Here is a 71,211-nt window from a genome sequence, read left to right as displayed (position 1 = left end):
AGACATAGTCACGTCGTAACGAGTCATTTGGTGTCTTGGACGTTGGTCTTGGCGACGCTGGAATAGGCGGTTGTCACACTTTACAGCTTGGCTAATAGCTTCGTTGAGCGTTTGAGGATCAGGAAGAGATAACAGCAAGTCCTTCACATCATCCTTCAAGCCCCAATAAAACTGACTCACCAACGCCTCTTCACCCCAATTAATGTCACTTACCAATTGTCTGAAATCCGAGGCATAGACTGATGCAGAGCGTGTTCCTTGTCGTAGCGATCGGATCTTTGTTGTAGCCCATCGAACTTTATCATGCTCGCCAAATGCTTCTGCAAACGCCTCCAAGAACGTTTCAAAGTTGCTCAGGATTGGCGATCGCTTCTCGAACAAGGGAGTAAACCAAGACAGAGCTTGTGCTGTAAGCAAGGTTCCAACAAGCCCAACACGCGCTTCCTCCGTCGGATAACGTTCGGGCTGTAAAATTGTTATCAACCTGATTTGGTTGACAAAACCTCGAAACTTGGAACGAGTTCCATCAAACTTATCCAGAAGACTAACTCGAGGCTCCTTTCGTTGTAGGACTACTCGATCTTGTTGAAATGGAGGTAGAACTGCTTCTTCTGGTGCAGAAGTTTCAAGCTGATATGCTTTAGATGGCGCTATCCCAGATGCTCCATTGTTATGGAGTCCTACGATGACTCCTTCGATCTCTGTTGTCCTATGTGACAACGAGGCAAGAGCATTTATGATGGCGTCTAGTTTGGATTCCAAACTTTTAGCCATTTTAACGTCTTAACCTTCGGCTAACCTTCAGAAAGAAGAAAAAAGAGTTTTGACAAGAGGACAATATTGGTTCAGAGGAGAGTACTCCGCAACCTCTAAAACGCCTTAAGACTCCAAGATGAGGGGTAATCCACTCTCTCCAAGAAGAATAAGGCTCCAATATTGAGAAAGAAGAGATATCAGTTTAGAGGAGGGTAATCCGCAACCTCTAAAAACACTAGCACACCTTCAAGAAGAGGGGTAATCCACTCTCTAACAAGAAGGAACTAGCTCTGATACCAGTGAAAATGCAGTCTCGACAAACTGTCACGGACACAAAATACAGACTTGAAATCTAACAAGAAGTTCAAGAAGAAGTGGCAGAACTAGATTAAACAGATGAGTACAAGAACAACACCAGAAATGTGAGCTAGAACTCCAAGAGATGTATTGTCGAGACTGAAGAACCCTTCAGCCTCGACTCCTATATATACTACTGAATAGGAAGCTTCTCGAGCTACTTCCGCTAACTAGGACGCTTCTCCAACAACTTCTACTAATTAGGAAACTTCTCGAGCAACTTCCTAGAATCTATCAGAATATTCTAGAACCTTCTGAGAGAATCTTTAGGGAATATTCGAAGAATCTTCTAGAACCTTCTAAAGGAATCTTTAGAGAATCTTTAAAGAATATTCTAGAAGAATATTCGAAGAATCTTCCAATGTATGTCCATGACACAAAGTCGAAAGCATCAATGTCAAGCATACAAAGAAGGTTGGAATCATTCAATTGCAATATTAGAGCAGTAATGAGTGCCTCCTTCAACCTATTAAAGGTACTTTGCTACTCAAATTTCCATTCAAATAGGGCACCCTTTTTTAATAGGTTTGTCAATGAGGAAGCAATGTATGCAAATCGCCAAACAAAATGATGATAGTATCTAACAAGGCCTAAAAATGAATGAACTTCAGAAGCATCTTTGAGGGTTGATTAATCCTCCACCACTTTTATCTTATCTTGCTTCATATGTACGCCTTCAAAGAGTACCACATATCCTAAAAATATGACTTTTGGCTTCCAAAGTTTATATTTTGATTGCTAATAATAGAAGCAATTATTTTATAGGTGGCATAGCACTTTCCATAGGTGTTGCTTATGCTCTTCAAGGGTTTTACTATATATGAAGATATTATCAATGAAAAAAACTATATACTTGTCTAAAACATCTCGAAACAATCTATTCACGTGACCTATAAAAGAAGCTAGAGCATTGGTGAGACCAAAGAGTAAAATTAGTTATTCAAAATGTCCATAATGCATATAAAATGTTGTCTTTTTTACATCTTCTCTTGCAATAGGTGTTTGCCAATAGTTGCTCCAAAGATCCAATTTACTAAAGATGATTCCACCTCAAAATTGGTCAAAAAGTTCATCCATGCTTGAAAGTAGATATGTATTCTTAACAGTCTACTTATTAAGGCCTTGATAATTGATGCAAAGGTGAAGTCTATCATCTTTCTTAGGTACAAAGAGTACAAATGCTCTCTATGGTGATGTGCTTTCTTAAATGAAGTTTTTTTCTAAGACTTCATCTAATGTCTTCTACAACTTTTTAAATTCTTTTGATGCTAGGCAATAAATTGGTCAACTTTTTGGTTTGGCTCCAGGCAATAGTTCTATTTGAAAAGGGGTACCTTGATCAGGAGGCACACCACTAAGAAGATCAATTGGAAAGACATCTCAATATTCCCATATGAATTGCTCTGACTATTTTATTCTTTTGGTTGTCTTGCCCACCATTGATGCAAGAATTGGAACCACCATATGTATTGGTTGCTTATGATGTATTTGTTTTTTTATAAAGGTTATTCTTATGAATAAGTCTTTAATTGCAAATTATTTTTCTTCTTCACTTACTGCAGAATTGTAAAGAGTCATCTTACGTCTACCATCTTTAAAGAAGATTGTCCTTGCTACTCAATCAACTTGCTTATTTTTCATCTTTAGTTATGGCATACTAAGAATAACATCATATCTTAGCTTTGTCACCTTAAACCTCTTTCTTAAGACGCAGGTGTCAATTAACCTGAAGGTTTCTTCTTCACATGTCTCATTCAATATGTTCTCTTGGTCATTTGCAACGAAACAGGACTAGACTAACTCAAAAATCTAAGATCCTTCTAATCAACAACAATATAAGGACTTATCACAAAATAAGACAAAATAGACCAGAACAAAACTAAATAGAATTAAATAGAATAAGACATGAAAGACAATACTGAGCAAACAGAATCAAAATAAAACATAACAGATTTGAATATAAAGATGCAAAATTAAACTTTAATAAGAGAAAGGGTCTGAAGCCATACCTACACAAATGTCCCAAAAGGCTTTAGTTAGTCCTATTTATACCTTATTCTACCACCCTAGATCTTCTAGAATGTTCCTAGGTTATAGATCCTATTTAGACAACCATCTTAAATTCTTTTTTTAAAAGGTTTTGTGGCAGGCTCCACCTAAATAATTATCCTAAGCCTTTTTTAAAAGGTTCTGTAGTAGGTTCTACTTAAGTAACCACCTTAAATCTTCTCTAGAATGTTCCACAATGGGTCCTATTTGGTCCACTAACCTAATCTCAATTCGAAAAACTTCCATAATTCTAATTATTTATATAATTATCTTATCTATATCCTATTATATGCAAAGTATTTACTTTTTTTTATATTGATATTAGTTAAAAATTTCAATTGAGATGTCATTTTTTATAGAGCTATAATCTACAAGCACTCAATATGGTTGTCTTTTTAGTAGTCCCGTTAGATGCATCAGTCAATTCTTTTTATAGTTATTTAAGGCTATGCTATTTATCTTTAAGAGATAATAGCTATCCTTGGTATTGGCCCTTGGCACCTTTACTAGGGAGCCTCATTTTTTTACTTTGTCTCATTATCAACTTGATGAGTTTTAAGACTGTGAACCTGCTTTGTTTTGTTGGTGTTCGAATTTTAATATTTTGGACAACCTTTGATGTAATGGCCTGGCTCTCAATAATAAAAACATAATTTCTTTTGCACTAATATTTCTCATCTTTGTAGTGTCAATGATCCTTGTAGAGCATCAATCTCTATTGGTGTTGGTTGTTGTACCATAGTATTAGATAGTGGCATGAAATTTTGTGCTATAAATTATACTCCATAATTTCTAAAATCTATAGTATCGACCCTCTTTGCAATCTAAATTGCATCTTCAAATATTTGTAGATTCTTAAATTCTACCTCTTACTAGATCCGAGGTTTCAAATCTTATAGGAATTGATCCATCATGTTTGCCTCTGAAACATTGTCAATTTGGAGACATAAGAATTTGAATTGAGAGACATAATCTTGCACTATCTTAGGTTGTGTAAGACTTGTCAATTGATCACATGCTATCTTTTTTGCATTAATAGGCCAAAATTAATTTCTAAACTTGGTCTCAAATTCCTTCTAATTACAAAATCCACCTTGAGCTCCATAGTTTTGAATTTGATGTTGCCACCAAATAGTTGCCACATCTCTCAAAAAGCTCGCTACATATATAACTCTTTCAATGGTATTTGTTCCAAATAGTTGGAGGTATTGTCGCATGTTGAAGAGTCATTAACGTTCATCTTCTTGTCTTGAAGTTTCAAAGTATGTACTAAGCTTATTCAATTTCAACCTAGCAGATGTTGACTCCCTTGTCTTCAATACTCCTATTTGTCCTTGGAAAGTAGCTATCTGGCCTAAGAGGTATTATATTTGAGTAACATAAAACCTCATCTTAAGATATAACAAATTAGACTAGAAAAAAATTGAACAAAATTAAACAAATTAGAATACAAAAGATAAAATTGAGCAATTAGAATTAGAATAGAACAAAATAAAACAAGAAGATATAAAATCTAATTTTATTAAGACAAAGGATCTGAAGCCATATCTAACCAGATGCCCCAAAAGGCCTTGGCTAGTCCTATTTATACTTTTTTCTATTACTTTGAACTTTCTAGAATGCTTCTAGATAACAAACTCTATTTAGATAACTGCCTTAAATTCCTTCTAGAAGGTTCTATAATAGGTTCTACCTAGATAATTATCCTAAGCCTTTTTTAGAAGGTTCCATGGTAGACCTCACCTAGATAATTGCTCTAAATTCTTTTTAGAATGTTTTATAGTGGATCCTACCTAGTCCACTAACTTAATCCCAATTCTAAAAACTTCCATAACTTCTCAAACATGATTCTAACTATTTATTCCTATGTATCAATAATACAAATATCTTATCTATACCCTACTACAACATCATAAGCAAGGCTTTGGAATTGAGTAGCTGTCACCAACATACATATTTACTCTAATATTTATTTAAATGATTTATATAAAAAATTATTCTAGAAGTAGAAGTAGAAGTAGATAAAAGTAGATTTATTTCATGATATTTTCTAGAGTAGCTTTCTAGAAGCTTCATATATATTACTTTAACTTTACATGTATTTGTAATTAATTAATAAATTAAAAACTTGATCAAAAAATTAACCACATATTGGTAGCTTATAAAACAAGCTAATTATGTGGCACACATATAAAAAACTTGTCTTATAAGTTAAAATATGTATCTTGGAAAGTCAATATGTTTTGGAGGTTCTATAGGACATTGCCACGTAATTCTTAGTTAAAAATATATATGGATTCAAGAGTAAAGCTTTCTTTAATCTTATCAATGTCTTTCTACTTCTTAGTCTTGTTTCAAGACTTTCTAGTTTTCTTGTTTTTGACAACATCCATTCTGATTTAATACTATATTATCTTTGAGTGACTTTCTAGTTCTTTTGAATGATACAAGAATTTATTGAAGATTTCTTTTTTCAAGCTTTGTATCTTTAATAGTTTAATAAGAATGCTAACTTACTATTTTAGTCTTATTTTAGAAATAATTGAATTACTTAACTTTTATTGTTGTCATTTGAAGGTTTTAGATTATCCACCTTTAAACAAACAATCTTATTTTTTAACATAGATTTTTTTCTATAAACAAAGTAAATATCCTTCTTTGTAGAAATTTTCATTTAATATTAGAGGTTGTGGATTATTATCTTCTAATTTAATTTTTGAATTTTTTCGAATTTTCTACGGAAAGAAAGATTATGAATACTACTCTTGATAGAAGTGAAAATAGATTTGTAACTATTATAGAGCATCATGAGTTTTTTTCAACATTATAAGAGTAAAAATCTCACATATTTTTAAAATGATTCATAGAAGTATTATTCCTACATCTATAAAAGAAGTTCAAAATCTACATCAAAAAATTGTGTAGTTGAAAGAAGCAAGTAGATTGAGCTTACAACCAAATCCAAAAAGTTTTGCTTCTATAAGTATGATGGAGACAAAGATTAGTATGCTTCAAAATTTTGATGGAATAAGATCAAAATTTCAAAGATTTTTGCAACAAATCAAGTTTTATCTAAGATTACATTCCTATTAATATCCTAAAGGATTTATTCAAGTCAGATTTATAAGTGTACTTCTATAGAGAAGTGCTCTCTTATAATTTTTATCTTTAATGGAAAGGGATTCACAAACTCTTTTCTGTTCTGAATTCATTCTTAGAAGTATTTACAGCCACATTTGAAAAAAGTGATCAAGAAAGAATAGCAAAGATAAAGCTTTTATTTTTATGGCAAACATCATAGTCAATTACTATATACGTTGCTGAATTCCAAAACCTTACTTGTGACATGGACAAAAATGATAAAGCCTTTATCAATTAATTTTGATATGAGTTGAAGGATAATTTCAAAGATTTAATATTCACAATGCTGAAGGCAAATTCTTTGAAACAATTTATTGCTCAAGCCATTGCATGCGACAATTGATTATTTGAAAGATGTGAAGAATAAAGACTTGATAAGAGAGGAACTATTTAAATAATGATGGTAACTTCTAAGTTTTTAGAAATTCATTCATCAAAGCCAAAATCAATGCAAATTAATATAATATGTTTTAAATCTTTAACAAAGCAAGAAAAGACTTAATGATGTTAAGAGGACTTATACTTATACTATGGAGAAATTAAACAAAATTCTTAATATTGTCCAAAGAAACAACACAACCACAAAATAAAAAGTATGATTGCCAAAGAAGACAATGTGTCAGAAAATGAGTTTTTCCAACTACATTAGGAATGATGTGATTGAAATCTTACATAATTCCTATTAAGGTTATATTTTCTCTTCAAATTCGTCATCTTATTTTACAATAGAGGTTATTTAGAACCAAAAAATTACAAAATCTTAGCTTTATTAGATTCAAGAGCCTTAGTTTATTTTATAGATAAAGATTTTATTCAAAAATAAGAGATATTATTAATTAAGAAAACTAAATCTTTACATATAGAAGTTATAAATAATTATTTTTTATCTTTTAGAGATGTTATATATGAGACCATTCTTTTAGATGTAACAATTAAAGATCATAATATCATAATAATATTTAATTGAATAAGATCTCTATCCAATTTTATTATTTTAGAATTATCTTGGTTAAAAAAATATAATCCTCAAATAAATTAGATTTCTTATAACCTTAATATTTTTGATAGTTTAATCCAAAATCTTGTTACTCAAGTAAAAATACATAAGTTTAGTATATCCAAATCCTTACTAATAGGTACAAGAGCTTTTATGCATGTTGTTAAAGAAGGGCCATCTTTTATTATATATGCCACACTTATTTTTGATGGTGGAAAGATCTTAAGTAATATTTCTAATTTGTATCAAGATTTCTAAGAAATTTTTCAAAAGAAAAATATAAATATTCTTTCAAAGCATCATCTTTATAATTGTTCTATTGACCTTCAAGAAGGGAATCAACTACCATTTGGACCAATCTATAGACTATCACAAAATGAGTTGGTTGTACTTAAGGAATACATTGATTAAAATTTGGCTCAATATTTCAAATGTCATTTTAAATCTCCAATCAAGGCTTTTATTTTATTTGTAAAGAAAAAAGATAGATCCTTATAAATGTGTATGGACTATTGAAGATTCAACAAGTTCACCATCAAGAATAAGTATCTTTTATCTTTATTTTCAAGGTTTCTTCATTAATTCAATTAAACAAAGATATATATAAATTTAGATCTTTAAAGAATATATAATCTGATACATATTTAAAAAAAAAAAAAAAAAAAAAAAAAAAGATGAATAAAAAATTGCATTTTAAACGAGGTGTAGGTATTTTGAATATAATGTCATGTCTTTTAGACTCATGAATGTACCAGTTGCTTTTCAACATCTAATGAATGATGTCTTTTGTTAGTTTCTTGATGATTTTATCATTTGTTATTTAGACAATATGTTAATCTACTCTAAGAACACAAAAGAATATAAAGTTTATGTTTGTCATGTATTACAAAAACTTAGAAATACAAGATTATATGCCAGGTTAAAAAAATATATATTACACATTATTTAAGTTGACTTCCTAAGATACATCATTTTTAATAAAGAACTAATGATGTATCCGAAGAAGGTCTAAACTATCATGGATTGGAAGATTCTAAGAATAATAAGAAATATACAATAGTTTTTGGACTTTACCAATTACTATTAAATCTTCATCAAGAATTTTTTTCAAATTGCAGCTCCACTTATATGTTTGACTTATAAAAACAAACTTGAATAGAATAAAGAAGCCAAAATATCTTTTGATGCTTTAAAAAAAAGAATTTATTTTTGTATCAATCTTATATCATATTGACTTCTTTAAGGCATTTTTCATAAAAACAAATACATCAAACTTTGCCTTGGATATTGTCATAAATAATAGTAGATAACAAACTCCATACAATAGCTTTTTATTTTAGAAAATTTTCAACAGTCAAGATTAATTATAAAGTCCAATTACTATATATATAGATGACAAGAACTTTGAGTACTTTATATTGGTACATATTTTGAATTGTTGCCAAAGTTGTTGGAGCATGTCTTCATTAAGATTTGATTTCAAGATTATTTATTGATCCAAAAAACAATAAGGTCTATCAGATGCTTTTTCTAGATGTTCTTATCTTGCACCAAAAGAAGGAGATACATCTTTTAATTGATAAAGAATAATTTTCTTAAAGTAGGAGGATTTTCATCCTTGAGCAATAAAATCAACATTGATTATTAATTCAATCTTTAACAAGAAAATTTAATTAAGTATATCTTTTGATCTTCTTGTCTATGATATCAAGAATATTTCTTCTAAATGTCATGATAATTTTAAATTTGAGTTCAAAAATAATCTATTTTATTTCAAGGAACAATTATACATTCCAAAAGGCGGGCCACAATTATATATTCTTCAAGCTCATCATAACTTTCCAGCAACTATATATTTAGGATACAATAAGACTTTGGAGCTAACATTGAGAGATTTTTAGTGGCCTCAAATGTAAAAGGTAGTCAAAGACTTTGTACAATCATGTGATATTTGTTCAAAATCCAAAAGTCCTTGTCATCAAGTTTATAGACTTTTTCATCCATTATTTATTCCAAAACAACCATGGTCTTTTGTTTCAACAAATTTTATTATGAATCTTTTAATTTTAAGTTTGTATGATTCTATATTCATGATAGTAGATTTTTTTATCAGGATAGCTTATTTTATATTATGTACAAAATCTATCATGAGTGAAGAAATAATTAAGTTTTTTCTTGACAACATCTATCACTATGATAGATTGTTCAAGGATATTATATTAGATAAGGAGATTGAATTTTTATCAAGATTTCAAAAAATCTTTTTTAAGATTCTAAAGATGGATATAAAGCTTTCTTTAGCTTTTTATCTTCAATCTGATGGACAAACAAAACACGCAAATCAAGTTGTAGAAAAGTATTTAAGATTTACCATCAATTATCTTCAAGATGATTGAAAAACTCTTTTGCCATTAGTAGAATTTGTATCTAATAATTTAGTATATTTTTTTATTCAAAAAATATATTTTTTTGATAATTACATTTATCATCTATGATTTTATACTTTTAACTTTTCAAAAGTTGATAATCTTATAATAAAAGATTTGAAAAATTATTTACCAAAGTTACATGCAATAATAAAGGATTAATTAAAGGGAGCTCAAGAATGCCAAAAGGTCAATGCAGATGCCTATTACAAGGAATAATTACAATTTAATATAGATGACAAAGTATAGTTATTCCATCGTAATATCAAAAATATTCATCTTTATGACAAGTTGGACTATTGTAGGCTTGGATCTTTTCTTATTTGTGAATAAGTCAATCTTGTTGCTTATCGATTACATCTATTAGAATCTATGAAGATTCATTCTATATTCCATATGACTCTTCTTGAGCCATATAAGATAGTAAATATCTTAAGAAAAAAACAAATGCCACCTCATTTAATAGAAGTAGATAATAATCAAGAACTTGAGGTAGAAGAAGTCTTAGATTCAAGGCGGTGCTAAAATAGGTTGGAATATCTTATTTATTAGATTGAATATAATATTAATAAATATACATAAGATCCAATAAAAAATCTTACAAATGTAGCAAAGAGAGTTTAAACTTTTCATAGCCAATATCTATCAAAACCAAGATAAAGAATAGCAAATCTTTACTATAAAAGAAATAAGATCAAGAGAAGATAACATTCTATCTTCTATCTTTGTTTTTAGCTATTATGTATTTGTGACATTAAGAAGATGAAGAATCAACAATGAGTAGATTCAACTTAAGAGCTTTCATTTGTTGACTTATCAAATGAAACATTACAATTGTCACAACCTTCAAGATAACATAATCGAGATGAAGATCTTCAAGAATAACATGTCATGCCTCAAATAGATGGCAAAATACAATGTGTTTGATATCACAAGATTAGAAAAGACTCTCGATGTTTGGTGATTTTATTAGATAGAAACAACTTCTAATAATATTTCAAATATTTTATTTGGAAGAAGTTACAAAAGCCTCAACAATGACCAAATAATAAGGTGGTCTTCCTATTTTAGTATAAAACATTATCAATAGTTGAGAAGACCTATCAACCATCTTCAAAGAGAATAAAGATTAGAGTATGTAACAAATACAAATCACTGCATCTTGCATTTCTTTAATATATGAAGACTGTTCCTTCTAGAAATTATTCCTAAAAGGGGAGATAATATCATGGACATACATATTTATTCTAATATTTACCTATGTGATTAAATAAAAGTAAATAAAAATATATTTATTTTATAATATTTTCTAAAAAAGCTTCTTAGAATCTTTATAGATATTGCTTTGATTTTATATGTATTTATAGTTGATTGATAGATTAGAAATTTGGTTAATAAATTAACCATGTGTTGGTAGCTTGGTGAACAAGCTAATTATGTGGTGTTTATATAGAAAACTTTCCTTGCAAGTTAAGATATGTGTCTTGCAAAGTCAATACACTTTAGAGGTCCTATAGGATATTGTCACATAGTTCTTAGTTGAGAGTAAATATGGAGGCAAGAATAAAGCCTTCTTCACTCTTATCAATACTTTTTTAGTTCTTTGTCTTGTTTCAAGATTTTTTAATTTTCTTATTTTTGGAAATAGTCATTTTAGTTTAATACTTTACCATCTTTAAGTAACTTTTTAGTTCTTTTGAATAACATAAGAATGTATTGAGGATTTTTTTTTAAACTTCGTGTCTTGACAATAGCTTATATGGTGGCTGATTATGATCATTGTCATGAAGATAAGAGCTTAATCTTTGCTATTCTTTTTTAAATCATTTTTTCCAAATAAGACCATAGTTACTTTTAAGAATGAATTTAAATTATAGAAGAGTCATGAATCTATTTTTAATTATTTCTATCTATTTATATAAGTAATTATAGGAGTGAACATGTATGTCCATTGTTCTAGTAGAAATAGTTGCCTCAAGAAAGCATTGAGCTTCTAACTATCACTAATTACTTAATCAAGTTTCAAACTAAAGAAGTATCAAGTTTATATATAAAATTATTCTTATAGAAGTAATTACATCAATACATAAGCCTTAGGTACCAAAGCACATCCAAAATGTGATAAAAATATTCTAAATCCTTATCTAACCTTAAGGTGAAGTTTTCCTAAACTTCAAAAACTCATATCTCACAATTGGATGGTCTAAACAAACTAAAATTTTATACAAAGTATTAATATACTTTTAAAAACTACTAAAATAAATTTTAATTGTAAATTCATTATGGATCTTAAGATATTGCCAAAACTCTAATAGTAGCTTCAAATCCTTGCTTATATATATCCACGTACAATTTTCTTCACATCTCACAAATTAAGTACTCAAATACCATAAAATTTTGATATATAGCTTTTTAACCTAATAATTCATGCTTTTGGAAGTTTTGAGCCAAAAATTCATCTAAAAACTTAAGATATGGCTCTAACCATTAGTATCAACAAAACCACTCACTTAGTGCCTTTGAATTACATATGTTATCTTCAACGTTCTATAACTCTTTCATATAAACTCCAAATATAGTAATTCTTTTATAAAAGATATAGGTCTTAAAATCACTCTTGTGGCCATATCTCTTGATCTCTAAAAGCTATCATACAAATTTTTGTATCTTCAAAAGAACAGCAATATGTCTCAAAAGTCACCTTATCTTCAAATGGCTATAATTTCTTCATCTTAACTCCAAACCTTCTAAATTTTACATACAAATTGTAGTCTAAATTCTAAATTTTAAATCTTGTAATTATTGCTTTTTATTCTTGAATGCTCCTTTTGAAGTTGCCAAAATCCTTATTATGGTCGCATGCAACTTACTGAAAGCCAATTAGATATGGTTTTTGACCAATAGGGATGAAGACCTTCACCCCTTGCCTTCATTTGCCTATACCTTGCTTTCATCCCTCCAAATAAGCTTCTTAATAGTTTGAAACTTCATCTTTTAGCTCCTATCTTTTTTAAAACTTCATATATTAAATATCTAAATCTTACGTAATTTAAACACTATAATCAAAATAAGTAAATCTCAAAATAATTTTTTTTGCATCAACTTTCTTTAAATTATCCTATTAATCACTCTAATACACATTAAGACTTATGAACATATTATATATTTTAATTAATTTTTACATACTATAAGCAATTATAATATGACATTATAATATATATATATATATATTTTATATTTATATATTATTTACAAAATAAATATTTATTTTATATAAAAATTATTTTATATATTTTTTAATTTTTAATATTTTAAAATTATTAGTTTTATAAATGCAATATAAATTTTATTTTTCAAAAAATGTATATTAAGTTATTTTAAAATCTTATATAAAATATAATTAATTTAATATAATATAATATTTTAATATATTTATATTTAATTTAATTTATTTACCTTAAAATAAAAAACTCAAAAAATAAACAAGCATCTTATCAATATATTTATTTTAAATTTAGGTTTTTTATATTATATTTATTAATAAATTATAGTTTTATTAAATTTTTAATTAAATAATTATTTTCATGACATAATTCAACTTCATCTTTAGAAAAATAATAAAATATTATAATTTTAGTTAATAATAGAAAAAAAAATATTTAATTAAGGATTATTAAGATTTTAATTCCATAATAGAATTTCTTCAATGAAATTTTTTAATTTTTTAACTACATGTATTTAGTGTTGTGTGTTTTATTGGAGCAATTTATAATCAAATCTATTACATATATAACAAATATAAAGTATAACTTTAAAATCACATACAACTAAGGGCATTTATTAAATTGGTCAAACTCATTGTATGCAATTTTATTAAATTGGTCAAACTCATTGTAATGCTTTTTATCCATGATATATTATATTTATAATATATATATATATATATATATATATATATATATATATATATATATAATTAAATTACATATTTTATTAAAATAATCACCACAAAATAAAAACTATTTAAAAATGTATATGATTTTAATAAGTTCAAAAAATAATGTAATTGCAATACTTTCATAGTTGACTAATGGAATTATTTTTTGATTAAAAATATGATATTTCTTTATTAACTTAAAATAATAACATATATATATATATATATATATATATATATATATATATATAATTTTAGTATGTTATATTATATTTATATCTTTAAATAGTATATAATAGATTTTAATTTAGAAAGTAAAAAATTACATATTTAAAATAAGTTTAAGGATCATTGTATAAAACAACCATGTAAAATATTTTTATATTAAAACTACTGTTTAAAGCCATCATGTTAAATAATTTCAATATGAGCACTAAAAATATTTATTTTTATCTATAAATAATACAAAAAGCCTTATGATATCTAAAATTTATAATCTAATATAATTTAAATTATTAATATATTTTAAAACCAAAGTTTTTTTTTAATTAACTTTAGGTTAAATGTGATATTGAGTACTTATAACCTTTTTTTTAAGCATAAGTCATGTTTTAGAATATAATTACAAAATATTTTTTAACACAATTGAACTTAAATAAATAATTTACAAAATCTTTTTAAGTGAATTATTTAATATTTAATATCTAAATATCCATTAATTTATTTTATAATTTTAAGATTTATTATTCTAATTTTTTAAAATAAATTTAAAATTACAAGGATAGTAATAATTTATACTTAATTTTGATAAAAAATATTATCATATATTAAAGATTCAAGTTTAAATTTTTATACACTATCTTATGTAACTTTGTGACTTGCATTTTACTAAACATGCACCACTATTATTTTTTCTATTATCTTAACAAATCTACATTTAAGGAATTTGTGACTTAATCAAATTTATAACTAAACTAAAAATACATTTCTTTTCTTTTAAATTTAAATTAATCAAATTCAAACAATTAGCAAAAGAATTATTTATTGAAAATATTTAAAAGATATTGTAGATTTAAGTATTTTAATTTTTAAATTCAAAATAATTTTCTATTTTTAGGTAATTAAAAATAATTAAATATATATCATTAAAAAAACTTTATAATTTTTGAATCTTTGATTATTAATAGAAAATTTTAAATTTTAAAATTTATCAGTATTAATGATATTATATATATGCATATTAAATCCTTACTCTTGTTTTTTAATGTTTTTCAATGACATGATTTACATATTTTCTTTTGGATTTGGTAGAGATAAAAAAAAATTCTTATTTCTTTTTCTTAAATTTTTTTTTTGACCTAATTGTGACCTTTAAATATGTTTTAAGAATTAAATATACATTTTTCGGATGCCTCGTGATATAAGAAAAAATACATCAAGTATAATTTGTTTATTTTTGCAACTTTTATAATAAAAAATGATCTTGTAAATATAATATATGATGTTGGTTCAACATAACTACCACTAATTTTTCTACAATTTGTTTGCATTGTTCTTTAATTAGGTATTGTATGTGTCATTTTTCTAAAACAATATATTTTTGTAAATAAATTAGACTAGCTTTAAGAAATTAAGAATCTTCTGTTAATATTTATAAATTTTTTATTTGGTGGTTAAGAACTAAACAAGATTAGCAGCAATCAAACAAAATTTTGACTACAAACAATTTTAATTTTGGATTTTGTACAAGTTCATAACAAAACCATCTTTTTTTTCTTCCTTCTGTAGGCAATTAATACTATATTGCTAATTAAAGTTATCATTTTTTTTGTTGGTACCTTGACAATTAAAAACTAATATGCCATGATTTTTCTTAAATATTAAACATTGATATTGTCTTTTTTAATATTTCAATTCATTTTATTAAAAATATATTGATTTTAGATAACATACACTTTGTTTAGAATGTTATAGTAATTATTTCTCAAGATGACATTCTATATTCTTAAATACAAAATAAAACTTACGATTGTAAAAACATATGTCCATATTATCAGATTTAAATGTACATAAACATAAAAAATATAATAAAAACATACAAATATTTTTAATAATTGTTACATTCTTTCACTGTGGATTTCACCATTTGGGCAATGAATGTGTGTCTTCAGATATTTTTGGAATCATATCTTGCAACTTTTAATAATTTTTTTGTTACTATCCTCTTAGCTAATTTTATTAAAGCATAATTCATTTACTGAATTTTAATGAATCATGAGAAAATCATGGTCCTCTGATTATGCAACTTTTCCAAAAATATCATACCACTAGATTTGGTGACTACAGCACTTTTTACTGAGACCTTGGGAGCAATTTTTTTTTTATAACTATATGATCGTGTGTGCACAAGCTATCCTCTCCATACATTTTTTTTTTTTTTTTTTTTTTTTTTTAGAAATGTTAAAGAAAAAAAATCCTTAGCATAAACTTTGAGGTTCACATCAATCTTTCAATACAATAGAGATTTTTGAAAAAGAAGGTGTTCTAAAATGTATTTAAAGAAAACCTTTGTGATTCTTTCATTTCTCAAAAAAATATAAAATTACATTTTTGATTGTATTTGGTATTATATATATATATATATATATATATATATAGGAAATTGTGAAATTGACCCAAGAATTTGCTAAATTTAGCAACCATCATCATTAGTTGAGGACCTAATTAATTTTTTCATCGGTTTTCAACCAATATGGAAATGTCAATGCTGAAATATCAATATGCTGAAATATCAACGGGGTATTATTGATGTTTTAGCAGATTTGAGGATTACATATATATATATATATATATATATATTGAATATGTTGGATATGAATGTATTCACGTCGACAATGGAAGTTGAAGAGAGCGGTGTGAACATGTTCATTGCTCAAACGGTAAAATCCACGGTGTGGTCACCAAAAGTTTGGAAAACAAAAGTTTGGTTATCGGGATTCCGATGTGTGGCTCTGGATCGTCGTGATCGATCCTTCAGTCGAGTCTCTCGCACCTCCTCAGATCGTCGCCTGTCATGCGTCCACGTGAGAACACCTAAGCTGAGCCTATGACCGACACATTCGGAGAGGGTACGGGGCCGGGACCGGGCCGGGTGAAGTGACACCCGCGCTGGGGTTTTGCCAGGGTTTATCACCAAAGCATCGTCTCCAAGAAATGTGATGAATTTTTGAGTCAATTTTTGCTCTCGCTCGAAGTGCTGCACTTGAACGGCACAACCGAGCTTGTAGAGCCAGCTTCGTTACTTGTGTTAGTATTATTATTATTATTATTATTATCCTTATTATTCTTTTTAGAGCTAGCTTCATTTTTTGGCTGCTGTTAAGGAACATTACGCTGAATCTTGAGGATTGTTGTGGCGGAGAGGTTTTGCGAGGAATTACAATTTTAGGTTTTACGTTTGGAGGACGTAACTATGGCGCCCGCTGCATCTTTGGCTGCTGTTCATGGACCTGCCGTTGTTGCCCCGCTTCCAGCCGGCTCCTTGCGAGCTTCTTCTGACAGAGTGAGTTTTCCTCGTCATTGCTATGCTCGTGTGCTACTTGCATTTGAGTTTGTTTGGTTAGTTGTTTTTGACCTATCTGCTTCTTTACCCCCCTTTTGAGTATTAACTCCGATGATTTAGAGTAAGTGAGTGCTAGCATTTTTTTGGGTTCATGTTGTTGAATACTCGAGGTCATGGTTGGTTTCGTCGCCAAATTCAGTTGCTGTGGTCAGTTCTGTAACTTATTCGGGAGCTTGTCAGGTAATACAGTCGTGTAATTTATTTAGCTGTGCTGTTCGAGCCCTGGAATGCACATGCTGACTTGATACTGATTTGGGTGTCAACAGATTTCGGTCTCTACCGTTACCGCATCACCAAGAGGGAGATTGTCTCAGTCTAAGACTTCGTTCCTGCCTAGTCAAAGAACCGTGTTGAGATCTTCTGCGTCTATCTCTGGACGCGCGAACGGATTTAATGTTTTCTTTGCATCGAAGTCAACTAGTACTCCTGCCGCCGGTCGCACCAGTATCAGATGCGATGCAACTGTCGCTGAAAAGGAATCTCCTGTGGAGAAATACGAGTATCAAGCCGAGGTAATTTCTTTCCTCATATGATTATTGGTACGGTGTTTGTGGTGTTAGTTATATCCTGTTGTGATTGTTTTCTGAGATAGTTTCCTAATTAGCAATCGTTAACCTGCTGAAGTTAACGATAGAACTCTGCAGGAATCTTTTTGATTCAGCCAACTCGTTCAGCAGCAAAAAAATGTTTCCAAGTTTAAGCATCTAAAAAGATCTGCTTATCGTGCGCTGTAAAATTTGTGTCATGACATGTAACCAGCTAGCCGGTAAGAATTGCTGACCAAGGTTGAATTCGATATCTCAAAGCTTTTGTGGTATATTACAGGTCAGCCGGTTGATGGATTTGATTGTAAACAGTCTTTACAGCCACAAAGAAGTCTTTCTTCGGGAGCTTGTCAGGTAATACAGTTGAAAATTTCTTCCTGCGTAGGAGAGGGGATTAGTCGTCTAAGATTGTCCTTCTTTGGGTCCCAGACTGTTCCCGACAGGCGGGAGTCTTATTGACCTCTCATGGAATACGTTGCTAAGAACTCGTAAATCATGTTTGAAAGAAAATGATATGTAATTTGAATCATTGATAATTACTACTTAAATCTTGATACAAGGGATGGACTGCTTCGAACTATCAGTCTGTTGTATTTCCGCGGTTCACAATGTCTCGTACTATTTTAAATGCACTGGTTTGACCTTGTTGTTGTGTATTAATTGATAATACAGCAATGCGAGTGATGCTTTGGACAAGTTGAGGTTCCTCAGCGTGACAGACCCGAAACTTATGGAGCCTAACCCCAATATGGAAATTCGCATCAAGGCGGACAAGGATGCCGGCACCATTACTCTTATGTGAGTGTTTACGATTTGTACACGTGACTGAATGTTAAGTATGCGGAGATTATTAGTTTGAATGTTTGTCGAATGTAAGTTTTCTGGTTCTAATGGTTCTCTCGGACATCTACGATACCAATGACCCATCTCGTTGGTTATTCTACAGAGACTCTGGAATCGGAATGACTCGGGAAGAACTTGTTGATAGTTTGGGTACTATCGCTCAGAGTGGAACGGCAAAGTTCATGAAGGCAATGAAGGTCGGTAATTTACCGGGCAGGAATCTTATCTCACCCTTTCACAACTGTTTTTCGAGCTCTAGATGTTGTCTCACCTTGTTCTTTGACGCTTGATTACAATGCAGAGTTCTTGTGTCTAATCTGTATTTGGTAACTTTCGGTGTATTTTCTTCTTATCATGTATGTTGCATGAATTTGTGCCGCGTTCCTGTTCCTATTTTCTATTTTCAGTGCAATATCTTATCCACTTTTTGGATCTTTGAGCAGGAAAACAAGGAGAACAGTTCTGACAACCTGATAGGGCAGTTTGGTGTGGGTTTCTATTCTGCATTTCTGGTCGCCCAGAGGGTTGTTGTATCAACCAAGAGCGCCAAGTCTGATAAGCAATATGTCTGGGAAGCAGAGGCTGACAGCGGTTCATACACCATCCGGGAGGAGACTGACCCTGAGAGGATGGTTCCTCGTGGAACCGTCATCACACTTTATCTGAAGGTAGCCTCCTGAAGTCATCGTCTCTGGCCATGATATATTTTTGTTTGTCTGGACATCCGGTGGCGCTAACGTGCTGAGAAAGGGAAGAAGAGTTTTGTTTTGAAGGTGCATGGAAATGTTAGCTTGTGTTACTAATATATTGGATGGATTTTACAGGAAGATGAGAAGTTCGAGTATGCGGATCCTATTAGGATTGAGAACCTTGTCAAGAACTACTCTCAGTTCATCTCATTTCCTATCTACACCTGGCAGGAGAAGACTCGTGAAGTGGAGGTACACAGTCATACACCTGCCTGGAATACTATTACTAGGCTTGGATACGTTGGTTGTAATGGCTGTGTTTTCACATTTCATATTGTGGTCAAGAGTGTTGTTTCAGCTCTTGAAAGTGTAGTTATGGTCCTGTGTTTTCCCTTTCTGGCAAGCAGGTAGAAGATACCGAGAGTGAAGAGGTGACTGAAGAAGACAAGCCAAAGGAGAAGCAAATGAAGAAGATATCTGAGAAGTACTCGGATTGGGAGCTTGTCAATGAAACGAAGCCTATCTGGGTAAGTTTTCTTTAGGACTTTTCTCTAGGTAACTTTGATATTCCACCGGAGGAATTATCAGCTATTCTATACAATATTTTCTTATGTTTGACTTACATTTCGATTTTTTCAATCGTTTGTTTAATTGTCTCGTATATGTGTTACACCTCGTATCTCTTATTTTGGCAAATATTGTTGATACAGTTGCGGAATTCGAAGGATGTTTCGAAGGAAGACTACAGCACTTTCTACAAGAGCACGTTTAAGGAATTTATTGACCCGCAGGCCTACATTCACTTTAGTACCGAGGTATCTCACTTGTGCTAAACGTATGTAGCTCTTCGGCAGTGAAACTGTTGTGATCTTTTTGCGCATACGTGTTTCGCAGTTACAGTGTGTTACTTCTTTTTTATTGTGAAGTTTCGAACTTACGAGTCATCAGTATCTTGTTTGTGTTTGCAGGGAGAAATTGAGTTCAAAAGCTTGTTATATATTCCAGGAATGGCCCCTTTCAATTCTGAGGATATGGTCAGTGGGAAAACTAAGAACATCCGGTTGTATGTGAAGAGAGTTTTTATTTCAGATGAATTCGACGGAGAACTGGTAAGCTGCAAATACCTGCTTGTTGCTGGAGTTTCGACACTATTTTTTGAAATCTGCCAAGACCCATATTTATATTAATCGTACTCATCGGAGTGCTGTTTGGTTGTTTCATTATCTTTACGAACCATGTGAAGTGGTTGTCTGAAATAATATGTTTAGTACTCAGTTTGAATAGATGCTGATGCTCTGGAACGGCGTGGCAGTTTCCGCGATACTTGGGATTTGTAAAGGGTGTGGTAGATTCCAACGATTTGCCTCTTAATGTGTCGCGTGAAATTCTACAAGAGAGCCGCATTGTGAGTCCTCTCTTACATTCTTCCTGAATGTCTAATAACAATATTACAAGCGCTACGTTGATTTCTATAATGAAACACTGAATGGAATTGACGGTTCTGATTGCCCATGTTTACTGCAAGCTAAATGCATCATCATGGTTATTGAAGGAGCTGTATCTATGGTTCAAGTTGCCCTCTACTTATTGACATGAATTTACACGATTGTGCACGATCGGGATGGTTGATACAGGTTCGCATTATGAAGAAGCGATTGGTCAGAAAGACTTTTGATATGATTGAAGAGATAGCTAATCGTGAAAAGAAGGAGGTACGCAGTAAATGTGGAGAAATGAATTTTGCAATTATCATTTTGCAACTGATACCACTGCTTCAACCGTGGTAAATGTCATTGCCAAGTCTAGGCATGGTTTTGCTCAAGTTTTCTACTACTACTTGTGTCAGGATTACAAGCAGTTCTGGACTAGTTTTGGAAAGAATTTGAAATTAGGGTGTGTCGAGGACACCGCAAATCACAAGAGACTAGCGCCCCTGCTTAGGTTCAACTCTAGCAAGAAGGAGGAGGAGTTGATCAGTCTTGACGAGTACGTGGAAGGCATGAAGGAAGATCAGAAAGAAATTTATTACTTGGCTGCAGATTCACTGAAGAGCGCAAAAAGTGCACCTTTCCTCGAAGAGCTTGTCAAAAGAGATATGGAGGTAAGTTCGTTGTGGATTCCTGTAAGTTGGTTGTTGGCAATATCTAGCGTATTGTTGTATATTTTCATATGTTAAGTACCGTTTTATTTTTAAAAAATGTTTTTTTAAGGGGTAGATATGGGTGATTGATGATACACTCTTTTGAGTAACGACATTGTTTCATGATGTGCACAGGTTCTACTCTTGGTGGAACCCATTGATGAAGTTGCTATTTCCAACTTGCAATCCTACAAGGACAAAAAGTTTGCAGATATCAGCAAAGAAGATCTTGATCTTGGTAATGGGTTGTTGATGACTTTTGGATTTTTGATGCTTTGCTACGTTATGCATTGTGTCCTGCATTCAGGAAGATATTTATTTTAATTGATATCGTGTTTCATAAAATTACAAAGCTTGTTTCATGTTCCATGTTTCATGAGATTTAAGGCGTAATGTTTTTGGCGCTTCAGGAGATGTTGATGAGGAGAAGGAAAAAGAGACTGAAAAGGAGTACCGAGCATTGTGCGACTGGATGAAGCAAAACCTTGGTGACAAGGTTGCTAAGGTTGCCGTCTCCAAACGTATCAGCTCTTCACCTTGTGTGCTTGTTTCCGGAAAGTTCGGGTGGTCTGCTAACATGGAGAGGTACGGAAGCCTATTTTCTGAGTTCTTGCTGAACGTTGCCAATTTTGTCTTCAGTATATTGAAGAAACCATGCGAGATTACAGAAGCAACCACTGAACGTTGTGCCATGAGGATGATCATTGTACATTGAACTTCTTGCACTGTCTAGTTAACCATACACTTTCAATGGATGACTGGCAATGCGTTGAATGTTACTTATATGTGCCTTTTCCTTTTCAGCACAGCCATTATCGCTTGATGCAGCTGACAGCAAGTATCTGATATCTCTTGTGTGGTTATTTCAATACGTTGTGTTTCAGAATTATGAAGGCGCAAACTTTGGGTGATAACTCACAAATGGAGTTTATGCGGGGACGCCGCATCCTTGAAATTAACCCCAACCACCCCATCATTCAGGACTTGAATGTACGTCAGTTTATGTGCTTGCATTAATGGATTAGTGTGTTTCCAATTTTCACTTTTTGGAGCCATTCGAATTGTTGGAAAGCTACAAATTTGTACACACAAGTGAGCCCACTTATTTTTTTCAGGTTGCTTGTAAAGACACTCCAAGGAATCCACGCGCGCAGGCAATGGTTAACCTTCTTCATGAGACTGCTCTGCTATCCAGTGGTTTCACGGTAAGTTGATTCCTCGAGTTGGTTCCTCACTTATAATTCTGGTCAGCTGACAAAGACCTGGAACTTAAAATCAGACGTCGTGTTGTATGTCACTGCTATCGTCTTGTTTTCTTGTTACTGGTCCCATGTTCATGCTTACAGTTTATTAATTCGAATTGACTTTGTAATGCGCAGCCTGAGAATCCCGCTGAGTTTGGGGCGCGTGTTTATGAGATGATGGGCCTAGCTTTGATTGGAAAGAATGAAAGTGAAGGTAAGGTAGAAAGCGCAGAACAGAAGTTACCGACCGATGAAGCCACCTCTTCTGAAAGTCCTTCCGAGGTTGTCGAGGCTTCTGAAGTCATAGCAGAGAACGATCCTTGGCAATCATAGGAAGTCAATTTTGTAGATCATGTTCTTTAGGGTTACTGCATTCAATTATAGAGATCTAGTTCTGTAGATTACGATGTTACCGAGCTGTTTCGAATATCTGTGCGGTGCTCTTAGCGATTGTTCTACGCCTTGTTCTTGATTATTATTTAACACCAGGTGGGGGCGACGATTCTTCTGATTAAATGTTAAACTCATGAATGTGGTTCCAAAAAAAAAAATCCTAATCAGCACAAATTAATAAGTGCATATTCTGCAGGTCACATACCTTGATAGACATTCGTGGTGTTAACGCTATTGTCATATTTATTGCTTCATGAGATTCTATGTTAATGAACTATTGCGTTGCTCAAGATGCATGCTACTGTTCGTGTGTGAGTGCTATGCTTGAGCCGTTCTGGTGATGTAGTGCGCTTCACGATATGGTATTCTGCAGAGTGTATCTAGTGAAACATATTTTTACTTACCAGCATAAAGTCTTCTTCACCAACATTAGGGACACTGATTTAATTTCTTTAGAAAACAGTGTAGTTTGCAATGTTTTCACTTATGCACAGAGAAAACTCAATAATAAATTTGGAAATGGAGGGTAATTCCCTGTCTATGCATATAGATCGTATCTGTGTGGTGGGATCTGTCATTACTATCATATATAATTGTAAATTAGGATCAGTAATCATATTTAAGGCATTGAATTAGATTTAAAATTGGAATTTCCCCCAAATTTTGTGATTAGCTTTAATTTGTTATTACCAACATAATTTCTTTGTGATATGTTGAAATGTAAGATGATTGGACCTTGAAATTTCTATCGCTATACCTTTACATGAGTAATGATATGCTCTATTTTTTGAACTAAGATTAAGTTTGCTATGTATTCTTTAGAAAAAATAAAATAAATAATCGAAAAGTATAGACAAAAAAAAAAAAAAAAAAAAAAAAACTTAAATTGCTTAACAGAAACTGTAGAGATTTTTCAGAACAATCTTTTGTTAACTTGTTAATTTTCAAGTAACCATTTAGCTTGTGAGAGAATTCATTACAGTAGCACTCAGCCAAATTATTCACAATAAAATGATTACAACTTGCTGATTATAACTCCAATAGGCTTCAAATTGTTCTTAAATTGTTGATGGGATTATCAATTCCAAGTATAAATGAAATTACAATTGAACATCTAGAAAGTAAAAAATAAAAAATAAATTTCAGTTTCTCATTTAGAAGGATGTCCAATTCATTCAGCATATTCCACAATGAAGTTTGGAACCTTCTTAGACAACTCAGTATTATAAAACTTTGAGAAGTATGCAAGTCTGTAAGCTTTTTTTAGTCTTCCTCTACATCATCATTATTCAAAACTTTAACATGATCTGTTTCCAAACAAAAAATCAAACAAAAGAAAAAGAAGAAGAAAAATGGGGCCTTAACCAAATGGCGGCCATGGTACGTGATGGCATGCAAGGGGCAACAAATGTGGAAGCTTGCCAAAGCCTTCGCCATCAATGTTGTTCAAACTTCCGTGTGTAGGACAACAAGCCCCCTTGGTATGTACAACCCCATGAAGATGGCACTCCGACACACAAAATAAATCCCCACCCTCGGGGCCCATTACATCGACACTTGAGCCCTTCGAAATGGACTTGCCAACCACCGTTGGCCTATGGTGGCATCACTCACTCACTATGGCCAAGCTTTGACCATGCCCTCCTCCTCCACCAGGGCCATGCTAAAACAATGCCAACGTAAAATAAATAAAAACAACAACAAAATGCAAGAATGATTAGAAAGAAAGCATTAAAAAAAACATAAACATGAACATATTAATAAGAAGTCATACAAACTAGAAACCAACAAGGAGAAAGGAATCATGAAAAACTAACAAGCGAAAAGCAAGAAAAACAAACAAACAATTATGAAGAAGGAGAAGAAGAGGAAGAAAACAAAAAGAACTAGGAACATGAATGCACTTGTTTGACATTAATCATCTGCAAGTCTCCTCTTTCTATGGAATACTTTGTATACGATTCTATACGGCTTGGTCCAAGTTTACATATAAATATTTGTTTACAATGTTGTTGCTTACTAGCTTAAGAATGTTTTAGAAAATAGATGTGTTTTTTTTTATCACTACTCTCTCATACGCATTTATATCCTTAACATTGCTTAAAACTTGTAGTATGATAAGCATGCAGTTTGTATATCTATATATATATCTATATATATGTATGTGTATTTTTTTTTATTTAGTTCTCATTTTACTTTGTATTGTGATTCATAATTAAATCAATATTCGGAATAGAATCATTTTAAAAATTTTAATTTACTTCATCCTTAAGAAATTATATTTTAAAGTATAGAACAAGTATCCTTGTGTATTTGGTACTTAGATTGTAATTTATAGGTTGATAAATTCCGACTAATATATTTGAAGGTCTGTAAAATCAACCTTATGAAGAAAATTACTAAGAAAATAATAAATAAATAAATAAATAAATCTAAAATAATCTTCTGAAAGACATTGTAAATAGATTCTATTATTTTTATTCTTTTATATCATTAATTGTAAACTATACACAAGTTTTTCTATTTCCAACTTGTTGAAGGAGTAAATACTTCATACTTCTTATCAAAAATAAAAATTTACGAAAAAATGAAAAGTAAAAACTGTAGATAGTTTGCACATTTTAGAAGTTCATATATATATATATATATATATATATAAATATATGAAAGAAACACACACTTATCTTCAACATCTAATTATTATTTACTAGTTATACAAAAACTGTCGATATCTTTATTGTGCAATCAACAGAATTGATGAAACCCATTGAACTTCTAAGCTGCCAGTAATTAAATAGTTTTATCAAAAATTACAAGAGAAAGAACAAGAGACAAGACAACACCACCAAGGGAGAGGGAAAAAAGGGGTGAAGATTACATTATTGTTTCAAAACATTCAAATATATATATATATATATATATATACATACGTAGAGTGGTTGGGAATAGAAGGAGGATCACAATCTTGACTGCCATGAGGCCCACTGCTGACAAAATTTGTGGAAAGAAAAATCAAAATCAAAATCAAAAAAATCAAAAAAATAAGAGGATGATTAGGGAAGTAGAGAGATGAAAAAATTATGAAATTTTAAAAAATCAAAAATTAAAAGATAAAAAGAGGATAGGAAAGCTTGAAGCAACTCCAACACCCCCCCCCATGCTTTGTATACCCCACAACGTGAGACTGGATTCAGTACCTGACTCCACAAGTGCAACAAAAACAAAAACAACAACAACAACAACAACAAAGAAAAGAAAAAACAGAACCCACCAAGTGGTTCTCCATGTGGTTACCTGTGGATGCGACAGCACCCCACCCCAAAACCCTAACCCTAAATTTGTGGCTAGGCTGATGAGGATGTCCTTGAAGGTTCACATTTGTGTAGTCATTCAATATATTGGAATTGTAATAAAGATGGATGTTGATGTCGATGTTGTTGAATGAAGGGTTTGACCATACCATCCAACCACCTCGGATTTGAGATGGGTGGTGATGGAGTTGGTGCTCCATTGTGTCAAGCACCATCCTTCACTTGCTCCTCTCTCATGAGTGTCATGGGGTCATGGAGTTGAAGTTGAATTTGTAGTCATAATAGGGTTGTATTGATAGTTGCAATGGGGTAGGATTGCGGTGGGTTTTTATTCATTATTCTTTATTCTTTACTTCTCTATTTGTAGCGGTGGCCCACAAATAGAGAATTGCACCGCTTGAAAAGCACGTTGAGAAAGAGAGAGAGTGTGAGAGCAAGAGCGGGCCTCCATTTTGTTGTACACCATCAAAACTCCATTCCATTTTCTAACTACCCTTTTTATTTATTTATTTTCTCTTGTTTATATACATATATATATATATATATATATATATATGTAAGCAATGATTGTGAATGGCTCCGCCAATAATGCATTGCATTGCCAAAAGCTATAAGATATCACCTCAAGCCACCAAAAGTCATGTGATCCCAACTAACAAAGGTGAAGGAAATATATATAAATATATATATATATATATATATGAAATGAAATGAATTTGTAATACTCCTTCCTCCTCTTGTGTTCATTCCTTCATTCATTAACTTTGCAATTTCTCCATTTATATTCATTTGTTCATAGATTAATTGAAAGGTGCAAAAATAAATGAATATATTTATTACTCTTGCTCTTTTGTTAGAGACTAGATTTATTTTATTTTTTTAAACTCTACATAGGTGATGTTTACTAATGTTTAAAAGGCAATTGGAAATTGGCTTTTCTACTGATGATATGAAATACTTGTAATTTTAAAAGAATCCAATTGCAAAATGGATTGTGATAAATATTTATTTATTTACTTAATTTTAAATTAAACCTCTATTTTTGATATTTTTTTTTTATCAAAACATAAAATTTTATATATTTGCATACAGTGTTGGAATATACAAAATATTTTTTTTGACCCAATAAATAAATAAAAAATATAAAATGAATAGATTTAAAGGGACTTGATATGATTGATTGCAATTAATTTTGCTTGATTTTTGCACAACTAGCACCAATACACGAGCAGTAAAATCCAAATCTCAACATCTAATGGTTCATATTACAAGCAAATTCCTTTGCACCTTCCATCTCAAAATTTTGGATTTCTTGTTATAAACTAGATCTATTTATTTTTACTCTAATTTATTTTTAGTGTATCTATTTATGTGTTTCCTCATCTTTCACAATTCTTTTTTATCATGAATGTTTTTAGAAGACTTGCAAATGAATCTTTGAACATAAGTTATTTCGTTTGCACTATGCTCTTTCTTTGCAACTATTGGCTTTTATAAAAAGTAGTGGCTTTTTTTTTTTTTTTTTTTTTTTTTTTTCGTTTTCTTCTGTAAAATCACTTCTTTATAGGATTCTAATATAGAAATATATATATATATATATATATATATAGACACACAATAAATTTAGGAGATCAAATAAGTGGTAGTTCTTATTTATTATTTGTAGAACATGGATAATAAAATAAAATTTGACTAAAAAAGAAAAAGAGTGAGATTAATTTAAGTTATTAAACACTTAGAGTTGGTTTAGAGATCTTTTCTTTTTTTGTTTTTAAGTTAACATATTAAAGTGACTTAGAGAACTTACAACCTGAATTAAGTATGAAGTTTTCATGTTTTTATTTTTTATTAAAAACATTCAGATAATAGAACACGATTTCTTTGTTTTTCTTGTTAAAAACACACACACACACACTCACACACCCACACACACACACACACACACATATATATATATATATATATATATATGTATTGAACCTGAATTTCTAATAGAATATAAATTTGGTATTTTTACTTTTTCTGAAAATATACATTTTTCTTCATTATCATGAAAAAATTAAATGTTTTACTACATATGCTTAATAAAAAAATTATTTGAAGTTAAAGATGGCTAAATTAGAGTAAATTAAAATATTGACACTAAAGGTGAGTTTTTAATTTGAATAAAAAAATTAGAAAAAAATTGAGGATTTTTAGAAGATATATCTATATATATATATATATATATATATGTATGTATGTATGTATGTATGTATGTATAGAAATAAAACAGTATTGGAATAAAATGCCTCATATTTTTTGAACACAAATCATAATTTTTTTGACAGAGCATTGATATGAGAAGTATTCATAAAATAATCATTAAAATAAACTAATATCTTTAAAAAGCTTAAGCTTACTTTAAAAAATTATCTAAAAAATTTCTATTTATGAACAATAAATCTTCATATAAAGCTTTAAAATATTTTCCAAGAATTTTTTTTTGTCAATATTAATTTAAAAAACAGAAATTTTAATAAAATAATATTACTAAATTCAAATTTTACTACTTCAAAAAAAGTTCACTTTTCTTTAGATTTATGAACTAATTTATTAGAAGATGAAATAATCAAGAAGATTGATTTAAAATTATCAAAATTAACATTTAGTCAAAATTTCTATGAGTATTAAAAAAAAATATAAGACACATATTTCTCTTATTTCCGTGCACTTTAAAAACATTGATGCATCATTAAAACAACACCTAATAGAATTATTGAAGAACTTATTACATTGTATTTGAATTAGAGATTAAAACTTGGCTAATACATATGTTAATAAAGAAGGTATATTATCATACTTAAATTATATATTTTTTTGAGTACAATCTTTTTCTCACAAACTAATTCTCTTAAAAAATAAATTATTAATTTTTGAATGTTATCAGCATTAATAAAATACAACACTAGTTACTTACATTCTTGCTAGAGTCAATTTCCAAAATGCTGATTAATTATTTGGTGTTATTAGTATTTGGAAGATTAATTATTAAAAGAAAAATTAATTATTTTTTTTACTTTATTTTTTTTAATCACCAAACTCGAGATTCTTTAAAAACTAATGATAATGTAGATTTTAACTTTTTAAAACTAATCAAAAACCTTAGGAAATAAAAAAGATAATAATAGAATTTTATTTTTTGTTTTAATTTTTAATAAATTATATTGATATATTCTTCATGTTCCTAAAGTTAATTAAGTGATAGATTTCAGCTTTAATTATAATACTTTCATGTGATTCACAAATCCAATCTACTTCTTAGTTTTTATAAAATCTTAATTTTAATATAATAACTTAATAGGATTTTATTACTTCAAAGAAGTTTGGTGAAAAATTATCTAAACAAGATACTATAGTAGAATAATTTTACTTAGATTTGTTTCAAACATAAACTTTTAGACTTTTTCAAATCTTTTGTAGAAACTTTGTATAATGTTTCATCAAACAAATAATTTACTTTTATGGTATAAGTTTTTAATTTTAATTTTAATTTGTTGTCATAATACTTTGGTTTCCTAATCTTTTTGAAAAGCTACTTTGTGTAATTCTTTCAAAAGCTTAGTCGGCAATCTTTGCTAGAAAATTCTTGTAAAAATTTGAATTTAAACTTGTAAAAAAGAAAAAATCATGACATATTATCTTGTTACATTGTTAAAATTATGATGGGTTCATTTTTTATATTATCTATCTCAAAAAAAAAAATATTTTAATACTTATTGAAGGAATTCCTACCATCTTCCAGCTTCAAAAAACATCAATTTTATTACTATTAGTGAAATAGAATAAAATTGATACATAATTCTACAAACCCTTTTATTTACTTTAACATTTAAGTTATATCATTTTCAATTATTAGTATATCAACTATGGCGAATTTAGAAAATAAAATAAAATAAAATAAAAATGATCATATTAATGTAAATACAATGCTTCTACTGAAATCTGTAAGAAAACAAAAAGATTATGACATGTTTACTTGTTACATTCAAAAAAAATACTCCGCAAATGGCATCACATGACATCACATGTAGATAGAGAGAATTTATATGTTTTGGAACTTGTACAATTTTAAATTTATTAAAATCATATTTATATTAAAAACTAGTGTTTTTTTTTAATATATTAGACTTGCCAGTTTATTTGAAAGTCTTATTTAACATAAATAATAATATTATTTTAAATATGCATGTATGAAGTAGAATGTATTTAAATTGATGCAATTCAAGATAAGCCATTTATACAAAGAAAGAAAACGTTGTTTACTTAAACTTTTTTTGATTGCAATATACAAGGCCTAAATACAGAGCCAACTGTTATTTACAAAACAGATTATATATATATAATTATTAATAAAAATAAAATATTTGAAATGAATGCCTAGCTCCAATATGTATTGTGCATTTAGATTCTACAATTATAAAAGTTTTTAAATATCTTATATCATCTATGTTTTGTTTGTTTGTTTGTTTGTTTGTTTGATTTTTTTTTTACTTTTTATTATTATATAGATTTAGATTTAAAAATAAAATATTTAATTCTTTATGGAAAGTTTTATAAAAAAGATTAAAAAACTTCAAGAACCAAGAAAAAAAGTTTAATTATGTTCAAAATTTAATATATTCAGTTGATTCTATTAAATATAATGTTGCTAATATGATAATTCAAAAGTATATCAAAAGACCTAAGACCTTAATGAATCAGTTAATATATTTTTTTTTCAAACAATCCCGATTGATATGTATGTATGTATGTATATATATATATATATATATGTTTATCATTGCACTATTTCATCTCTAGAACAGAAACATAAATCTTTGAACAGTTGTGTTAATTATTAATGTTTAAAAAGAATTACTAAAAAAATGATTTTTTTTAAAAAAAATTAGAACCTTTTGAACCAACTTAATTAGTTGTAAAGCTCCATCCAGGTGTATATATATATATATATATATATATATATATTAAAGCAAGAGATAATTAGAAGATTGCATTCTAAACAACACAAAGAAGGTTTCAAGTATAATATCTTGGTTTTTCAAAACAATTATTTTTATCATATTTTATTATTTATGGCACATCTTTATTTTGCAAACCATGTTATGTAGTAGGAAACATACTTGATATTGTCATGAAGTATATGTGCTTTTAGATATTTTAAAAATATTTTCTGCTGTAGTTCTATCCAATTCAAAGTTTATGAAAATAAATGGAAGTAAAAATACTACTGTATAGTAGTCAGTTAATGAAAAGAATAAAGTAAGAAACCATACTCACAATATTTGTTTATCTCTCTCAAAGGTGAATAATGCAACGTAAGAAAATTTTAAATTCAAGCACATTATACATGTATGTGTGTGTGTATATACTTCTATATATATATATACATACATACACCCAGCCACACACATGAAAGTTTCAACTACTTAGAGTGCACAAAAACCCTTCAAAAGCAAATCCCTTTACCACGTTTCATCCGAAATCTGTACAGCATATGTCAAAATGAGAAACTGACAGTCCATGAAAAAACAACACAGTAAAGCCCTACGAAGGAACAGAATGGAAGAGACTTCACCAACGTTGTGAACACAGTCCATTCAAACCGACCAAAACCGCAATGGCAGAAAAGAATACAAATCATAGAATTCGATGCCATAAGGTGGCTGTAAAAATGGTTCGATCACTCGCTGAGCAGCCTGTTGCATGCACGCCATCAACGACGAGCTCAGCAAATGGAGAAGGACCAAGTTTCCATGCATCAACATCATCAAGCTAGTATGTGTTTGTGTGTGTATGTGCCATTGTTGCTTTAGAAGATTCGATGCTGCGTTGCATGCCGGAGACACCACCCAGACCCACATGGCTGCACGATACGTATGAGATCTGCAGGGTTTAAGACCAAAAGCTTCGCATCATCAGCAGCATCGGAGAGTATTCGATACGACAGATGAGGTGGGATTCAAGAATCGAGTGGCTGGAGAAACGGGGTGAAGAGCTTGGACAGATTTTCTCAAGATGAGTTGTTTTTGTTGTTGTGTGTGTGCGTGTGGCGAGGAAGACCGGAGGACTAAGTGGTGCAATTGCAGGTTGGCCGTGTTGCAGGTTTCCAAGTGTCGAGGCGTGGCAGTGGCCACATGAAGAGGGATTGATTGCCACAGAGTGGACGAGGCGCGGGTGGGGGTGGCAATATAGGGGACCTAGGGAATTATGAAGTGACGGGGCTGAGGGTCGCTGGTCTCCGTCGATGGAAGATGAACAGGAACCACCACCCAGGCGGCACGGAAGGATGGGAAAGCGTGGGATCTGGTGGGGATCGACCGACGATGATGCCTCTGCTGCGACAGTGGCATTTCAGCCGATGGAAAGGAGTCTGGGAAATTGGAGGATGCGCACCAAGTGCGGCAGGGAGATCTTTTGGGCGAGAGGAAGGGAGTGGTGATCTTTGAGAAGCGGTGGCCCCCCTTCCCCTTCTCAGTCCTGCTGCACACACTACCGCAGATGCACATCCCGCGCGCCCGCTTTCTGGTTCCCAGCTTGTTTGTTTGTTTGTTTTTTTGTGCCTGCCTGCATCCGGGAGGCTCGGCAGACCTTTCCACCACGCCCCAATCAGCCTGGGACACGGTCGACGCGGCGCAGAGCAGGTCCTTGACTGTGCTCCTCCAGGTCGCAACTGCTGGTGCCGCTGAGCAGCCTTTATAGGTCACGCAAATCATTATTTCAACCCTTCATAATGCGTAGTCGGCTTCCCAGCCTGCTTTTTTCCATGCGCCGGGGCCACTCCAACATATATCAGCCTAGTCACATGTCACTCACATGGAAAGTAGTGCAAACAATATCCGACTCCCTCTTCTGGGTAAAAGTGATTAAATAATCAACTCTCTGCACGATCATCGCAAATACTTCTTTCTGCAATTTAGTGTTGGAAACGGTTTTTCATTATTAAATCACAGTAACAATGCGTGATAATTATAGACAAAATGACGTGAGAAAAACCATTGATAAAAGACAAACAAATTATCTTCCGAAAATGAAAAAAAAATGGTATGATTGCACTTTTGTTTTGTTAAGAATTTTGTTGTCAGAATGTTTTACGGAAGGACTTATTAACACCTCAATTCAGATTTTTAAATAGTAAGGAAATATCACCCGTTTTCTGGAATGAATAGCTCATGCCAGTTTTTCCTCCATTTAGTGTATCAAGTAATTAATCTGTCATTGACGCAAAGTAAATTTGAATTATAAACTCACTTTCCACCCAATAAATAGCGTGGTGAAATTTGATTTTCACAGGCCCTGGCGACCGGGGTTCTTCAAAGAATGCTTTTCTATGCACTATGGAATCAAAAGCATGCACCATATCCAAAACATGGGAATGTTTTTATTTCATTTTTAACAATGAAAAAGGATCTCACATGCATGTCAAATTAGCATTGGAAAGTTCGGTCTCGTTAGGACATCCATGCACAAATTAAGGCCTGCATGGATGACAGTTTCAACGACGATCTGTTGGGGATCTTAACTGCAATAATTAGGAAGGCAAAATCGATGCGGTGTCCCAGATATATATGCATTGGATCCAGATTTGGGCGTCATGCCAGCAGAATAGACGGGGGTGGGAGGCTATTCACCCCAAAACGGAATTGACCGCCTCGACAAAGGATAATCATTCACCATAGCAATGGGAGCCGGCGCATCGCCTTGGCCCAACGCTAAGAGTGATTGGAAAGCGATGACCCAACCTCCACAGGTGTACAGTGCTGCAGCTCCAAGCACCGAGACCGCGGCCCAGACCTGGTGCCTGGCTGGCTGGCTGTCTGGAGACGGACTGCAGTGGTCAGTCCTGCGTTGCGTCGCGTCGCGTCGCAGCGCCAGCAGCAGTAGCAGCAGTGTGAGTCCTTGCATCACGTTTTGCTTCAACAACAAGGCTGGGAACCAACCCTTGCAGCAGTGACAGCACCCGCTGCAGTCGCAATGAAAGTTCTGTGTGGGGTCTGTTGCGTCAAATTCTGGGCTTGGGCCGGCAGCCTGGTGGTGAAGGTGGTGGTGGTGAGTACCAGTTTTGGTGCCCCTTCTTAGTGGGCCAACGTTGCTCTCTCGATGGTTGCGCCTCCCCTTTGTACCCTGTCACTCAGTGATGGAGCTTGGCCTGATTGTGTCCTTGCAGTTATACCTCCACTCTTCTAGAAAGCCATATAATGTACCCTCATGAATGGGACTCCATTACCCACTGAAAGCCCACCGGAGTCAGCCCTCGAAGCACGGAATCTGTGCACTCACTCACTCAACCATTAACCGTATCACATCTTTGGCTCTGGTTTACAAGCTTACTCTTCCTCTTCCTCTCCTCTCTCTCTCTCTCTCTCTCTCTCTCTCTCTTTTCAACATCCTCGCTTAGACATGTTTGGGTCGACTACTCTTTCGACTACAAACTTGAAAGATAAGCTTCTCGAGGATTTCGTGTGACTCTACTTAAGGATTTCTTGTGAGTCTTTCGAACACTGCATCGACGCACGTCTTCGGAGATTTCCCCTTGCAAATGCTTGAACAGCCATTTGTGTTTTGATCCACGTTGTTTGACTGTCAACCTGGGCTGTTTGCTCTTAGATATGGGAATGTGTGTATGAGAATATATCTATCTATCTATCTATATATCTATCTATATATGTTGTGTGCGTGTTTCTGTGTATTAAAAGCGCTGGATGATACTATTGCTAATCTTGTATTTGGCATCAACGCCAATGGACATGCGTGTGACTTTAACAGCTTTTATGAGTTAAATTCTTTAATGTTAATAATGGAAGGTTTAAAATGGGCATTTTGGACATGGATTAGTTTCTGATACAGTAACGGAAGATAACATTCCACGATGATTGAAAAATATTGATAATTTCAATGCTTTTATTTAATGTTGATCAATGATTTAAGTGATCGTAATCTGTGCCTCAAACCTAAGAAAAGATGTTTACATTCCCACCTTCTATAAAACGCAATAAAAATTCAATTTAATTTACAACAAGTTTTTTACTTCATTTGAACATAGAAGTGAAGTTGGTTTCAATTTAAAATCCTCAGACTATAAACCAAACGCACATATCCTTTTGATAACTTTCATGTCAACAACTCCACAACATGCAATTCAACAAAGCATAGATTTAAGCTATAAATTTCATATGCAATTAACTAAATTAACATCTAACCTATTGAACAATAGTAATGAAATGTAAGAATAATCTCTAAACATGTTCTTCATAAAAAACGGGTCTATTTAGTAAAAGCATGGATTTGTTTAACATTCCCCTATATTATATTATAATGTATGACTGATTTTTAAATAATAAAATAAAAAAATATAATAAAAAACCCACAAAAATGGTGTAGAGCTAAGAAAGTTTTGTAAGAAGAGGGTCATGATCAACTCAATACCACTAATGAATGGATGGATGAACAAGTGGAAATGGATGGATGGGTGGATACAGCCATAAGCATGTGGTCCTGGGCATTAGGATCATGAAGCTTGTACTAGGATGGGTCCTCCACAACTACAAGTCAAATACATGTTTCCTATGGAATGCCATAGAAGGGTGATGATCACCTATCCATTTCATATACAAAACTCATGTCTCTAAGACACTACCCACAACAAAAAAAAAAAAAAAAAAAAAAAAAAACCAAAAACAAATTAATAAAAAGAAACAGACTTGTCAAAAAGCTCATACTTTTTGTGACCACACATGAACAAGCTGAGTTGTAGGCAAATGCCTCAATAATGCAGGTTGTGATTGTGAACTGGTTGTGCAAGAGCCCTTGTAGTGGAGGGACCTCTTCATGCTGCTCTTGTACAGGATTTGTTCACTAAGTGCTTGGTGATTAGATTACACAAGGTCTACATCATCTTTATTATTTTATATCTTAGAAATGTTTTGGTAAGTTAGTTCTGTTTAATGAGGTGATGTATATCATGAATACTATTCATAATTTTTTTTTTATATTTCAGACAATTGTTACTATTGTGATTTGTAATTCTGAGAGCTGAAGACATATATTTTGTATACTGCATATGTATATGTATATATATGATCTTGCAAATGCCATGAAGGAGAAAAAAAATAAGAATGAAATATCTGTTCTTTTCTTTGTCTTTATTTATTTATTAATTTATTTATGTCTTGCTACTTTTCTTTCTCTTATTTCCTTTTGTCTTCCAAAACCAGCTTACAAAAAGTTTGAGAAGTTGTTAGGGCGGTATCAGATCTAGGTGCACTTAGCATTCAAAATATTTCACAGTAACCTCAAAAACCAGAACAATATCCACCATCTCGCATGATCAAGCAACCTCCGAGGACAACCGCCATTTGGCCACAAAGCCATCCAAGTGAAATGCTAAAACAACTGTGTCCTATCCAGAAACTCCGACGACGAGAAACTGAGACCGAGTCCAGAGCAAATGAGAAGAAGACCGGTCTAGAACGACCACGTTGATGCCGAAGATGCGCTGGAGACAAACAAGAGAAGATTCTGAGCTGAAAGTTTTTCTTCATCCCGGATCCCATCGACCAGAAGGGAAAGCGAAACAATACACAACAAACTCGGGCAGCTGGGTGCGCACTGGCACTGGGTTCACAACAAAGTGTGGGTTTGGGGGGGGGGGGATGTGTTGGCACACTAAGTAAGGTGGCCTGCGAAACCCAGTTAGTGTGGGTTTCAGCAGAGCAGGGCAGGGCAGGGTTGAAAGGGGCAGGTTTCAGAGGAGGAGAGAGTGAAGAGCAAGGCAAAGCAGGGCAGCGCTGGGCTACAGGAGAGGGTGATTGTGGTGGTGGTGGTAGTAGGGGGGCTTCTGCGGAGATTGGGCCACAGACGCAGCGGGGAGGATAAGGCGGCTGCCCCAAGTGTGAGGGGCCAATGGCTCGTCTTCTACACGGTCTTGCCCCGTCCACGTCCATCGCAGTGCCTCTTATTCGCTTCCAGCCGACGGCATCGCGACACCACCCATCCCTCCCTTCCCCACCCCTCCTCCTCGGCCCGAAGGATGATCGATACTCGTCGCACCCCAGCCACACCTCAGATCCTTCGATGCGCCCTTGATCAGCCCGCACCGTGTCTTGCATCTTATGGGAGTATCGCGTTCCCACAGCAGCCCAGCTCATGCAACCACCCATAATCCATCCCATCCCGCTTCGACGCCTGCTGGACGGTCTCCCATCAGATCGTTGCAGTTATCATCTAATCGTCGTCCGGCACCCGTCCTTTCATCACCTTGTTGCGTAGCGCGCGCTGTGCAGATAGTTTTTTTCTTCTTTTTGTCTTTTTTCTTTTCCCCTTGGTGACCTTGCAGAGGTCTTGGATCCCTGGGCTGTGTTGGTTTTTTGTAAGTTGGCCTCCGTTGGAGCTGAAGGTTTCGATCTCCTCGGCAAATGAAAGTTAAAGCGTCGGCAGCTGCTAGTTTTCGGGTGGGGATTCTGCGCGAGGGATACTTGTGAGCCGGGAGAGGTGTCAGACTTTGCTGTGGGAGTTAGTTGTTCGATTTAGTCACTAGTTGGATGCTTTGTAGGTGTATTGATTTTGTGTGCGCTCGAGGTCAGGCTTGCGGCTCTTTGGTGAATCTTTGTGTGTCCTGTAGGTGGGTGAGAGCGCACGGTCTGAGGTCTGCTGTATGCGGTGTTGGTTTGTATCGATCTGTGGGCGAGTCCAAGGTGAACTCGACGACTAGTGAGTTTACCGCTGTCTAGATTTCTGATCCGAGGTGGAGTGTATCTTTCGTCGAGTTTTTATGAGAAGGGATCGCGGTCTGCAAATTTCGGGGCTCTGACTTGGAATGGGAGCTGGATTGAAGCCAGTAACAGACCTCTTATTCCTGTTCTGGAAAATATTATCGGACAGTTAACAAGCAGCATATATCAAAATGGTGCACCTACCTGCTTCAAAAGATGATACTAGTGTGGGATCATTGGAAAAGGAGTCAAGGAAATTAACATTAGGTGCTACAGGTACACCTGCGTCCCCAGCCTCGCCTGGCAAGAAAGCCCTCGAGAAACCTCAGAAAGTTTTGCCCTGTCCGCGATGTGAGTCGATGAACACTAAGTTCTGCTATTACAACAATTACAGTGTAAACCAGCCCAGGCACTTTTGCAGGCAATGCCAGAGATACTGGACTGTTGGGGGTACCCTTCGAAACGTCCCGGTGGGGGGAGGCTCCCGGAAGAAAAACCGACATCAGAGGCAGGAGCCTTACTTGCGAACAGGTCCAGGTTCCGTCGGTAGCCCGCTTGCCATGGCCACCGCTGGAGGACAACCGGGGATGCCGAACATGGGATTCCAGCAGTTGTTGACACACGACATGTCGGGATTCAATTTCTCCCAACTACCAGGTTTCGTACCACAGAATCATTACCCTACTTACTCCGTGGACCATACCCAAGGAATGTATACCCAGCCGTTGTCTAGCAAAACTGCACAGCAAGAATTTCAGTCTATGCGCCCCATGTATGGCACGATGATTCCGCATTCGATGCCACCGGTCACTGGAAACTACTACGGACCGGATCTGGGATCTCAGCTTCAAGTCGACAACGCCGTCAACACCAACGGTACCGTGGGATCCGTGAAGCCTGAATTCTGGGGCAATATGGTGCCGCAAAACCCCCATCCTCAGGCCGGTAATCACCCAGTTTTTTCCATGTGGGAACAGTCCAATCCGACTAGCGCCACTCCGGCAAGTGCTGCTGACCAGGGTGCTGGCAAAACAGGTGTTCCAGCAACTCTGCAGACTATTCCGAAGAATGGAGGATATGATTCGTCGATGCTACTGCACTTGGGGCTGAACTCGCGGCCCCAGCTGGGAGGGAAACCAGCTGCTTGGAACCAAAATCAGCTGGACTCGAGAGGTGGTACACTTCCTACCAACGGCTCCTCGCCCCCTCATGGCTCCAGCACGATCGAAGAGGAAGGGAGCACACCCACCAACGGTTACTCGAACAGTGGCTATGAAGAGGGCGATACAGTCTCCTCGATGTGGCAAGACATGCACGATATGCATGATATCTTTCAATAGTTATGGTGGCGCGAAGGAGCCTGACGGTGCCTGTAAATTACTCGATCTGTACATTGCCCCTTATCTGTAGACTTTGATAGTAATATGCAAATGTCGTGTGCACTTGTGCAAGACGTCGTGAATTGGATGTTGCGAACACGGATTTGTGAATAGAATTGAGGTAGTTTATAACTTATGTGAGGTCTGCCAATGGGCTCTAGCTTTTGCTACCAGCGTGCAGTGGTCCAGCTCTGTGAGAGAAATGAATTAATAGTGTAATATAAGCGGGTTGTGGAAGTACTGCTGTGCAACTATTTGGTGCTAATTCTCAGACTTTTATTGTCGATGAGCAATTGGGGCTCATTTAGTATACTATTTTGATTCAAAAAGTCTCAAGAAAGGATTAACGAACTGATTCATTGTTCAAACGTCACGAATAAATTGCACTTCAATATTCTTGATTTCCAATTACCAAGACTTAGTCCTGAGCATTTTGCAGATTGTCTCTACCTATCCCTGATTAAGCTTTCCTTTTTCTGCTTGTCTCTATAGGAGCAGTTGGAAAGATGGTGGTTATTGAGAGGGAAGCGCGGGAGAGGATGAAATTTCATTCCTTTGTTGGTCGTGACTGAATGCCATGTGGAGTGTTGTGAAATAGTGACTTCATACTTCTCCTTCTGCAGAATTTGTCAGTAGTTACAACGGTTTCTGCCAAGATGTTCATTTCTTGAAGGTGCGAGACTCCTGCAAATGTGTCCTGCAAGTCCCGTGAACATGTGCTGCGTTCCACAATTCCATAACCTTTTGGATGTCAATGAAGTTCAGGCTGCACCTGATAGCAGGAGAGGGACTCCTGAGCGGGGCATGTGATCATTTCGCGCAACGCTGAGTAGATATCAGTAACCTGAAGATTCGAAGTGTGACACGTCGAAGTAAAACTTAGAACATAATGGCGCCATATCCATCGAACTTAGGATGGGCTTAAGCTGTATTGTTGCAGCGCCTTGACAGTAAAGACGAAGCTCCGAGGCACATGATCACCAACGTTATCCCATATTTTCTACAAATTTCCAGTGCAGGTGTGCAACCATGCTCAATATTTGTAACCTGAGACCTCAATCAGATCTAGCGGGGTTGATCCGCCGTAGTACTGACACTTGACAGTGTTTGACACCTCCTGCATATTGCTTATGCCCGTGTTTCACGATCTAGCTGTATTTTAAATCATGAAGCGGAAAGAACGCTAATTTTTGAGCGGTTGGGGTGCATCTTATCCACGACACGAGGAAGGTCAGTTCATGTATTGTCTTGTGAGCTTCCTTTGACACGAAGGAATCCTGAAATACTTCCAATAACATAAACGTGTACAAGACAGCCCTCCAACAGTCCAATCAAGACCATCAAATAATTGTCTTAGCTGTAACTAGATGATAAGAAGTTTCAGAGATGTGCACATTGGGAAGCTGGACTAAATACACACGATCATGCTCAGTGCTAGTTGTAATCAAGCAAGTACTAGATCTTTGTTTTCATTGGGTACTCCTTGTACATGTATAAGATCCATCGTGCGGTACAGCGCGAGCTGCATCGTCAGGTTTTGAGATACTCCATTAGAATCTAGCCACCCTGCCAGCACCGAATATATGTAGGCTTCCAAGTACCACACCATGCATGAGAGTTGGTAGTAATAAAGGAAGACATGGGAGGGAGTGGAGCCTTAAAAAATCATTACTCGGCTCGTACGCTTGCTACTCCGCCGGGTTCAGCGCGAGAGACATACGAGGTCTCTGATTCGATTAAGGCTTGTATATTCTTTAGGGTACAAAATCCTCACAGTAGACAGCCGATTCCATTGGTGGTGCTTAGCTATTGGAGAGCGTTTCCTCTCCGCCAAGGAGCGTCCTTCGTCCTTCCACTCATGATGAGATGCTTGCATGTTGATCTTGAGGAATACCGATTGGAATCGAGATGGAGAATCTATGGCCGAGAGCATGTTAGCGAGGCGGGCTGTGTGTTGGCTCGAGCGGTATCCGCATGCAGTGACTTTTAGAAGCGAGAGATTTACACCTGTCGATGCAGGCCCCGCTCTGACAAAGCTTATCTGCTCACGTTTTGGGACCTAACTTCAAAATTTTCAAGTCCTCTCGGACTTGGAGGTTTATCACAATAGTTTCAAACTTGGCTTCCAATCTGAAGAAAGGACCGCGACTTGAGGCGTGGCGTTGATCGTCATGTTGAATGCTTCACCATTCCGTAACACACCTCGCTGACAGGACAATCACACAGTTACTCGTAGTCAAGCCTGCAAATTATGGGAATGTCTGAAACTCGGATGGGGAATTGACGCCCATGCACTGAAGTAGACTACAAGTTACGAGTGTTTGGAACAAGTGATAGATATTCTCAGAGTAAAACAGATGATTTATTATTTAATATTATTCACAAAAAATAGTGGCGAAGTGGTTCTTCTTCTCTGCTCTGTGTACGTGTGCGCGTGTGTGTAGATACAAAATAGAATATACTCTACTTTTACTGACTGCAATACATGATTGGCTTAACCTCCACTAAAGAACGCAAATGTCAACATCAACCAATGAATGGCCATTCAGTGTCTAATGAACAATTCAGAATAAAATAAAAAACTCATGAATCATCTCATGATTAATACAAGGAACCAAATAGACTAGTGTATAAAGTTGACATTGACCCTAGGGAGAGGAAAAGAGAGCCTTGTGTGTGTGAGTGTGTGTGTGTGTGAATGAAAGAAGGGCATGTTCATGGAATGGATATGAACAGCGCGTGACTTGTCTTCACTTTGGGGACTCTGCAGCTCAGGCATGGGACCCCATTCATCATGCTGCTCCCCACCTTGTCCTCATTTGACTTCCTCCTTTTTCATGGTCAGCTTTGGCTATTGACCATCCCTTAGATTCTAGAAAAACCAGCCTCCGTGTGCACAGTCCATGTGGTCCATCTGGACCCCCTTCCTCCTCCTCCTCCACCTCATCCATCTCGCCTCTCTGAACATGGCATCATTGTTTTAGCTCTTCAAATGAGGTTTGTAAAATGGATGTGATGAACTTCATTTATGTATAAGTAATGTCGTGTGATGGATTAGAATTTATTGTTGCATAATATGATGAAAATTGTACAATCTTTGGTTTTTTTGTGATATTATTTAAATAGGAGTTTTCAAACATGGCATTTTTGCAAAACCAAATAGGTGGGATTCACAACCTAATACTTTTGAGATCACTTGAAATATCAAATCCAATATATCACTATTCAAACTTTATTACCTCTTGATATTATCCCCTGATTTAAACTTTATTATTGCTTGGTATGGAGAAAGTGCAAAGTACTTTGAGGGAAGAGAGCTGATGCAAGTGACACAATTTTTGATATTTGATCCAACCTTCTTTTGATATTTCGATTTCAAAATCACCTACCTTGTGAGGTGGGTGATTTGGTGAAGTATCAAGTGGTATTTTGAAATATCACAAGATACTTTGAGCTTGCATCACAGATAAAATGCCACCCAAAAAGGCCATGTTTGAAACCCCCTAATGCAAACATAGAAGGAGGAAATCATATATGAAATCCTTTACACCATTATCTTCTTAGAATTTTTTCGATCCAACAACCTTGTTTTGAATAATTTTGCCTTAGTTCAATTTATTTTTTAATGTATAGAGACCCATGGAGATTATACATCTATATATATATATATATATACATGTCTCTTTTTATGAAAACATCATTTATTTGATTTTATGAAAACATTTATTTATTTGATTTTATGAAAGTTCTTGTATGGGTTGTATAGAAAATCCAAGATGAGCAAAATTTGAACTAATGTATAGAAAAATATTTAGAAACCCACAACAGAACAAACTCCTTGTGTTGGGTCTTTGTGGTCTGGTGCTCATTGCATGAATGAGGTCTGCTCCCATTCTCTCAGCAGGATTGCTACCAAAGCATGACTTAAGAGTGTGGAATGTATGTCAACAACTGGAATAATTGGACTATTTGTTTTTGTTTAAAAATAATAATATTTTGAGATTTGTTTTGGAAATGTTGAAAAAGAAAACTCGCCATTACTAAAAGTTTAACATGGATTAGGCTTGGAAGAAAGTGCAAAGTACTTTGTTTTAAGTAGGAAATTAAGAAATATTCCTAAATTTTATTTCATCACTTTCTTTCTTTTTAGATATGATTTTTAAACTTTATTTTGACTCTTCCCAAAATTTGGTTTCAAAGTTATATCTATACAAAATATCTTCTTTTTTTATTCTTATATTGTTGAAATTTTGTTACTTATTATTATTATTAAAATGAAAAAATCAATCTCTAGAAGTGCTTCATAATTCCTCTTATTTCTTGTGTTATTCCAAAGAATATCTTCCTTCATGTGGAATGGAACAAGATTAAGTGTAATACTGAGAAAAGAACTGCCACTTCACAAGTAGCATGGGACATATGGATTCGAGTTCCATGATACTTAGTCACATGTTCAACAGTCTGTAATTTAGGCAGAAAGTCAACCTTCTTGTCATCTACAATTGCAATTTTTTTTTTATAACAGCTAGAGGTGCACACTATTGGCAAGTTATGTAATGTAACTATTCAATCCACATGATGAACACATGAGTTGTGAATGGGACTTCAAAATCTAGAACTCAAAAACATGTCACGATAGTTCAAAATTCCACTTCAACAAGGGACCAGCGATCACAACCCAAAGTTCATCATCCAATCAAATATATAGCTTGAATGATTAAATAAGATACAAAATGTTTTGGAAGTCAAACTTGGAGCCGTTCCTCCAAAATTCCAAGTTGAGTGAAGGAATAACAAGTTGAGTGTAGTCCAATCGTTTCTGTCCGGCATGTTCAGCATCAGCAATTCTCTCCCTGATATACAAAACAAAAGTATTTGTAACATTTTGGACTACCTTATTGTCCCATAAGGGAACAGCAGATTGTGAAACTAAGGCTTTAATGCCTAGGTAGTCCCCCGTGTAAACGTCTGTTGAATGACACATCTAATTGACCCTACAAAAAATCTGCAGAAGGGAAGAAAGAGCAGCACAGGAGGGCGTAGAAAGTTTCTCCAACTGATCCAACCCTACTACTATGAATACAGAAGAGGTGCAACCCTGTGCAGGCCTCAAAACATACGATTGTCAACTATGATGAGCCCAGCCACGTATTGGGAGCAATGTACGTGTAGCCTTGAAAAAAATCAAGATCACTTGATTTGGGAGTTGCAGCTGGAGAGTCATCAAGCGGCATCTTTGTCCAGATCTCATCAAAGTTAGCTGTACATTGCTTGCCACTAACAATTGGAACAAACTTGGGTGTTACTTGACGCATTTCAAGCTTACGCCAGTTGATAGATTTGAACCACTTGTGCTGTTTGATGTCATCACTTCCGTTGGGTCCACTTCCAAGTCGCTTATTCGGGTCCTTCTGTAAGAGCTGTAAAATTATACCAGAAAATGTGTATTAGAATCTAACAAGCATCCTCAAATAAGACGGGTGTATTCATTGCCTAGTCACATCACAAGAAGCTCGTGAAGTCTAAGAGCAACAGCTACAAGTTCAAAAGCTCACTTCAAGCTGTCATACTTATACCTGACAAAACAGAAGCAATACAGTGAAACCTCAAAAGCTCAACATTGCATTAGAATTTATTAAAAAACTAGAAGGAAAGAAAAGGAAACAAAACAGTACAAAACACACACACACACAAACAAACACAAGTAAAAACAACATCCTAGGTAAAATGTACCAATCAAAACTAGTTCAGTTTCCCCACCATGAACTCCCACTGCATTAAAAGTACATGAAACTCAGACTGCTGCCAAATAGATTGTCTTTAATCTAAGTACATGCCCAAATCACTGACTAACAAGTGGCAGTCAAAGATGTCACGTTGATCATAATTACAAAAGTGTTAAAAAACTTAATACATATTTACCCCTTTCAGGAGGTTGTTGGCGTCACTGGTCAAGTATGTTGGTAACTTGATCTTGTCTTTAACTATCTTCTCTTGCAATTTCTGCCTATTATTGTTTGCGAACGGAGGCTGCTTACACAAAACACACACACACACACACACACACACACACATATAGATAGATATATATATATATATATATATATATAACAGTTACTACTAATTTAAATAAGTGTACATCCGAATATCTGTTAATGAAAAGGCGGTATCGGAATCATATTTACTCCCATTTTTCAATGTCGGATCGTAACAGGACACATCACATACCTCGCCAGTGAGCATCTCGTACAAAAGAATACCAACACTCCACCAATCAGCTGCTTTTCCATGCCCCTTGTGTTGAACAATCTCAGGTGCCATGTACTCCATAGTCCCACAAAGTGATTTAGATGGACTGTCTTCCTTCACCTCCTTAGCTAGTCCAAAGTCAGTCAGCATTACCTGAAACTCAATATTTCCAACAGCTGTTTTAGAGAGGACAGTTGGAGAAGGGAAGGGAAGAGAAAAAATAAAATAAATAAAATTCAACCATCACCAAAACTGTGGAAAACTGATGATTGAACAGGCATCACTCCTAATCTATATCCTAATGAAAGAAGCAATACCATCTAAAGATTATAAATCAACTTAATCAGGAATCGCCAAAAACAGAATCGCAAAACCCTGAATAGTCACGTACATGCCCCTCGGCATCTAGAAGGATGTTTTCAGGCTTCAGATCCCGGTGTATGATTCCGTTCTTGTGAAGGTGCGCCAGAGCCAACACTATCTCTGCAGTGTACATACGTGCCAGATCCTCACTGCGTTTCAAATCAATTGTGTGAGTTCCTTTCAAAGTGCTCTTCTTTACCCAAGTACCAAATGTTTCCTCGCCGTGATAAAGACACAATTGCTGAACAGGATCTGATTGCCGATGATGCATCAGGCAAGAAGGCAAGTAGAGCAGTGAACTGAAGCATTAGCAGACATGCGAAGGCATAGGGTTCGACACACTCATTTTTCCCTAAAGTTAACAGATACTCATGAGAAAGCGCACCACGAGAGCAGGTGCATACAATGAGAACACAACTTTAGTATGTATGAAATTTAAATCCATTCTCTTTCTAACAGAGAGATGAAGCATCTGCACAATGCTTACAAAAGTCATACACAAACGGGCTAGTGTAAGACATCCACCTGAAGGTACCCTGCCGATATAGCTGAAAAAAAAGATGTCCACCATTGATGAAGTCAAGAACCAGGTAGAGCTTAGATCTTGTCTGAAATCAAAGGCATGTATCAGCTCCAATCCAGCTCACAGTGTCTGCTCATATTATTGTGCAGCTTGTAGATGTCACCAATAATAATGAGTAAATACAACATTGAGATCATGGAGCGGTATCTAGACCAGTTCAAACTGAAAACTAGGTTTAGAGGGGAATTAAGAACCTGAAAAGAGTACCGCAATTGGACGATGTAAGGGTGAACCACCTTGGTGAGAATATCCCTTTCCGCCTTCATGTAACTACCTTGGTTTTTCTTTAAGATATTTTGCTTTCTCATCACTTTCATGGCATAAATCTCAGAAGTGCCTATTTTCTGAACCTGAAATACTTTACCGAATGCTCCCTGTCCAACGACTCTGAGAAGCTCGAAATCTTGAGGTCCCAATTTCTCCACTCCGTTGCCACTGTCAGGATCTTTCTGTACTTGATCATCGCCTTCTCGCTCACTTTCACTGTCCCCGGAATCACTAAGCACCAACCCTGTCACTTGACAAGCCAGTTCATTAACCCCCTTCACAGTAGACGGAGCACTGGCAGCGCCACTAGCTGGCGAGGAACAATCCGCCTCGTCCAACAATGGTTTGCCCTGTACTCTGCTCAGACTCGGTTTTGGAGATGGCCCAACAAGAGAGTGAGACCGGGAGTACACGACCACAGGATCCTGCCGGAGCTCAGAACACCACTCAGTAGCGTCTTCATTCTCGGCAACAGGGGGCAGTTGAGGAATAGGATGTGGTGGCGCAGGACCAAAGACATCTGAGAAATCAAACTCTTCATCGCATTCCTGAGTCGCATCTGCAGCATGTTTCTCTGGTAGGAGAAGTGGGGAAAATTGCTGATTAGGAGGCAAGTTAATGCGATTTGTTGCCGCCATACCTCTGCTAACAGCCACAATAAAATGTTATCAGCACTCCACATAGCTAGGAACGAAAAACCATCAAACCGAGCCGAAACTGGTATATAACTCAATCCCTACCTCTCCTAAAAGTGTGAAGACATCTTTCGAAAAAGAATGAAAAAAACTGATTTCAAACCTGTTACACGACGGCTTCCAAAGTCCTGTTTTCACTCAAAGTGAATAACAACGAGTTGAGCCGTGAAGTTACATTGCGCTACTCCTAAACCACCGCGCTTAACGAAGCAAAACCCCAATCATCACAGCATGAAACCCTAAATTCTCCGAGCCAATATGTTCAAAGGCGCAACCCGTGAAGCTACAACTCACTCACTCATTCACTCACTCACATAGCAGCCAGTAACTCTTCAGCCTTGCGAAACTACAAACACTCTCGAAATAACAGAAATTGGCTGTCACTACAAACTAATCGACACTCTCCTGATAACTCTCAGAACACAAGAGAAAGAAACTAAAATAAGAATAAGAATAAAATACAGACACGCACAAACAGAACGAGATCGCCAACCAGGCAGTCGCTGAACCATTCAAGCTTACTGGCAACACTGACACATCACATTACGCAACACATCACATACAGGCGAACACAGCGCGACCATATCCACTGTGTGTCAAAGACATGACGAAAGAGCGTAACGCGAGCGATCACTGTGGCTAGGTAGAGCCAAATATACAGGGGTGAGGATACAGGGTGAGCCCAGGAAACGGTGCCGGTTCCGAGAGGCCCTGGAAACGGCATCGATGGGCGTGCGAGGTCGACCATGGCTCGTCGTCGTCGTTGTCGATTCGCGCAGTTCAGTCGTCGTCGTCGTCGTCGATTTGCGCAGTTCAGCCATCGTCGTCGCCGATTTGAAAAGGCCAGCCCTTGACGTCGTCTCTCTCCAAGACAAACTTACCTGCCCATATTTCCGCCCATTCCACGTGACCCTGCTATTCTGTGGCTTGTCCCCAATGTGAGAACAGTCGTTCTCAATGCCATGAGCATCTATATGAACGAAGTTTATAATCATAAAATGTGTGATTTGTAATCAAATGAAAAATGATTGATCATATGTAGTGTATAACTTACAGTGAAAATTAGATGGATTTTCTTTTTGAAAGTTTAAGTAATGAATATTTATTGTATTGAATGCTTAAAGTGATTTTAGACTCATTGTTTAGCACTTGAGACTACTTTGCTACTAGAGGCAGTTGTTTTTGGTAATGTTTGGTATCTCCAATGATTCTTTATAAATATAATTTACAGCATTTTTCTTTTTTTAAAATTCTTTGAAATAATTCTAGAATTTCTTGCAACATCAATGATTTCTAAAAATAAATAAAAATAAAATCATTTTATAGTAAAATATTATAAAATTTAATTTCTAATAAAAATAAATTAATAAAATATATTATTTTATTAGATGTATAATAAATTTGAATGTATCATGTATTTGCTTTTATAAGTTCTTGTAATGCAAATCATGCAAGAAAATTATAGAAGTACATTTTAAGTTATTTTGTGAAAAGACATAAAAATATTTTAATACTAAATTTGGACTTATAAATGCATATTAGTACTAAAATCTCTTATTTTTCTTCAAGAGGAATGTATCTAAGCAACAAGGCCATTCATGCTTATAGAATAGGTAAAATTCATTGTTATAAGAGTGTGTGTGTGTTTTTTTTTTTTTTTTTTTTTTTTTTTTGTCTAAAATAGCATTACAATAACGAAACTAAAGTAAAAAAAATGCCATGTATCTCTTACAAAGTAGACAATAAATAATACAATTGATACCTGTAGCATGTGATTATTTTTTTATTCATTAAAAAATTAATTGAATAAATTATAGGAATTTTTTAAAATTAAATTATATAATAATTCTACATAAATATAATAATATATTATATTTAAATGAAATAAATTAACAATAAGTTTTTTTTATTTTTACCCATATTATTTTATAGATAGTTAAGTCTTTGTCAAAGATAAGAACTTGATGGAAGATAAATAAAAAAAATTAGATATTATATCAAAGATAATAAAAATAAAATAATATAACTATTTCTAAAGACAAAAATATTAGAGATTCTTGAAATTAAACTATATATATATATATATATATATATATATTGATTAGAGTAATATAAGTCTTACTCTTGCCTCTACATGTATTATTTAACTAAAAAGCTTCATCATGACATTTTATAGGTCATCTCACATGTGTCCAACTTGTGGCATATGTGTCTAATTTGCAAAAGAAGTTTCTAACTTTTATGCTATATGACCAACTTGTAAAAAAAGTAGTCAACATGTGTGACATATAGCCAACTTATTAGGCAAGTTTTCAATGTAATAATTATCTACAAACACTTTTAAATCCAAATACATAGTCATAAAGCTTTTAAGAAGGTTGTCACTAAGATAGCATCAAATCAATCTACTTTTATGAACTTCTATGTAAATTATCTTATCATCTTAATTATTAATGTTAATATTGATATTATCTTTTCTTCTAGAAACAAGTTCCATACATAGCAATGATTTCATTACTCAGAGATTAAATTGCTCTGGCATCCTAAGAATAGTTCTTGATCAAAAGTTGCATCTCTTTCTTTTGGTGCAAGATAAGAATATTTAAAAAATGCATCTAATAAACCTTAAGTAATATTGAATACAAATATTAATAAGGACATACTCAAACAAGCTTTACAATAATTTAAAAAGTATATTGACATAAAATACTTAAGATTATTATAATTTATGTATATACTTATTAAAATAAAAGTACTTTCCAAATAAATAGTGCTATTCTTAAAATGAATCCATAATTATAAAAAATTCTTTATTGTAGATGTCATGATAAATATTGATTACTAAAAAATTTCTTAAATAAAAAGCTATGGAATGAAGTTTGTTTTTTCCTATTTGTCACAATACTACCTCAAAGGCAAAGTCCAATCTATATATTTTTGTTGAAATATTTCTTTAAATTTTTATTTTAATAAAAAAATTGGTGATAAGTTAAAATATATTTTTAAGGCTTCAATTGCTACTTTATTTTTTTTCTTCTACTTAAGTTTGTCTTTACAAGTTAAATATATAAATAGAGTTGCAATGTGAGAAAATTTCTTCATAAAATCTGATAGTATTTAGCAAATTCTAAATAACATTGGAGGTCACTTATTATTATTGGAGTTTTTCAATCAATAATTATCAATGATATGAATTTTATTAAAATACTAAAAATAATAATATAATATTTTATTAAAAAAATAGATAATTAAAATATTTATTAAAATCAAAACTAAAATAATTATTACCAAATATAAAAAAATTAGAAAGTCTTGAATCAAGAAAGAAAAGAAGAAAAGTATTGATAAGAGTGAAGAAGGCCTTATGCTTCTCTCTATATATACTATCTATTAAAGAATTATATGGTAATATTTTATAGGCTATATAATATGTATCTAACTTATAAGATATATGTCTAATTTATAAAATAAGTTTTTAATATATGCACCACATGGCATATTTACAATATAAGTGGTTAAATATGCAACATGTGGCTAATTTCTTAGCTAAATTATCAACTTATCAATTACTTATAAATATGTTTGAAGTATAAAAAGTTTCCAAAGCAGATATTAATAATTTAATATATTTATATTTACTATTATATAATTTTATTATTAAATATATTATTTAATATATTATTAAATATGATTATTTATTATATTATTTCTTTTTTAAGGCAAAAAATTCTACAAAAAGCTATATTGTTGCTTCATAAGTTGTCAAAGTCAAAGATCCATGAAATAATATCAACAAAAAATTTTGACTTTATTTAGCACAAAGGTGATTGATAGATTCTTTTAATTATTAATAATATCTTATATTAAGAAAGGAAGACGATGTAATTATTTGATCATTATAAAAGCCTTTATAGCTATCTTCATATAATATATTTTATATTTCATTTGGTATAATACATATTTCTAATAATACCTATATATATTAGAAGTTTCTTCTAAAATTGTAGTACTAAACATGTTGTATCTTGCCATGTATATAAGGAAGAACATGTTTCTTCTGAAGATCTTTATTACAATTACAACATTATCTAAGTTGAGACAATTTAAATATTTCATTTGATAATTTTATAGATAACAACTTTTGAAATAAATTTTCTAGCTATTTGTTCTTTATGTTTTTAAAGTAAATTAATTTTTTTCTTCTATTAGGGCATATACCTACAAGTAAAAAATGTTAGAAGTGAGAGCAATCTTACTCCTTACTTTTCTTTATTTACAATCTTATAGATATTAAGTATTGAGTCTTTATATTTTTTTCTTTCATAATCTTAGCTATGATCTTAATAATCTAAACTAGCCATCTCATGGATGATCAAAAGTTACCTTAGTAGTGTTAAATAATTATATAAGGACCGGTTATAACAAATATATATATATAATTACCTACATAATAATATTAAGTAGTAAGTAATAATATATAGATTTGATAATATCTTATAGAAAAGCTTCTTAAAAGCTTTATATACTAGGATTTGACTTCATATGTATTTATAGGTGATTGATAGGTTAGAAATTTAGCCAACAAATTGGCCACATGTTGCATATAGAAGAAATTGTGTTACAAGTAGATACATATTCTACAAGTTGTACATATATTGGGGGTCCTATAGAACATTGGTGTTAAGTTGTAATATGACTATATGGTGAAAGATAAAAATACGGACTCTATTCTAAAAGAGCCTAGTTGAAAGATATTGTAGCAAAATAGTAATAAGAGATAAGAAAATAATAAAAACTTAATGTTAGTAAAATCTTTTTTTAAAAAATAGAATTTTATTTACTTTAAAAGACCATAATTAAGTCAAAAAAATTAAATTAATAAAATAAATAATATAGATATCTTTAAAAAATAATTTGAATAGTTTTTAATAAAACTTAACTTAAGATACCAAGAATTGATGTTTGGAAAGGATTCATTGTGAACTAGAATTGATATCAAATCATCAAGCACAAAACCAAGTATTTTTAGTAATTTTGGAATTTTTCGCTAATTAAATAGGAAGATTTGAAAGAAAATTTGAAGAAAGTTGTTTTAGCATTAGCTTCAAGTAATTTAGAAGCATATTGAATTTTTAAGAGCTTTTTACAATAAAAGTTGAATTCAAAGGTTTGGAATTTTGAGAAATAAAATAAGATTTGTATTTTTGAAGAATTTTTGGATATTATAGTAAATATATAGATAAAATTTTGTAACTTTATTATTATATTTTTTTAAATTATATTTAAAAAAATTTTAATCAATCAAATGGTTAAATTGAAGATTATAGAAGTTTTATTGGATTAAGGCTTTAGATATTTGAATTTTAGGATTATTGAAGGCTTTTGTGATCTTAAAAAATTTGATAATTTAATTAAAGCAAAAAAAATTGAGAGAATTTTAGACTTAAGTATCTATAGTTTTGACAAATTGAAGTGTAATTAAATGATTTAACAAGGAGCAATCACTGTTGAAAGATCAATATCTAAGTTAAAAAAAGAAGATGGCCAATATGTAAAAGCTTCAGAAGCTCTTTCTTTCAATTAGTATATTTGATTTTCTCCAAAACTTTTGTGCTTTTTATTTGCTTAAAGATTGAGATTTGAATGAAATTTTAGTTTAAATCAACAATTCAATTAATAGCTATTAGGATTATAAAAAAACTATAAAAAATTGGTTAAAATATACTTAGAATTTATTTATGATTTTATTAAAAAAATTTAGGATTTGATTAAGATTTTTTAAGATTTAATTAATATTTTATTAAGATTTTTATAGAACTTTTTAGAATTTCATTAGATTTTTTTAAAAATTTATTAAGATTTAGTTAGGATTTATTAGGATTTGATTAGAATTTTATTAGAATTTATTAAAAATTTATTTAAGATTACATTAAAGTTTGATTAGAATTATTTAGGACTAATTTAAGTTTTTTTTTAATATTTTTTAGAATTAATTATTATTTATATAGTTTTTTTTTATTATTTTAAAAAAATTTATTTATTATTTTTTTAAGATTAACTTATGATTTTTTAATATTTTTTTTGTAATTTCTTTAAAACTTCTTTTGGATTTGATTAAATTTTGATTAAGATTTTTAAGGTTTAATTGGAATTTATTTAAAATTCTATTAGGATTATTAGGACCTTGTTGTTATAATTTCCTATTTATCTTCTATATCTAGGTGTCTAGTGTATTCTTAAGCATGACTTTATAAAATATAACATCACTACATAGCTTTTAGTTAAATAATATATATAACATTAACAAGAGTGAGGAAGATTTCATTTTTGCATCTATATACTATTTAAGTAAAGATCTATATATGGACATTCTAAAGATTATTCAATAGATATCTAACTTGAGAAACTTGTATCTAATATGTAATATAAGTTTTTACTATATATATATATATATATATATATATAGATATGGATGATATCATATTGCTAATTTATATCATAAGTGGCTAAAATGTGTAACATGTAGCCAACTTAAACAACTAATCAACATAAGTAATACTTGGCCAACTTATTGGCCAAGTTATCAACCTACCAATCACCTACAAATATTTGTAAAGTCAAATCTACATCTATTAACCTTCTAAGAAGCTTCTTTATAAGAAATCATCTAATTAATGGAATTTTAAGAACTTCTATCTAACTTTTCTTATCCTCCTAATTACTAATGTCTGTATTGATACTTGTAACACATACCATTTAATTTAATTTTTTTTTATGATAGTTGTTTAATTTCTATCTTGTACATATTTCTTTCTTTTTACAAAGAAGAAGAAATAAATATCATTTTTTAATGTATTGGTAAATGTTTTACATTTCTTTTAAGTATAAATTTAAAATTATTCTAATTTATATAATTTAAAGATAATCTTCTTTCAATTAATTTTTTTTATTGATTATTTTGATAAATAATCTTATTATTTAATTTTCTTTTTTAAGCCTTACTAATTTTATTTTTAATTTTCTAATGTATTTTATAAGTATAGTTATAGTTGAATCTTTAGCCTTATAAAATATATTAAAAACTTTTTACCAAGATTTTTTTATTATAGATTTTGTATTGCTTATTACATCTTTGTTTCATTTTTATTTTTTCTTGTTAAACTATAAACTGATACCTACTTCTTTTCAAAAACTATTTAATTTTAATTATTTTTTTTAATTTTAAAAAACTTAATTCAAGTCTTTTGTAAAATTTCATTTTTTCTTTTTAGAAATACTTATCTCTTTTTTACTTTTGAAGTTTTTCATTTAAAAATAAACAATTAAATTTATTTATTTTAAATTTTTTTAAAATCTTATTTGCTAATAGATATTTGTTTTAATATGCAATCTATTTTAAGAATGTTGTCTGTAATATTAAATCTAAATTTTCCATAAATATTTTTGTTTAATTTTGTGCAAATATTTTTCATACATTTCCAATATCTCTTTTAATTTTTTCATCATTCAATAAATCTTTAAAATTATAATAAATTCAAAGTTTGTGACGATTTTCTTATACTAAAATTTCATTTAATTTTTTTACATAAATTTATAACTATTTGATATTTCATCTATCAAATTAATCTAATTTATCTATAATTAAATTTAAAGATTTTAAATCCAATAATTTATTTTTAAAAAATAAATTTATTTTATTTTATAATAAATCTTCACATTATTTTATAAATACATAAAAAACTATAAATCTTCTCAATATATGTCATATAATAGATATATCCAATTGTATTTTTTTCTTTTTTAAAATTTTTCTTGCCTTCTAATTTTTCTTAAAGAAAGATAAATTTAATAATTTTTCTTTTATCTATTGATTACTATATTAGTACAAATGTATGAAGAATACTTAATGCATGTTTTTATTCTTAAAAATATCTTATAGTCTTAAAAATCTAATCTCAATCTTTAATTGTCTTATCACTTAAATTATTATGTATTGATGCCTCTTCAAAATATTTATTTCTTTAAATATTATTCTTTTTCTTTCTATTTTGCCAAATAAGAAATCTCTTTTGTTTATCTTATAAAAACCTTGGTACATGGTCAATTAATAAGTCTTTCCATTCAATCAAATAAAATCTCTATATTTATCTACCTTACTTGATCCTATTATATTTTGTATAGAATTAAAATATCATTAAATATACATAGACTTATCTTTTTAACCTTTAAGTTGCCCATATTATGGTAAGAATATTTGATGGTTTTTATATGTTGGGTACTTTTTTGTTGTACTTTATCTAATGCTTAAATATGTTTTAAAAAATCTATTAAAGTCTAAAGACTAATTTATTTTCTATTAAAAAATATAAGTTTAAATAATTTTAAATTTAATATATATATATATATATATATATATATATATAAAACTAATTTTAATCTATATGTAAGAAAAATAGTATTTTTTTTATTATTACCTTATATATTATTTAATAAGCCTATAATTCCATCATTATTATTTTATTTCAATTTTATTTGAAATTTAAAATTATTCTTTTAGAATATTATTTAACATTTAATTAATTTATTTAGTATATCTTTTGATTAATATATAATTTGGAATAATTTTTCATTAATAAATTTATAACTTTGTAGTCAAATTTATAATTTTTATATCAAGAAGGTATTGATCTCTATTACTAATAAGGCGTCTAAATTCAAAAATCTTATTTTAATACAAAAATTTAGTACTTTTTTTAAATCATTTGTTTTAATTACATATACTTCTATATATTTAATTAAAAATTCGATTTGTACCAAAATATTTATCATGCTATTAGTAGATTGAGAATAAATTTATCTAATATAATTAATTTTCTATTTTACAAGAGATATTAATATTATAGAAGGTATGAAAGAAGAATTCATATAACATTAATTTTTAGCACATTATTAGCATGCATCACATGTTTTTTTTATAAAAATAAATATGTTTTTATACATACATCAAAAAATAACCAAAAAATCTCAGAATTTTTAAACTTATCAATTGTCTTAAAAACAAATTCTTTATAATTACTATTATAATATGTTTTTAAGATCTATGAAATTTTATTTCTATTAGAAAATATTTAAAAATACCATTCAACTAATTCCAATACAACTTTTATCTAATAATATTAGATTTTTTATTATTTATTTTGAACCTTTACAAATTATTTTTTATCTTTAGTGGTTGAATGTTTTATACATTTAAGAATTATATAATATTATGATACTAAGTAAATAATGTTAATGTCATAGTGAGTAGTTGTTTCTTCATGAACTCATCTTCTACAAGTGTAGTTTTCACATCTTTTGGTGAATTTAGAATCATTTTTTACAAGTGCAGTTCCCTCATCTTTTGGTAATTTTAGAAGACAATCCAATTGGATGTACATTCTTCCATACTTACACTAAACATTTTCAATTTTTTTTGAAAGCACTATCCACCTATAAATTTGATCACTTAAATCTACTTTGATCATCAAATGCTTTATGATCACATGCTCCACAAAAAAATTATTGAATTTCATAATAAAAAGTGGTAATATTTTTTCAGTGATAATATGTTAGGGACATATTCCTTAGAACTTTCTAGAGAGAAGTTTCTAGAACCTTCTAGAAAACAAGCCTCTGGAACCTTCTAGAAGAGAAGCCTCTAGAACCTTTTAAAGAGAAGTTTCTAGAAGCTTCTAGAAAGGAATCCCCTGGAACTTTCTAGAAGCTTCCTAGTTAATAGAAGTAGCTCGAGAAGCTTCCTAAGTAGGAGTATATATAGGGATTGAGGCTGAAGAGTTCTTCAGTCTCGACAACACATCTCTTGGAGTTCTAGCTCACCTTTTTAGTGTTGTTCTTATACTCATCTGTTTAATCTAATTCTGCCACTTCTTCTTGAACTTCTTGTTAGATTTCAAGTCTGTATTTTGTGTCCGTGACAGTTTGTCGAGACTACACTAACTTGAGATATCAAAGCTAGTTCTTTCTTAGTAGAGTGTGGATTACCCCTCTACTTGAAGGTATACTAGCATTTTTTAGAGGTTGCGGATTACCCTCCTCTAAACTGATACTTCTTCTGTTACAATATTGGAGTCTTATTCTTCTTGGAGAGAGTGGATTACCCCTCTTCTTGAAATTCTTAAGGCGTTTTATAGGTTGTGGATTACCCTCCTATAAACCAATATTGTCTCTTATAGGGTCATTTTTGTCCTTCTTTTAGAATGGCCGGAGGTCAAGACATTAGTATGACAGAAAGTTTGGAGTCTAAATTAGATGCTATTATGAATGCCCTCGCTACGTTATCACAAAGAACTGCAGAGATTGAAGGAGTGGTGGCAAGGCTTCATAATGATGGAGTATGTGGGATAGCACAATCTAAACTACACCAGCCTCAAATTTCGGTACTTGGAGAAACAACTTTACCTTAGGTTCGACAAGAACCACTAGTTCTACAACATAAGGAGCCTCGAGTTAGCCTTCCAGATAAGTTTGATGGAACACGTTCCAAGTTTCGAGGATTCGTCAATCAAATCAGGTTGATAACAGTTTTACAGCCCGAACGATATCCAACGGAGGAGTCACGTGTTGGGCTTGTTGGAACCTTACTTACGGGACAAGCTCTATCATGGTTTGCTCCTTTGTTTGAGAAACGATCATCCATATTAAACAACTTCGAAACCTTTTTGGAAGCATTTGCGGAAGCATTTGGTGAACACGATAAGCTTCGATGGGCTACAACAAAGATCCGGTCGCTACGACAAGGGATGCGTTCTACATCAGTCTATGCTTCGGATTTCAGGCAATTAGTATGCGACATCAATTGGGATGAAGAAGCGTTGATGAGTCAATTCTATTGGGGTTTAAGAGATGATGTGAAGGATTTGCTGTTAACTCTTCCTGATCCACGAACGCTCAATGAAGCCATTAGCCAAGCTGTGAAGTGCGATAATCGCCTATTCCAACGTCGCCAAGACCAACGCTCAAGACAACATACAATTCGCCATGCTCCAATTATGTCGACAAGCGGTGTGAATTCGCATTCAGAGGTGGAAGACATGCAAATTGATGCGGTACGTATCAAATCTCTTACTATAGAAGAAAAAAAGCGACGTATGGAGGAAAATTTATGCTTGTATTGTGGTGGAGAAGGCCACAAAGTCGAAAACTGCCCCAAAAAGCAAAATCGAGGCATAATCAAGACTAAGGGAGTATTTGTTCAGGAAAACGAGGATGCCCAGCCACAGTAGGAACCGTGCGGCTGGACAATGAAATATCCCAACAACAATCAGGTTCCTTTCTTTCTGCCCAACCTGCATTTTATTTTACAATCCCTCTGTTTATCGGCCCTCAAAAACTGAGAACCTTAGCACTACTAGACTCAGGAGCATCTGCTTGTTTTTTAGACGAAGAATTTTCAAAGCATCATAAGATCCCTTTAGTACAAAAATCAAAACCTGTTCATATTGAGGTCATAGATGGGCGACCTTTATTGTCTGGTAGCATCACCCATGAATCAAAACCTATAGAAGTAACGTTTAAAGACCATAGTAGTCATATTATTTTTAATATTATTAGAACCCCATCAAATCCTATTATTCTTGGTCTTTCTTGGTTGGAAAAACATAATCCATTGATAGATTGGAGGTTGCGGAAAATGACTTTTCCCACAAAACCATCCAAGAAAAAACCTAATAAAAAACCTCGAAAAAAGAAATCCTTATTCATTGGAGCAAGAGCCTTTATAAGATCATCTAAGGAAGGCACTCCATTTGTCATTTATGCGGCTTTAATTATCGAGGAGAAGATCTCAACAGCAAGTATACCAGAGCAATATAAAGATTTTGAAGACGTGTTTCAAAAGAAGAACGCCGACATACTACCGGAACACCAACCATATGATTGTGCCATAAACTTGCAAGAAGGAGCACAACCATTTTTTGGCCCAATCTACAATCTATCGCAAACGGAGTTGGCAGAGTTACGAAAGTACATCGATGAGAATCTAGCCAAGAACTTCATTCGTCATTCAAAATCATCAGCTGGAGCACCCATCTTATTTGTGAAGAAGAAAGATGGATCATTACGGATGTGTGTGGACTATCGAGGCCTCAACAAGGTAACAAAGAAAAATCGTTACCCATTACCCTTGATTTCTAGTCTCTTAGAACAACTTGGACGTGCGAAGATCTTTACAAAAATTGATCTAAGGGGAGCTTATAATCTCGTACGAATCAAGGAAGGAGATGAGTGGAAGACAGCATTCCGTACAAGGTATGGTCATTTCGAATATAATGTCATGCCTTTTGGTCTTATCAATGCTCCAGCGGTTTTCCAACATATGATGAATGACATCTTTCGAGAACACCTTGATGATTTTGTTGTCATCTACTTGGACGATATTCTAATATTGTCTAAAAACGAGGAAGAGCATGAGGAGCATGTTCGTTTGGTCTTGGAGAAACTACGCAAGCGAGGACTATATGCCAAATTAGAAAAGTGTTTATTTCACCAGACGGAGATGGAATTTTTGGGGTTCATTGTGACTACAGAAGGTTTGAAGATGGACCCCAAGAAAGTAGAAGCAATCATGTCTTGGGAGGTTCCGAAGACGGTTAGAGACGTACAATGTTTTCTAGGTTTTGCTAACTTCTATCGGATCTTCATCAAGAATTATTCTCAAGTTGCTACTCCTCTCACTTGATTAACATGCAAGGATAAGTTGGAATGGGGACCTTTGGCGGAGAAGGCGTTTCAAGATTTGAAGACAGCATTTACTACAGCTCCAATTTTGGTACATCCAGACTTTACAAAGGCCTTCTATTTAGAAACTGATGCTTCAGATTTTGCTTTGGGAGCTGTGCTTTCATAAATGAGTGAAGATAAGAAGCTCTATCCAGTTGCATTCTATTCTCAGAAGTTCTCTGCTGTTGAAATCAATTATGAGATCCATGATAAGGAACTTCTTGCTATAGTGGATTCTTTCGAAGAATGGCGTCACTTTCTTAAAGGAGCTGCACATCCAGTAACCGTATATACGGATCACAAGAATTTGGAGTATTTCATGACGGCTCGAGTTTTAAATCGGCGTCAAGCTCGGTGGAATATGTCGCTATCTAGATTCGATTTTGTTATCACTTATCGACCTGGAAGGCAGCAAGGACTATCCGATGCTTTATCAAGGAGATCGTATCTTGCACCAAAGGCTGGAGAAGCAGCGTTTGATCAACAATGTACAACGTTATTGAAGCCAGAGAGATTTCAACTTTGTGCTACTATTATATCATTTGATGCTGACTTCCTAAACCATGTACGTGCTATGACCATTAAAGATTCAGTAGCCATTGATATCAAGCAACGTACCAATGACGACAAGTTCAAGGTGGAGGGAGATCTTTTATACTTTGAAGAGCGATTGTACATTCCAAAAGGACTAGCACGACTCCGAGTTCTTCAATCTCGCCATGATTTTCCAGCTGCGGGACATTTTGGATTCAACAAGACCTTGGAGCTTATTTCTCGAGATTTTTGGTGGCCCCAAATGTGGAAGGATGTGAAAGATTTTGTCCTCTCTTGTGACATCTGTTCAAGATCTAAGAATCCTCGGCATCGCCCTTATGGACTTCTACAGCCATTGCCAATTCCACGTCGACCATGGTCGTCAATTTCTATGGACTTCATCACGGACTTGCCATCATCAAACTCATTTGACAACATCTTTGTCGTGGTAGATCGGCTTACGAAGATGGCACACTTTGTTCCTTGTAAGAAGACATCGTCCAGTGAAGTCACAGCAAGACTCTTTCTCGATAATGTGTATCGATATCATGGACTACCAGATGATATCATATCAGATCGAGGTACCCAGTTCGTGTCAAAGTTTTGGAGATCTCTCTTTGGGATATTGAAGGTGGATATCAAGCTTTCTTCAGCTTTCCATCCTCAAACTGATGGCCAAACGGAACGGGTGAACCAAGTCTTGGAGCAGTACTTACGATGCAGCATCAACTATCAGCAAGACGATTGGACTGCATATCTACCGCTAGCCGAGTTTGCATATAACAACACCCTCCATGCATTGACTCAACAAACACCATTCTTTTCCAACTATGGGTATCATCCGAAGCTTGATTTATTGAGTCCGTCAACAAATAACAATCCAACAGCTGAAGGATTTGCGAAGCAACTATCAGAGCTTCAAACTATGTTGAAGCTTCAATTACAATCCGCTCAAGAATCCTATAAGACGTCTGCAGATAGATTTCGGAATCCAGCACCTACTTTCAAAGTTGGAGACAAAGCCTGGCTTCTTCGACGAAATATCAAGACCAAGCGACCATGTGATAAGTTGGACTATCGAAGATTGGGACCATTTATCATCCAGAAGCAAATTAATCCAGTGGCATACCGGCTGGAGTTACCGGCTTCTATGAAGGTACATCCAGTCTTTCATGTTTCTCTGTTGGAACCTTATCGAGAGTCATCTTTTCCTGGAAGAGTGCAATGTCCGCCACCTAGTATTAAAATCGAGAACCACGAAGAATACGAGGTTGAAAAGGTATTGGATTCACGGCGAAGGTAGAGAAAGTTAGAATATCTTGTTCATTGGTGCGGCTATGACATTAATGAGCGAACGTGGGAGCCAGTTGAAAATCTTGCGAATGCGCCACAAAAGGTACAGAAGTTTCATCAACGACATCCCGATAAACCTAAATCAATTCGATGATAGCTTCTTTCTGAAGCTTGTTCTCCCAACAATATAAGAAAAGGGGAGAGCACCAACAAAATTCATAGTTGCTGTAGTTATTTTCTCCAAGATAGATCGTACTTTAGTCTTTTGATATGGATAGCTAAGAGATAGATACTATGCCAGTCAGAGTATCGCAACCGAGTAGCTCACGAAGGTGACCCCGAGATGAAGAACTACATGTACCACGACGACGACGACGGAGGATACCGAGTAACCGATCACTGGTGATCGTATTTGAAATCGAGCCTGCTTACGATGGACAACCAAAAGGCGTGTTTGCAGGACAATTTCACAATGAAGACACGGAAGTTCATGCTTGGTCAAAAGTCGAAGGCGTGGGCCACTACCATTGGCTTCAAGGGTCGATGAACCACTTGCCTCGTGAACAACAGTTGGAGTTCATAGTAGAAGTTATGCGACAGATCTTCATTTTCTTGCGTTGGTACTGATCAACAACATTGCTTCTCAGAGACCTTGAAGCTAAAGGAGGGGGTGATATTAGGGACATATTCCTTAGAACTTTTTAGAGAGAAGTTTCTAGAACCTTCTAGAAAACAAGCCTCTGGAACCTTCTAGAAGAGAAGCCTCTGAAACCTTTTAGAGAGAAGTTTCTAGAAGCTTCTAAAAAGGAAGTCTCTGGAACCTTCTAGAAGAGAAGTTTCTAGAAGCTTCTAAAAAGGAATCCCCTGGAACTTTCTAGAAGCTTCCTAGTTAATAGAAGTAGCTCGAGAAGTTTCTAGAACCTTCTAGAAAAGAAGCCTCTGGAATCTTCTAGAAGCTTCCTAGTTAATAGAAGTAGCTCGAGAAGCTTCCTAAGTAGGAGTATATATAGGGATCGAGGCTGAAGAGTTCTTCAGTCTCGACAACACATCTCTTGGAGTTCTAGCTCACCTTTCTGGTGTTGTTCTTGTACTCATCTGTTTAATCTAGTTCTGCCACTTCTTCTTGAACTTCTTGTTAGATTTCAAGTCTATATTTTGTGTCCGTGACATAATACCATTTCAAAACCATTTCATTTTTTTATTGAATGCACTCCATACAAGAAGACAACAATAATTGTAGGATAGCTCTAAAAGATCTAATAAAATCTCTACTCTATTGAAAAAAAAAAATCTAAAAGCTACAAACACTTAGCATCAACAAGGATTGCACTCTAAGAGAAGTGGAGAAAAATATCTCTTACTTCCAATACCTTTTACTTATAGGTGGAGTTTACATCCCAAGTACATAGATTTCATCCAGAGTCACCTTCATCCTTTCAACTAGAGATAGATTCATCTTAACTTAGCCGCTACCTTAAAACCTTAGCCACTACCATAGTAACTTCTTTTAATCCTTTGTTGCCTTTTAACTATTAGAACTTACTATGATAAATCTTCATGTGGTGGTAACTAAGTAAGAACTTTCTGATCTTCAACACTCTTACTTTGCTAATTTTCAAAAGGTTTTTAATCCTAATCTCTGAATCAAGTCATGATGTCTATCCTTCACTAATGCATTTGTAAGCACATCAACAAGCATGTCTTTTGTAGTACAATACTTCATACCTATTATTTCATCTTCAATCTTCTCTCATATGAAATAATGTTGAACATCAATGTACTTAGTTCTTGAGTGGTGTTTTGGATTCTTGGCAAATGCAAGACATCCTTGATTATCACATATAATTAGAATTGCTTCTAATTATACTAGACTAATATCTTCTAAGAGTTGCTTTATCCAACACACCTCCATTGCACAATGACTTGCTACCATGTACTCTGCCTCCATCTTTGATCTTGCAATGGTAGGTTATTTCTTGCAATTCCATGAAATGGCTCCCACTTCAATAAAGAACACATATCCAATTGTGGATCTTCTATTATTTGTATCTTTAGTCCAATCCACATCACAATGACCTTACAAATTAATTTTCTTACCACCAAGGCACAATTTGAAGTCCTTTGTACTTTTTAAGTACCTCAATATCAACTTTACTGTTATCCAATGCAATGGTCTAGCCATAAACATATATTGGCTTACAACACTCACTGCATACACAAGATTCACTCTTGAAGCCACTATTGTATACATGAGTGAGTCTATTACTACTTTGTATGGAATACTTTGCATCTCACCTTCAACTTATACAAATTCTTCATCTCTGACCTTTATCAACTTCAAATTTGTTTCTAACGGTGTTTTAATGGGCTTGCATTCCTCCATCCTGAATTGTTTCAATACTTCTTCAATGTACTTAGTTTGGTTGATTGTAGTGGTCTTATTATCATGATCTCTTATAAATTCCACTTCCAATCAATAGTGCAACTCTCTCAAATCATTCATCTCATATTCCTTCTATAATTTGGCCTTCATCCAATCCATCTTTTCCATATTATTAGCCAAGATGATCAAATCATCAATATAAAAGATAAAAATTAGCAAGAACTTTCTAGATTTCATCACATACAATGAATGATCAGCCTCACCCCTTACAAATCCTTCATTGATAAAGAAAGTGTCAATTTGTTGGTACCATGCCCTTGGTGATTGTTTCAATTCATACAAGGATTTCTTCAATTTGCACACAAGATGTCCTTTTTCTTATTGTATAAATTCTTATTGTACATATAGATGTCTTCTTACAATTCTCTATTCAAAAAGGCTGTCTTCACATCCATTTGGTGTATTTTCAAATCCATTGCTGCCCCAATTGCTACAATGGTCTTAATGGTGGTGAATTTGGCAATGAGTGCATAATTTTTATTAAAATCAATTCGAGTAACTTATGAATATTCTTTGGCAAGTAATCTTGCTTTGTGCCTTACCACCACATCCATTGCATCTCTATTAGTCCTTAACACCTACTTACAACTAATACTAGATCGATTTACTAGAAGAGGTGCTAATTCCTATGTACCATTGTCCATAAGAAATTGGTACTCTTCTTCTATAGCCTTCTTCTATTTGATTGCATCTTCACACTTTATAGCATCATACAAAGACAATGGATCAATAAGAAGAGAAAAATTTGCATGTTCTTCATTTACTTGAGGGAAGATGTGATCCTTCCACTATTCGCCACGTTGTCTTCTTTCTCTCAAAGGATATCTCCTTTCACTTGTAGAAGAACATTCACCTTGTTGCACTCTATATTCTTTTTCAACCTTCTTCTCTCTTAAACCTTGTCATTTCTTATTCAATGGTTGGTTCTTTTCATCATTATCATCATCTCAATCTTCAATATCTTCATTTCTTTCATTGCTGGTCCTAGTAATTATAGGAGCCTTCATCTTTTCAACCCTCTTTGACTTTTCATCTTCATCAACTTCATTGTCTTTATTTTCTTATTTTTTTACTGAATTCAAAAATGTGTCAACAAACACATCATTACTCCGACTTGGACACATCTCTAAGTGCTCACAAGTACTCTTATACTCCAAAAACTCAACATCATGACTTTTGATGATCTTTTTGGTTTTCAAGCACATTAGCCTATATGCCTTAGTACCTTTTCTAATAATCAAGAAATACATACTTTGTACCTTTCGCATTAAGTTTGGATCTCATACAATATGGTATTATTACATATGCAATGCAACCAAAGGTCTTCATATAAGAAATGCAAGGTTGTATCCCACTCCAAACTTCTTGTGATATCATTGATGCAAGAGCACTTGTTGGACACCTATTTCTTGTATATACTGCATTCACTATAGTTTTTGTCCAAAAGTCATAGGTAAGGTTTTGCGCATGAAGCATGCTCCTTGTTATTTGTACAATGGTTCGCTTTGTCCTTTCAGCAATACCATTTTGTTGTGGAATATATAGAGTTGTGGTTTGTCTAGCAATTCCTTCATTCTTCAAATAAACATCAAATTGCTTAGATATGTACTCACCTCCATTGTCCGTATGTAATACATTGATCTTGCATTTACTTTATTTTTCAACAAGTGCTTTAAACTCCTTAAACCTCCAAAAGCATTTACTCTTGGCTGTAAGAATGTAGATCTAAATCTTTTTTGAATAATCATCACTGAAAGTGAGAAAATACCTTGATCCTCCAATACTTGTATTCTTCATAGGTCTACATACATCCAAATGGATAATCTCCAGCAACTTGGTAGCACATGTTGTTACATTCCTTGGAAATAAGGTCCTTTATTGTTTGCTTGTATACATCCTTTACATGCAAGTTATTTTGCATTTTAGCTTATATTACTAAGATTTAAGCCACTTACTAAAGATTTGAGCTCTCTGATGCTCTTCATATTTAAATGGCCAAGGCGACAATGCCATATATTCAAATTATCTTGGTTTGATGTAAATTCAATAAATACGGCTATATCCACTCCATTCACCTTCTTACAAATGAGGTAGTATAAATTTCCTTCTTTCAAGCCTTTGAAGACCTTGTCTCCACTCAATGTTCTTTCAAAACATCCATTCATGTAAAATTAAACTTTAAAACCTTCTATTACAAGTTTACTCACCGAAAGTAGATTTTGCTTCATCTTAGGCATATGAAGGATGTTTTTGAATTTGATCCTATTGATTTATTCATTCATAACCACCTCCACTATAATAGAGTTAATTTCAATGGCTTCACATGTGCCAATATCCGCGAATACCACGTTTGATGCTAGAATAGCCTCATAAGTGTCAAATGAATACTTATAAGATGTCATATGCTTGGAACAACCAGAATCCACAATCCATCTTGACATAGTAGCCATAGAGGTTCCATTTGTTGTCGTGAATACATAATCTTGTCCTCTAAACTCATCTTGCATAGTATTTACATTCTCCTTCTCCATCTTTCTCCCTTTGTAGTAATTTTGAGCAAAATAGCCTACTTTGCTACAAATGGAGCAAAATTTGACATTACCTCATTGATTTGGATAGTTGCCCTTGTCTTGATATGAATAGAAAGCTAAATCTTCACTTTGGGACTCTTTTTCTTTCTTCTTGGTTACTTCATGGACAAGTCTTGCTATCACATAATCCATTGTAAGCTCTTTTAGTTTAATGGACTCCAATGCCATAATAAGATAGTTGTAGGATTCGGGAAGGCTCATCAGTAAGGTCATGACAATATCACTTTCTTCTAAAGGCTTGTCAACAATTGTTAGTTGATTTGCAAGAGCCTTTATCTTATTGACATGAACCATGAGGTCTACACTTTCTTCCATCTTGCAAGTGAAGAACTTCCTCCTTGTATAGATGATATTAGATAAGTTCTTATTCTCATAGATGTTGCAAAGAGTCTTCCATGCTTCCATTGGTCTTTTGCAAGAGTTAATGTGGGAGAAGTTGGCTTCATCCACATTGATTGTAATCAATCCAAAAGCCTTCTTTTCACAATGTTTGAACTCTTTCTTCTCCTTCATATCAACATCTATGCTTAGAGCCTCTTCACTTTCATCTACAATATTCCAAAGATCCAAAGATGCCAAAAAAAGCTCCATTTTTACCTTCCAATGGTAGAAATTCTCACTTCTAAACTTTTAAATAATTCTCAATCCTTCATCTTCACTTGAAGCTATGTCTAAGGAAGAGTTATATCAAAAAAGATTGTAAGAAGAAGTCTTAATGCTCTCAAAATCAGCAAGAAGGTTTTGTTGCCTTAGAATCACAAAATCCTTCTTTGTGAACAAATTAGTGTTCTTACTCTCAAAAACACTTTCAACTTCACTTCTAAGACTTTTCACAAGTCTAATGACCTATCTAAGTGTCTCAAATCTGATTTGCCACTCTAATATCACTCTTATGCTCACAAATCACTTCTATATACTATAAGAGGCCTTTTAAATACAATCATCAACTTTAGGATATGAAACTATAAAGTTAGATCACCAAGGATCTATCTCAGCAATAGCACAATGCAAGTATTCTATAACTTTACCTTAAGGTGAAAAACCAAACACCAATACCAAAATGCTCTTAACCACAAGTAAGAGCAAACCAAGATCTAGATCTACATCTGAATCTGAAAGTTAGGTACTTCTAAATCCTAACATCAGCAATAACAACTTGATCTATTCCACATTTACAAAACCACTTCAAAGAACTTCAAAAAATACTCAAGCAAATGTGAGTGGATCCATAACCTATTGAAGAAAAGAAGTCTAAAAACTACTAACACTTAGCATCAGCAAGGATTGCACTCTAAGAAAAGTGTGGAGAAAGATATCTCTTACTTCCAACATCTTTTACTTATAGATGGAGTTTACATCCCAAGTACATGGATTTCATCAAGAGTCACCTTCATCCTTCCAACTAGAGCTAGATTCATCTTAACCTAGCCACCATAGTAACTTTTTTTTAATCCTTTGCTGCCTTTTGACTATTAGCAACTTACTATGATAAATCTTCATGTGGTGGTAACTAAGTAAGAACTTGTTGATCTTCAACACACTTGACCTTCTGATATCAATTTTGCTTCAACTCTTCAATCATACCAAATTGCTCAAAATTCTGTTGCTAATCAAAAATTCTTTCTTAATACTAAGATGGTTAACATTTTTTCCTCCTTGAACAGGAGTAGTCAAATAACTATTCACAATGAACAATGGAAGTGAGGCCTGAAGTAACATCTGAATGGTATCCAACAGTTTGCATTTGATACTTCTCGATTGTCTAATGGTGGTCCGAAGTATAATGAATGTCACAGAGCACTTCGTTCCCAGTCGTGCGTCGCTAGCTTTGATCGATTTAAACATCCTGCAAGTCTGTAAAGGTGATAAGTCCTATGCATGTCACCCTTAGTTACATAAATATCCAGCGTGAGGTTTGCTAAAGATCTTGAGATGATATTGAACGATGTGAAGAGAAACTTCTGTGGCCGTAACAAGGCTTGAACTCGTCAGTTCAGTCACGTATAATGAGAACTGTTTGAGTGACGTGAGTCCTTCTAGTTGCGGTCTCGGTGCTGGATAGAAACCCCGTTCGTAGTTCACGCTTGCTGTAGTAGTTGCTCCTACACGAGTGCACAAAAGCACACTGTTATGCTGGAACTCAAAACGACAAACAAAACCAGGATCTGCACGCAAGACTGATCAGACTGCGAAGGTGAGATAAAATAAACTAGACCAACCTGAGAGACAAAATACGCATGGAATCCAAGAGGAACTCTTCTCGGTAGCTTCACAACTGCCACCGGCTCTGCCTTCATCGTAATTGCATCAATGATGACTACGTCCGATTTTCTGCAAAGAAATGAAGCACACCTACGTCTGGTTATCTCGTTCCTTCACTCTTTGCTCGAAGGAACTGATACCTCAATCCTACACCTTGACATTTACTCCAGCTAAAGGCTTGCTTGAAATCATTGACGTGCTTGTGAAAGCTCATACCCAGTGGTGTTATCGTGCACGTACGCAATGAGGTATCCGTCATCTTCAAGTCCGTTGCTGCCAGGATTTCTTGGGACAAATATTGCCTCGTGTCCTGTCCGTTCTTGCCCATAATGAAACACGCCGACTATGTTGCCTCCTACTTTCAGTTCTCTAGACGCATCAGGTGATGGCTCCATCGTGAGGTCGTACTTCGCGACGCCTATGATCATCTCCTCGTCATCGAATACCGAACAGTATCCATATCGTGTTCTCCTGAAACAGCTCATCCGACAGAACAGCTGCGTTTTAATTTGGTACACTCACGAAGACTAATTTCATGCAGGGGAAAAGAGCATTCGGTCTTAGAATGGTAGTATATTTTGTGGTTTGAAAAACGATCCCACCTGCCAGTGTACTCCTCGTTGATTCTGGGAAACTCAGTGCAGAGGTTCGAGAGCTCTCTTTGCGTTACTTTGCCATCCTTCAAGTTCATCCTGAATTCGAATCTGTATGAAGATTTTTTTGATGGTGGAGGTGTCAAATGTAATGACTGGGAGTACATCGCAACATGTAATGCAGATCAATCAGCCCTCAAGGTTATCTACCCCCAACTAAAAGATTGCAGAGCATTCAAGTCAGTCGAGAAAGAGAACTTACAATCTGGAACCCAAAGTCATTCCATTTTCCCTCTTAGATTTTGTCAATGGCTTGATATCGAAACTCTCATTCCTACAGCAAATGAGCACCACCTCATCCCCTTCTTCCCATGCATTTACTGCAATATTAGACAATAGAACACATCAACTAGTTAACACGAGAAGCATTGAAAAGAGGATAAATTGAGATGCCACAGTGCATTTTCTTTACATAAAACATTGAGTATGGCTGCATAGTCTTACGTGTGTGGCTAATGTAACATGGCGGAATTTCGAACCACCGGATTTGGGATTCGTTTTTTGCGTATCGTGGTAGAAGTCCCAACCGTGCCTCTTTACGCCTATCAAACTTGAAAAGGGAATCGCCACAAAACAAGCCCTGCATTGGTTGAAAAATAGACTTTTAGAGCCATGCTTGTTCAATTTTCAAGCTCGTATCGATAGGACATTTACAAGGTGGAGAAGTGATACTCTAATCCTCTATTTGGAGATTTAAGTAGCCTTACCGCGACATTTATGTGCAACGGAAGGTCGAAGAATACGGCGTAGTTCTCGGTGATGGCGAAGTCGTGCATCACGGAAGGACCTGGCAGTGTGATTGGTACTGGCTCCCCCAACAACGCCATCCTTGGATACCATGCGGTAGATCAAATGCGGAGTCACCACCTCGTAGGCGAAGAAATGCATCTCCCCTGCCATTTTCGAAGATCGAACCAGGATA

General features: G+C 33.4%; 3 protein-coding genes and 1 pseudogene across 5 annotated transcripts in view; 2 read left to right on the top strand and 2 right to left on the bottom strand.

Annotated features, from left to right (window-relative positions):
* Positions 1 to 16,890: 16,890 nt before the first annotated feature.
* Positions 16,891 to 23,339, top strand: LOC112289994 (heat shock protein 90-5, chloroplastic). The gene is made up of 18 exons (XM_024535823.3): positions 16,891 to 17,225; positions 17,552 to 17,797; positions 18,111 to 18,184; positions 18,503 to 18,628; positions 18,777 to 18,870; positions 19,117 to 19,341; positions 19,498 to 19,614; positions 19,770 to 19,889; positions 20,073 to 20,177; positions 20,331 to 20,471; positions 20,675 to 20,767; positions 20,997 to 21,074; positions 21,209 to 21,463; positions 21,638 to 21,740; positions 21,913 to 22,087; positions 22,387 to 22,492; positions 22,618 to 22,707; positions 22,882 to 23,339. The coding sequence occupies exons 1-18, from the start codon at positions 17,136 to 17,138 to the stop codon at positions 23,077 to 23,079; spliced, it is 2,436 nt and encodes an 811-aa protein (XP_024391591.1). The 5' UTR covers positions 16,891 to 17,135; the 3' UTR covers positions 23,080 to 23,339.
* Positions 23,340 to 37,263: 13,924 nt separating this feature from the next.
* Positions 37,264 to 39,990, top strand: LOC112289803 (uncharacterized). Its single transcript, XM_024535411.3, has one exon. It carries the CDS (start codon positions 38,392 to 38,394, stop codon positions 39,538 to 39,540), a length of 1,149 nt encoding a protein of 382 aa, XP_024391179.1. The 5' UTR covers positions 37,264 to 38,391; the 3' UTR covers positions 39,541 to 39,990.
* Positions 39,991 to 44,263: 4,273 nt separating this feature from the next.
* LOC112289794 (serine/threonine-protein kinase AtPK2/AtPK19) lies at positions 44,264 to 48,380 on the bottom strand. Of its 2 annotated transcripts, none has more exons than XM_024535392.3 (7): positions 47,840 to 48,380; positions 46,969 to 47,683; positions 46,717 to 46,799; positions 46,220 to 46,340; positions 45,808 to 45,981; positions 45,502 to 45,609; positions 44,264 to 44,999 (listed from the first exon to the last, which is right to left on the bottom strand). In XM_024535392.3, exons 2-7 carry the CDS (start codon positions 47,677 to 47,679, stop codon positions 44,709 to 44,711), a joined length of 1,488 nt encoding a protein of 495 aa, XP_024391160.1. In that variant the 5' UTR covers positions 47,680 to 47,683; positions 47,840 to 48,380; the 3' UTR covers positions 44,264 to 44,708. The 2 variants fall into 2 exon arrangements, with proteins under 2 accessions (XP_024391160.1, XP_024391161.1); XM_024535393.3 differs by having other exon boundaries at positions 46,969 to 47,686; positions 47,840 to 48,353.
* Positions 48,381 to 68,693: 20,313 nt separating this feature from the next.
* LOC112289359 (carotenoid 9,10(9',10')-cleavage dioxygenase-like) overlaps positions 68,694 to 71,211 on the bottom strand; it is a 4,696-nt pseudogene continuing 2,178 nt past the window's right edge. Inside the window, exons 7-13 of the transcript XR_016505861.1 lie at positions 70,997 to 71,182; positions 70,734 to 70,869; positions 70,492 to 70,609; positions 70,239 to 70,340; positions 69,853 to 70,107; positions 69,594 to 69,705; positions 68,694 to 69,476 (exon numbers count right to left, since the gene is read on the bottom strand). The product of XR_016505861.1 is annotated as a carotenoid 9,10(9',10')-cleavage dioxygenase-like (transcript). The remainder of the gene's footprint in view (positions 69,477 to 69,593; positions 69,706 to 69,852; positions 70,108 to 70,238; positions 70,341 to 70,491; positions 70,610 to 70,733; positions 70,870 to 70,996; positions 71,183 to 71,211) is intronic.

This window comes from Physcomitrium patens, chromosome 12, assembly GCF_059467195.1.
Source record: "Physcomitrium patens ecotype Gransden chromosome 12, ASM5946719v1, whole genome shotgun sequence".
In the NCBI taxonomy this organism is placed as follows: domain Eukaryota; kingdom Viridiplantae; phylum Streptophyta; class Bryopsida; order Funariales; family Funariaceae; genus Physcomitrium; species Physcomitrium patens.
Note: the sequence above shows the minus strand (reverse complement) of the source record. Positions and strands in the feature narration are given on the sequence as shown.

Excerpts from the sequence above, each read along its gene's own strand:
- LOC112289994 (XM_024535823.3), top strand. The coding sequence starts at position 17,136 with ATGGCGCCCGCTGCATCTTTGGCTGCTGTTCATGGACCTGCCGTTGTT. Across the intron at positions 19,615-19,769 it reads AGAAGACTCGTGAAGTGGAG|GTAGAAGATACCGAGAGTGA; the intron begins GTACACAGTCAT and ends TCTGGCAAGCAG. Across the intron at positions 20,178-20,330 it reads ACATTCACTTTAGTACCGAG|GGAGAAATTGAGTTCAAAAG; the intron begins GTATCTCACTTG and ends TTGTGTTTGCAG.
- LOC112289803 (XM_024535411.3), top strand. The coding sequence starts at position 38,392 with ATGGTGCACCTACCTGCTTCAAAAGATGATACTAGTGTGGGATCATTG.
- LOC112289794 (XM_024535392.3), bottom strand. The coding sequence starts at position 47,679 with ATGGCGGCAACAAATCGCATTAACTTGCCTCCTAATCAGCAATTTTCC. Across the intron at positions 46,800-46,968 it reads AATTGCGGTACTCTTTTCAG|ACAAGATCTAAGCTCTACCT; the intron begins GTTCTTAATTCC and ends CTTTGATTTCAG. Across the intron at positions 45,610-45,807 it reads ACGAGATGCTCACTGGCGAG|CCTCCGTTCGCAAACAATAA; the intron begins GTATGTGATGTG and ends TTGTGTAAGCAG.